Source organism: Lolium rigidum, chromosome 6 (assembly GCF_022539505.1).
Source record: "Lolium rigidum isolate FL_2022 chromosome 6, APGP_CSIRO_Lrig_0.1, whole genome shotgun sequence".
NCBI lineage: Eukaryota > Viridiplantae > Streptophyta > Magnoliopsida > Poales > Poaceae > Lolium > Lolium rigidum.
This window is the reverse complement of record NC_061513.1, coordinates 115,678,389-115,747,700: the sequence shown is the minus strand read 5'-3', so window position 1 is coordinate 115,747,700 and position 69,312 is coordinate 115,678,389. Positions and strand designations below refer to the sequence as shown.

Genomic DNA, 69,312 nt, shown 5'->3' with positions numbered 1-69,312 from the left:
ACTTGGTACAAATGAAGTTTCTCCCCCATCATAGTAGTTCATGCCAATAATATTCCCATCACAATCAACAAGTGGTCCTCCACTGGCAGCCTAGCACAAAAAATTAACTTACGCTCAGCAAACTACACATACCAAATTAAATGTAATTTTGGGGCATCAAAAAGTTCAGTGCCCATAATATAATGGCAAATAATATGAACCGATATCATTAAATCAATGTACAATTGTTGACTTCAACCATGTAGAAAAATCAGACGAGACATAAACAGCTCACCTCGATGATTTTGCATGTGGACAATTTACGCACTTCCTTATGAATTCCATCTGTCTGTGTTCCATGTATCAGTGACCCTCTTGTGGACACTAATTTACCTGAGTCAAAGCAACGCCTTACAGCTAATAACTCAGCAGACGACTCAACATGCATGTCGTTGCGAAGACATGCTACACGAAGATCAAGGAAGGGTGGCAAGGAATGGGTGATGATGACAGCAAAACCGTAAGGAGGCAAATAAAAATGCAACCACCCATGGACCAGTTGATCATTCGGAAGGCGTACTTTGATCTGTAATGGTACAGGAAACAAGACAAATGTTATGCGTAACATTTACCTATAAAACTAAGTAGGCAAAGCACAGCAAGATTGGCAGCACAAACCGTCAAATCATTCAAAGGATCTTCATGTAATGATTCAAACACACTTCCTGTCGTCAGAAAAGAGGCTGAAGACAGTTCTCTGTCAATAACCATGCCTGTGCATTCAAAATGCAATGCATCTCCTACACAGCAGCACAATTTCAGTCATTAACTAGTAACTACTGATGGCTAAATGCGAACATGTGGAATTTGCACATAGTAGTATAATCACCATCAAATATAGCAACGGAGATAATGCTCGGAGACAACTTTTTATAAAGTGCTTGATTGAGGTCACACCATACGCCACAAGGTTCCTGGTTCTTATTTTCACTTCCCTTGGTTGAGCCATTTTCACTTGAGCTACCTACAATGGTATCTAGACTTGAAGTATCTATAATGGATGCGAGACTTAATTCAGGCGAACTGACTTCATATATGTATACTTCAGCAAGACCTACACTGGAATAACAATTACAAAGGAGGGATTTTGTTTAGCTCACCTTCTGACCTGAAGTTCCATGGAGTGCGTGTACTATCCAAATAAGCCCTGCAGAAGAATGTAGTAAACTTATCATAATGCATAGTAATTAATCAATAATTGAGGATGTGTTTGTTTCGAGTCCCCAGTTAACAAGCCCAACCAAAATTTTGGTAAGATAACCAAAGCAAAGGCATGACCCAGTTGACTGGCTAGTTATTGTGCAAAGCAAGCACACCCATAGATTTCATAATACATTCTGTGTTTGTAATTTTCATCACTACGATTAACGTATATATAACATACCAGAGCCCAAGCCTGTGTATACATTCAACAATTCTCTTTGCTGGTACGAAGGAGGTTTTTCCCTCTGTCCAACAGAGGTTCATCCCAACAACATTCCCATAAAGATCAACAAGAGACCCACCGCTTCCATCCTAGCACCAAATAAAATATGTGATTGCCTCAAAAGAGAGTTAAGAAAAAGTTATGACAGAAATTGAAAGCGCACCTCAGTGATCTCGCACGTAGACCACATGATTTCATGGGTGTTAACTCCAGTCGGACTGTCAGTCAGTACACCAGTGGTGACACAAAATGTGTCCGACATGCGGCAGAAACTTGCAGCTAATAACTGCGTGGAAGACTCAACTTCCATGTTAACGGTCGAGGACAGACTTTTCGCTAGGATGGTAAGCCCGCTCCCTCCTCCCTCCTCCACCAGCCCCACGCCGGCGCCGTTCCAGCCGCCGGCGGCCACCCCCACCCCTCCCACCCTATCCTCCTCCCCTTCGCTTGCAGTCGCGGCCCCCGCTCCGGTGCTGGCCGCGCGGGCCTCTCCTCGCACGCCTGCCCTGCCGTCTGCTCCTAGCCCGCCCAGCTACGCCGCTAGCCCGGCCTCGCCATTCATTGCCCTGGCCGGCGCGCCGCAGGGCAGCCTTGATGTGGGCGGCCTGAGCACGCCACCCCAACCTTCCCCTGCCGGGCATGCTGCTTCTGCTGCTCCCGCAGCGCACGCCGCGCCTGCCGCCCCCGGCATGGCCCCTCCGGAGAGCCCGCCGCGCGCTGCTGGCTCCCTCCCCTCGTCGACCGCGCCCTCTCTCTCCAGCAACATCCATGTGGCCTCCACTCACCCCGAGGATCCCGCGGATGGACGGGTTTGGCAAGTGCAGCGGTCAAAGCGCCAAAGGAAGAAGACGACCGTACCCGTTCTTGGCTCCCGCAGTAATGGCGCCCGCTCCTCCGGTCTTGGCCCAGGGTCGCGCGCGCGCGTGCTCCCTCCTGCCTTTAAGAATGAGCTGCGCGGGTGCTGCTTCCGGTGTCTCTCCCCCAGCCACTACGCCAAGCTCTGCCGCGACCCAATCCGCTGTCTCTTCTGCCGGCGTTTCGGGCACACCGAGCGCCACTGCAGGCGCCGGCGCTCCGGCCTCCAGGCCCAGGCTGCCAGCTCCTCCTCCGGCTCGGCCTCCCCGCCACCTCCCTCGCTGCCGCCTCCTCCGCCTCCCCCAGCTCCGGCGATGGCGACCCGCGGCGGCGCGGCGCCGCTCCGCATGTTCGAGAGCCACTCGTTTGTCATCGCCACCCCTCCCATGGAGAACCACGTCAAGGCCCTCAGCACCACGGCGCTCGTCGGCACGCTTGCGGAGAAGCGCGACGTCTCGCCGGATGCCGCGGCGCGAGCGCTCGAGCGCGAGCTGGGGATCCCCTGGGCCAACGTCGTCGTCACCAAGCATTCCCCGGAGGACTTCCTCGTCCGCTTTGACTACCCCAACCACCGCCGCATCGCCATGGAGGCCGGCTCGCTCCCGTGCCGGGGCACGACGCTGTCCCTCAAGCCATGGTCGCCGACGGCTAGGGGCATTCAGCGCACGTGGCGATTCTACTGCCGCCTCGCCATTGAGGGCATCCCGCAGCAGGCCTGGTCGGTCGACGCTGCCCAGCAGGTGGTCGCCGGCAAGGTCATCATCGACCGCCTCGAGCAGCAGAGCGTCGAGCGCGTCAACACCTCTGCTTGCTTCGCTTGGGGCTGGGCTTGGAACCCGGACGTGATCCCCACCTCCAACACGTTCTCCGTCATCGACCGCCTCGACCTCACCGGCCGCGTCGTCTGCGCTGAGGGTGTGCCTCCGGTTCCGGAGCGCGGCGGCGCCACGTTCCCTGTCCTCATCCACCTGGACACCTCCAAGGAGAGCGCTGGCCCGAACGGCATCGTCCCGCCACCGGTGCGCCACCCCTGGACGCTTGGCGTCGAGGACACCCGCTCCCAGCAGCCGCCTAGGCCGCGCGGCGGTGCGCATGAGCGCCTCCTCCCTCGCCGGCGTGATGAGGACGGTGACGACGCCGGCGCTCCCAGGCGCCCTCGCGGTCGCCGCTTCCTCAACGGCCCGCTTCTCGGCTGCGATGCGCCGGAGGGCAGCGCGTGCGCGCCTGTGCGCCGGGCCCGTGGGCAGCGCGGTGCGGGCGGTGGCGGTGGACGTAGGCGCCTCGGCTACGGTGTCGCGGACGCCGCGGAGGCCACGCAAGCGCCTGCCGACGAGGTCGGCCAGGACAACGCTGTCGTGGGCGCGGCTGTGGGCCTGCCGCTGCCCGTGCTTGCCTCTGCTTCCGAGCTCGAGCTCGTGGTCCCGCCCCCGCCTGCTGAGCTCCCTTGGCCGCTTGCTCCCTCTCCCGTGAGCCACCAGGCTAGCTTCCAACTCGAAGTGGAGCCCGTTGTGTTTGGCTTCGACGCCAACTCCTGCTGGGACGCGCTCACGAGGGTTGACCCGATGCTCCTTGAGGCGTCTGACCCGCTGCATGCGCCAGCGGACCCTGCCCCGGATGCTTGCTGGCCGCTGCTGCGCTCTGGCTCCGACAGCGAGCTGCACGCGCTCGCCCTGGCGCCCTCTGTCGAGCTGGGAGAGGCTTCGCTCACCCAGGGCTGGTCCCTCGCTCCGCATGCGCATCTTGCATGCACGCTGGGCCAGCCTGCCTTGCACGGCTTTCTGCAGTCCTCCCTGGGCCTGTTGGGGGTGGGCCGCGCGGATGACGCGGCTTTCTTCGAGGCGGTTGGCGCTTTTGGTGCCGCAGCTCCCCCGCCTGCTTCGGTCGTCGGCTTCCCCATCGTCGACGACGTGGCCTGGCAGCTGCAGCGCCTTGACCTGGGCGGCGGCGGCCCTCTCGACAAGCTCTTCACCACGCCGCCCCCTGCCATGCTTGCTACGCCCCTGGCGGACGTCCCCGGCGCGGACGCTTCTCCCTTGCCGCCTACCGTGGCTCGGCGCAGCGCCCGTATCGAGAAGCTGGCGCTTGGCTCCTCCACGGCCTCGGAGCGCGCGCAGGCGCTTCTCGCCAAGCAGCTCCAGTTCATCGACAAGGTGCACGACTTCTCGCCCAAGGTGCGAGGCCGCTACGTCGACCGCTTCAAGTCGCCGCTTGGCCGGAAGGTGGTCACCAAGCTCGCGCACTGCGTCGGGATCGGTTCTCGCGCCTCCGTCGCTCTGCCGGACGAGGACCTGCAGGCCTGCCTCGGTGTGGACGGGGACGGTGCCTGAGCCTGTCGCCCGTCTGCGCGCAGCCATCTAGTTCCCCATGTTAGGTTCCCATGTGTGTCGCGCGCCCCTTGTGGCAGCAGCCCCCTGTTTGGGCCCCCGTGTCCTGCCCTCGCCGAGCAGTGTGTCTAGGAGCTTGACGGAGCTCGAGGCCTTATCTAATCTTAGCTTGTACCGTCTCGTTTATGCAACTCTTGCCTCTTGTGTGTTTTGTCCTCGCTTCGCTGGCCTCTTGGGAGGCCCTGGTTTTCCCGATGAGTAGCTTCTCCCTGCTTAGCTGGAACGTCCGCGGGCTCAATGACGCGGCCCGCCGCGCCGTGGTGTGCCGTCGACTCATCCAGCATCGCTGCGCTCTCGCTTGTCTCCAGGAGACCAAGCTCAGCAGCGTTTCCGACACGGTTCGCCGCGAGATCGCGGGTCCCCACCTCGACGGGGCCCTCGACCTCTTTGCCACTGGCACGCGTGGTGGAGTTATGCTCCTGTGGGATTCGTCCGTCTTCTCCGTCGAGGACGTGCACGTCTCTCGCTTTGCGATTACGGCAAAGGTTACCCCGGCGCTCGGGGGAGCGTCTTGGTCCATCACCACGGTCTATGGGCCTACGGCCGACGCCGACAAGGTCTTGTTCCTTGAGGAGCTTGTCAGGTTGCGTTCCTCCGTGGTTGGTCCCTGGCTGCTCATAGGTGATTTCAACCTCATCTACGAAGCGCGGGACAAAAACAACGGGAACCTCAACCGTGCCATGATGCGGCGCTTTCGTGACGCCCTGAATGCCTCCGAGCTTAAAGAGCTCATGCTCTCGGCCGACGCTTCACGTGGAGCAACGAGCAGGCGGCTCCCACCCTTGTCCGCCCGGACCGCGCTTCTGCGACCCGGCTTGGGACGCGGCTTTCTCCGCGGTTCGGCTGCAGCCGCTATCCTCCTCCCTTTCGACCATCGCCCTCCTCCTCACGAGCGATGGAGTCGTTCGGAGATTCCCGCGGTTCCGCTTTGAGGCTTTCTGGCCACATGTCGACGGTTTCCATGAGGTGGTTCGGGCCTCTTGGGCCGCCCCCTCGCCTGCTACGGATGCGGTCGGCAGATTGTCTGCCAAGCTCCATAGGCTTGCCAAGGCGCTTCGCCGCTGGCACAAAACGCGGATTGGCGACACCAAGCTCCAGCTCCTGATGGCTGAGGATCTCATCTTCCAGCTGGACCGCGCCTGAGAGGAGCGCCCCCTGGACGGTGATGAGCGCGAGCTGCGACGCCTCCTTAAGTCCCGTGTCTTGGGGTTGGCGGTGATCGAGAGGATCAAGATGCGTCAGCGCTCCCGTGTGTGTTGGCTACGCGCGGGAGACGCGAACACTCGCTTCTTCCACCTCAAGGCAAATGGTAGACGGCGTAAGAACTTCATCCACACCCTCCTCCACGCCGATGGGGCGGCTACGGAGCAGCGCCATAAGCAGCAGGTCGCCCACACCCATTTCTCCTCCCTCTTCGGCGCCGCCAGCTCAGAGCGGCTTGAGCTGAATTGGGAGGAACTCGGGCTGCCGGTTGCGGACCTCTCGGATCTTGACGCCCCTTTCTCGGAGGAGGAGGTCCTTGCCGCTCCCGTCGCATGCCGAGCGATAAGGCGCCCGGCCCGGATGGTTTCAACGCGCCGTTCTTCAAGGCGTGCCGGCCCATTATCAAGGGCGATGTGTTGCCGGCCTTTCAGCCAGTTGCACAACGCCAACCGGTCTAGCCTGTCCTGCATCAACTCCTCGCACATCGTCCTCATCCCGAAGACCGACAGCCCCGCCTCTCTCGCGGACTACCGGCCTATCAGCCTTATGCATGGCGTCGCCAAGCTCTTCATGAAGGTGCTGGCCGTCCGTCTGGCCAAGCGCATTGATGAGCTGATTGCCGAGGGTCAAAGCGCATTCATCCGCGGCCGCAGCATCCAGGATAACTTCATCTACGTCCAGGGGGTTATCCGCCACTTCCACCGCGCCAGGAACCCCCTCGTCTTCCTCAAGCTCGACATCGCGCGGGCTTTTGACTCCGTGTCCTGGCCATACCTGTTGGACATGCTGCGTGCCCGTGGGTTCAGTGACCGCTGGCGGGATTGGATCGCTATGATGCTTGCCACCTCCTCCTCCCGCGTTATCCTAAACGGGGAGGTAGGACCCCGCTTCCTGCACCGCCGCACCTCCGGCAGGGGACCCCTATCCCCGCCGCTCTTCATCTTGGCCATCGAGCCGCTGCACCGCCTTTTTGACATCGCCACGGTCGCCGGACTTCTCTCGCCTTTGCGGGGCCGCAAGGCGCGCCTTCGCTGCTCCTCTACGCGGATGACGCCGCCGTCTTCCTCAACCCGGTTCGGGCCGAGATGGAGCATGTGCACGCCATCTTACAGCCGTTTCGGAAATGCTTCCGGGTTGCACGTCAATCCGGCAAAAGCACTATCTACGGGATCCGCTGCCGGGACTTGGACCTTGCCTCGATCTCTTCGCCGCTTGGGGCGCCCGTGGGCTCCTTCCCCCGCCGCTACCCGGGCCTGCCCCCGAGCTTTCGCCGGCCGCGACGCTGTCGACTTCCAGCCGCTGCTGGACAAGCTCGGCAGCCGTCTTGCCCGGTGGAAGCTTCGCCTCTTTCGCACGCCGGACGGCTGGCCCTTCTCAAGGCCGTCCCGTCCGCCCTTCCGACCTACCTCTTCTCCGCTTCGCGCCTCCCGTTTGGCTTGTGAAAGCGGTTGACAGGATTCGTCGTGCTTGGCTCGGGCGGCCGATGTTACTTGCACGGGTGGACGCCGCAAGGTCGCCTCGGGGTCGCGTTTGTCGACCACGGGACCTTGGAGGCCTCGGCGTCCTGGACCTTGCTCGCCTCAGCCGTGCGCTACGGCTGCGGCCGGCTCGGCTCCAGCCGTACGGGAGCCGGAGCGCCCTCGGGTTGGCCTCCCGGTCCCATGCGACGATTCGGATCGTGACCTCTTGCGGCTGCCACCACGGTCGACATCGGTGACGGTGCCTCAGCCTAGTTCTCGGCACGACTCCGGCTCTTCGGTGCCTCACCTAGGGCCCTAGCCCCCGCCCTCTACAGCCTCTCCGGACGTAAGCACCGCTGCGTTCGGGATGCCTTGCGGGGAGGTGCTTGGGTCCTAGACCTGCGCGCACGTGTCTCCCGCCCACCTGTTGGAGTCCTTCGTGGCCCTTCGCGCCCTCATTGAGTTGGTCGTACTTGTCCCCGGACACGCGCGACAAGTTTACCCGGCGCTTCTCTCCGGATGGTCGCTACTCGGCCTCCTCCGCGTATCGCCTCCAGCTTGTGGGCTCCATGGAGACCGCCTTCGTCCAGCCTCATCCGGGAAGCCCCGGGCCACTCCTCGCTGCCGCCTCTTTGCTTGGCTCTTTGTCCGAACAGGCTAATGACGGCCGACAGGCTGCTTGCCCGTGGTTGGCCGAATGGGTACTTCTGTCCGCTTTGCATGCGGAGCCTCGAGACCGCGACACACCTCTTCATCGAGTGCCCATTCTCGCGGCAGGTTTGGGCACGGGTGGCTTCCATCGCCACGGCTCCATCCCTCGATCCATCCTCTTGGGGGATCCACCACAGGTCCATCGATTGGATGGCCGGCCTATCGGAGGGGCTGCCTTCCATGGAGGCTTCCCGTGTCCGCTCCCGGACGCTCCCTGGTCCTCTCGGCACCTATGGCTTGAGCGAAACGCCCGCGTCTTTTCAGCCTCCCCCTCTCCGGTCCGCTCCCTGCTGGCCCGGATCTCCGACGAGGCGGCTGCATGGGACTTGGCGGGCGCGAAGATCTCCGTAGCTCGCGAGTAGTCCGCTTTCTCTCTTTATGGTGGTGGACCCTTTCTCCACCCTGTTTGCTCGACGCGGCGTCTGTGCCGCGGCCGTAGCCGTTGTACTCCGGTTGTAACCTCTTCTTCTATTAATATATCGAGCAGCTCACCTGCCGAATTCTCAAAAAGACTCAACTTCCACTTGTGGTAGAGGCACTGCGCGGAGATCAGGGAAGAACCTAGTGGTTACAACTAGCATGTTGTGATCTTCACTGTAGTACTGCACAGATGCATTCACCACTTCCCCGTTTGGTAGATGCACTTTTATCTGCAATAATACAACAAGAAAACAGGTACACGAATGGTTAGCAAATGAATACATACATCTTAAAACAGCAAGGAAGATACAAGATGACTAGATTAGATCTAGGTGTTCTGCTAATTCTCGTTTGGTCTATAGACCTCTTTATTTCATCTTCTGGTTCTGTCACATTGGTGACAATGCACGGCTCTGAGCCTTCTTGGCTAGCTTATCTAATTGATATATAATATAAAGATATAGATATGCACTTATGTGCACCTTGCAAAATAAAATCTGCACGCAAGGAAGTGCAGGAAAAATGGAAATACGAACCTTTAATGTGCGGATAAAACTTGAACCTCTTGTAACCAAATCTCTGGATGTCACGAAAGATGCGCCTAATTTATCGTTTTGAACAACCATGCCTGTGCATTGAGAATAGAGCTCTTCGCCTACACAAGGACAGGAGTTCAGTCATAATGATTAGATCCAGAAGATGGAGAGGTAACTAATGCGCATATAGTACAATCACCGTCAAATGAGGCAAGGGAGACGATGCTTGGAGACAGCTCCGCAGCAAGTTCTTGGCTGAGTACACCACCTTCATGATCAATGAACCTACTGGATGCCTCGGTCAGACGCAAGTTTCCTAGTTACAGAAGCATTATAGAGCATAGTTGGGAATGCTTTGGAAAAAACTACTGTACAATAAGCTGGGGCTGGACCTCTTCGGCGGAGATAGTCGGGCCGGTGGACGGTGGTGGACTACAGATGGAGGGGTGCTGCAGGTCGGCCGGTCGGTCGGGGAGGTCATGGGTGGCCGGGGATCTCGAGCTCGGGGAGGAATCGAACCGGTGGCGTCAAGGGACGCTGTCGGCGTTGTACGGGGGTGGGTGCCGGCCGGCGGCTCACCTGGGAACCCTAGGGCCGATCTGTTGATCGGGAAGAAAGAAGACGATGAAAGGACAGAGGCAGGCGGAGGAAAACGGCTCGGCAAGGGAGCACTGCACGCGGTGGCAATTTGAACGTAAATACCGCGAGACATAGGGGTAAAGTACAATATCGATTCGCTGGAGCTCGAGAAGCTGCGGAAAGCTGGGTACCCTGACTTCTCCCCACACAAAAAAAGAGAAACATCCCCTCTCCCGCCGCCTTCGATGAAGTTAGCCGGAGAATCACGCCGCCGGCGAGCATCTCGTTTCCACCCCACTCTCCCTCTCATCGCCATCGCCCTCCTACTCCTCTTCCCGCCGCCCCCTCGCACACACGCGCTCCGTGTCCCACTGCGCGAGGTCGCGTCCCTCCTCTCCCTCTCCCACTCGCTCCTCACCCGCGTTGCCGTCGCCCGCGCCGACCGGGGAGACGCCGCCGCCGCAGCCCGTGCTCGCCGAATCGCCTCGCACCTCTCCCTTCTCTCCTCCCGCGGGGCGTGGGCCCTCGGCTGGGACTACCTCCGCCACTACGCTTTCTCCTCCGCCGCCGGATGCGGCCTCTCCTGCGCCACCGCCGCCGCCCGCCTACTGGCCGCTGCAGCTGAGGCCTCGCGCCTGAGTTCACCTGTCGATGCCGCCCAGTGGCTGGGCCGTAATTACGCTGACCTCCGAGCCGCCGCCACCAAGCTCCTCAGCGGCCTCCTTGCTGCCTTCTCCGAGCAGGTACATTACTTGGTGACTTGGTCAGTCAACGAGCCCATATTGCAGCAAACCTCAGACCTCAGCCGGTGAATATTTGTTGTGTGGTTTAGGGGCCGTTAAGAGAGGTGGTGTTGGATGTTAAGTGGGAGGTGGAGGAAGGGGGGTTGCTCAAGGATTGCCTTCAAGTGGGAGCCAAAGACTTGGAGGGCTTGCTTATCATTGCCAAAGATCTCATGTTTGGGGCCTCAAGGGCTTCTTCGCCCCATAGTGAACTCTGAGGTTTGGTGACACCTTGTGTTCCGCTTATCTTTCATTTGAACTATATTGCATTTGCTTACTCGCTTCTACTACCTCCGTTTCAAGGAATAAGGCGCACGCGTATTCCAAGACGAACTTTGACCATAAAAATTGAGCAACAAAATCTTGATTATATTATATGTATATAGTATCGTTGGATTCGTATTGAAAAACACTTTTTAATGATACTAATTTTATACAAACAATCTTTATCTATTTGAAGTAATTTTTGGTCAAACAAAAAGCTCGTAAAACGAGGACGCCTTATTCCTTGAAATGGAGGTAGTAGTTTATAATTATGGTATCCTACAACGGTTGTACATCTTACCATGGAATCAGATTAGCATCCTGTTATTCATTCGAGATAGTTGAACTATCGCATATGCGTACGTGCTTCCAGTTTGGAATTATGCTATCCTACATCAGGTATAGTACATCCTACCATGGAATCAGATCAGCATCCTGTTACTGATATGCATTCGAGATAGTTGAACTATCGCATATGCTTACTTGCTTCCAGTTTTTATAATTATGGTATCCTACAAAGGGTATATATCCTACCATGGAATCAGATTAGCATCCTGTTGGTGATATACATTCGAGATAGTTGATGTGCGAACAATATGAGATGCGTCATTCGTACATGACTAGTTGAAACTTGAAAGTACAAGCAATTGCAGAAAGTATGTTGGAGCATGTTAACAAAAATGATTCTGGCTTTTGGTAAAATTATCTTTGCAGTAGATAATAGTTCTTTTTTTGGAAAGATCCAGCACATTGTTTGCTATGTATTATAAGCAGATGAGCCCTATTGTAGTAGCTGCACATATGTGATCTGTCTCGTATGAGTAATCACTAACCATAGCACCCTATCCAAGCAGGTGAGTCCTGAACAAGAAAGATGTTCCATTATGTCCTCCACCGATGGAGAATGCTTCAGATCCAACAGCTCACCTACACCTTTAAAGCCTCTTCAGTTTGGTGATACTGCATACAACACATCACGTTAAGCTATCTTATCTGTTCGAAGAAAAAGGTTAAGCTACCTTACATGTTGCAGTTCATGAAGAGAATTATTAACCCTGATGTTTAGTGACAGTACAGCTTTAGCTGTGATTGTAATATATCTGTGTTCCTTGGGTCTGTTTTGGCTTAGTTGAGTCTCGGGTACTGCTTTTGTTAAACAATACCTTCTAGATAGTTCAAAGGCTTTTGTTACTAGTGCCTTTGGCACTTTAGGATCCATGGACGAGTTTTCCTATTAGAGAACAACTTTGTTGCACTTCAGATTTTCTGCTCCAGTAATTTGTAGGATGCCCTTTACCTCAGGTGATTCGTCCATATAAAAAAATTATGCAATTAAAGACTGCTTCATCTGCAACATCTGCCACGGATAACTGCTTGTGGAGCACACTATGTTTGTTTTACTCTTTCCCTTCAAAAACCGAAACATAGCATATTCTTGACTAGCGTTATTTAAATTTTCCTGAAACCATGAAGCCTCTTCTGCCCTTGTTTTAAGCTCTTGCATTCGTAGTCTAATGATACTGTTCAGAATCTTATGGATCCAGGAAACACCGCTTCATCTCAAAACTAATTGTCTTCCTGAAACCGCCAGGCTTTTTGCTGATGTTGCATCCATGTTTCCAAGTTTCACGTACTGGATACTGCTGCATGGCTTCTGTGACCCTTCATTTCTTCGTCCTCTACCATCTTTCTCATTCATCTCCTCTCAATCTTTCTGCTGCTTCCTTTCCACTCTCCACTTATCTTTTCCAATTAAGATTTGTTGACTCGGCAATACATTGGGATGCATGTATGCATGTGCCTGGTGCCCTAGTAGGTAGTAGCAAAGATGTCCACTTCACTGAGAATACTTTTTATGGTTTACGATTATTCACATATACAGGTCTACAACACATACGCTCTGATAATATCAAACTTTGGAAGAAAACCCCCATGTGAAATCTCAAATTCAGCTAATTATCTCTCAGATTACCTTGTCAAGGTAGTACTGTTGAACATTCCACACGAGAATCCTTTGGATATGACCTTCACTTTCTTAGTAAAGCTGAGGGTTTATTTGAAAAGTCAGATGACACTTCACCAGTTACATATCTGAGTGCCATGTTCATAAATTGATATATGAAGGTGTGATCCTAGTCTGCCATAAATAATGTCTGATAACAACAATTTAAAAGGCATTGACAGGAAGCCCAGAAATAATAAGTGGATATAAACTGTGTGAATAGAACTTGACAGGCATATTGCATCGGGGAAGGGAAAAGGGTCAATATGAAGCAAGGTTGAAAAAAGGTAAATCATTGCTTTTGATTCATGAGTACAGGTAGATATTTCAAATGCGTAGCTACTCTATTGTATACTGGATAGTTATGTTCTATTCCCGAAATAACTGCAAGATGGAGTGCTGACGTGACCTCTTGATCTCATTTGCTAATGGCGACACCAAGTTTATATTTCTTTGTCCCTGAAAGATCACTTGTTAATTTGTGCACTTGCCTTGCGCCTCCTGTATAGTTGATGTACCGCTGAAATTACGAGTGATTAATTAAAATTTGTGAACCACTCTCCAAGACAAAAACATAAATGTTGCTTTTGTGGCAACTCTACTCCTCTAGTAGTATATTATTGGTACAATATATCATCATTTCCTGTCACTTCCCAATAAGGGTGTGTCATAACAATTAATGAGTTTGGATCTATTTTTCCCTGTAGCTGGGCTCAGTTTTTTGTGATCCATCTATTCCAAATAGTGTTGATTATTTTTATAATAGATTCGATGCTGCAGCATATAAGCTTATGTGTATTTAAATCTTGTATTCCCCCGTTTCGTTATAACTGTCAAGTCCTCAGGTATCTCCAATTCTCCATTACTAAATAACTGTCACTTCACTACCAATTGAAATTCTGGAAACTTTACAAGCAGACTTTGAATACAGTCTTGCAAGTCTCATACACCCTCTGATTTACTATCACTGTCACGTGCTTGAGGTATCACCGTTGTCGCTTTCCTAGCAATTGGAGTTTTGCAAAATTTACAAGCAGACCTTAAACACCTAGTTATACTAGATAGTTACATGACTTAGCTGCTGGATAGATCCATATTCATGATTATATATTCATATGCAAGAAGTTGTCATGAATATGATATCTTGATTAGGGTACAGGTAATGGTATTATTGATGATCAGCTAATTATCTCATTTTTAAAACACCATGTATAGTCTTGTTAGCAACTAAGTGGGCAAAAATACTTTGGATGGATCAGGTTCTCTGTTCAATTTGATTACTGCACAGTAAGCACTGATGCATACATTTCAGGTTGCGTGCCTATCTGACCGGAGCTTCTGGTTTTCATACAGCATACTGACCTGTAGGACCGCATGAGAAGTCACATTCGTCAGTCTCTCGCCACCTGTATCAGTGTAAAGATAACCAGCTGCTTGCACGCACTGGCATACACGATACACATGCAACATAGATACTGTACACCTATTATAAACTGCAAGCTAGGTTTTTCCTTTATAATTTTCTATCATGTCATGTCTGAGCACCTTGAATTGGTGCTTGTTGGATTTAGTGGTTAGTTGGGGCCCATGAATTGTGAGTGATGATGCAATGTGACTGTCTATTAGCTCACCCACATCACTATTGGTTTTTTCCTGCGTGGAAGTGAGACATGTCGTTTGGCTGCATATCATGGATGTCACACACATTCACGTCTGAAATTGCGCCACATTGAGTGCAAATATTTGGAACTACCACGGCATGCATTTCTATAGTAGTAAGCAGGCAAGCGCTGTTGGTATAGTACATAGGAACCGGAGGCAACCGGTTGGCGGAGCGATGGAGGAGCGCAAATCAGCAAGAATTTGCTTGTTCAAGCTGACATGTCTCCAATGCTGGGACGTAACAATACGAACGGAGGTATTAACGCAAGACGGTGCCTGGCCATGATGCGTGTTTCATGCGCCTCATCACTTTGTGCGGCTTGATCCGGTGTTAAAAACGACTTGACAGTACTGTCTTGGTGTGCCATCAACTCATCATACCTAGACAGGGCTGTCGATGTCATATCTCTACCTATATTTGTGGCCATGATGCTCACCAACCTGTGAATTTATTGTTGGGTTTATCTGTTTTAGAAATGTCCATCAGATCCAAAAGAAGGTTTCTCTAGAATTTTCTGCAATAATAAAACATGCCGAGTTTGTACATAACAATGTGCTGACTAGGTCGGGCGTAGCTAAGCTAGGCGGCAAGCTGTGATTTGTCCATGGAGCACAATTTCTTATGATGGCCAGAGCTCATTTACCTCTTATTTTTGTTTACATTGACACATTGACAGTGTGACACAAATGACCATCTCTGTGTGTGCACGATTTGGTTATTTATACGTTTTGTGGAAATCAATGGTGAAGCAAGCATAAAATTTGGATTCATCCGAATTCGTAAAATATGTAGATTACCTTGGTGTCTGCAGTTCGCCCTAGTAAGTAATATTAACAAATTTGATGCTTTCTCTGTTCACTAATGTAAAACGTTTTTAATATTTTAAAATTTACTAAAAATAGATTAAAATGAGTGAACATAAACACTAAAACGAGTCTAGATACATGCATGTATGGAAAAAAGCTAAAAGGTCTTACAAGTTACATTAGTGAACGGAGCAAGTACAAGATACCACTGCGATGGGTAGGAAATATACATTATCAAAGCAAGCCCTATTTCTGGTTTTCCAAATGAACCAGAAGAACCTGCTAAGAAAAATTTCATCGACACTTTCTTAATCCTTATGAATTTGAGCACCTAGGCCCCCAGATCAGACATTTGCAAACGTGAGTCAAATGCACACTGAAAAACAGACCAAACGTATCTAGCAATGGAGCACTGATAAATTAAGGCTGGTGCCAATGCACCACTTCACTCTAGCCTGCCACGTCAGCTTTTTCCCTCACTCTCACCCCACTCTCACCCCACGGTGTCAATGCACAGGCTATAGTGCCAGCTTTACTTCTCTTTCCTCCACGTCAGCTTTTCTCTCTCCTCGACATCAGCATTTCATTTTCAGATTACAACAATATAAATAATGCAAGGAAATTATTTTATTGAACTAAAATTGTTACCGATTACATCATAAAAAAATTACATAAAAATTTGAAAAGATTACATAAAAATTTGAAAAAATTACATAATCTAGGAATTAGCCCACACATGCTCAATCAAATCATGCTCAATCAAATCTAGGCATTTTTTCAGGATTTTTTGAACCCCAACGGCTAGCTGAGGTGGACGAATCAGATCGCGCCATGATACGTTCCAAGCGTATCTATAATTTCTTATGTTCCATGCTACTTTTATGATGATACTCACATGTTTTATACACATTATATGTCATATTTATGCATTTTCCGGCACTAACCTATTGACGAGATGCCGAAGAGCCAGTTGCTGTTTTCTGCTGTTTTTGGTTTCAGAAATCCTAGTAAGGAAATATTCTCGGAATTGGACGAAATCAAAGCCCAGGGGCCTATTTTTCCACAAAGCTTCCAGAAGACCGGAGGACTTACGAAGTGGGGCCACGAGGCGCCGCCACAACAGGGCGGCGCACCAGGTGCTGGCCGCGCGGCCCTGGCGTGTGGGGCCCTCGTGTGGCCCCCTGTCCTGCCCTTCCGCCTACTTAAAGCCTCCGTCGCGAAACCCCTAGTACCGAGAGCCACGATACGGAAAACCTTCCAGAGACGCCGCCGCCGCCAATCCCATCTCGGGGGATTCAGGAGATCGCCTCCGGCACCCTGCCGGAGAGGGGAATCATCTCCCGGAGGTCTTTTCATCGCCATGATCGCCTCCGGATCGATGTGTGAGTAGTCCACCCCTGGACCATGGGTCCATAGCAGTAGCTAGATGGTCGTCTTCTTCTCATTGTGCTATCATGTTAGATCTTGTGAGCTGCCTATCATGATCAAGATCATCTATTTGTAATCCTACATGTTGTGTTTGTTGGGATCCGATGAATATTGAATACTATGTCAAGTTGATTATCAATCTATCATATATGTTATTTATGTTCTTGCATGCTCTCCGTTGCTAGTAGAGGCTCTGGCCAAGTTGATACTTGTGACTCCAAGAGGGAGTATTTATGCTCGATAGTGGGTTCATGCCTCCATTAAATCCGGGACAGTGACGAGAAAGTTCTAAGGTTGTGGATGTCTTGTTGCCACTAGGGATAAAACATCGATGCTTTGTCTAAGGATATTTGTGTTGATTACATTACGCACCATACTTAATGCAATTGTCTGTTGTTTACAACTTAATACTCGGAGGGGTTCGGATGATAACTCGAAGGTGGACTTTTTAGGCATAGATGCATGCTTTGGATAGCGGTATATGTACTTTGTCGTAATGCCCTGATTAAATCTCATAGTACTCATCATGATATATGCATGTGCATTGTTATGCCTTCTTTATTTGTCAATTGCCCAACTGTAATTTGTTCACCCAACATCTGCTATCTTATGGGAGAGACACCTCTAGTGAACTGTGGACCCCGGTCCTATTCTTTACATCTCGAAATACAATCTACTGCAATTGTTCTTTACTGTTCTTCGCAAACAACCATCATCATCCACACTATACATCTAATCCTTTGTTTACAGCAAGCCGGTGAGATTGACAACCTTGCTGTTACGTTGGGGCAAAGTTCTGTGATTGTGTTGTGCAAGTTCCACGTTGGCGCCGGAATCCCTGGTGTTGCGCCGCACTACACTTCTCCGCCATCAACCTTCAACGTGCTTCTTGGCTCCTACTGGTTCAATAACCTTGGTTTCTTACTGAGGGAAAACTTGCTGCTGTGCGCATCATACCTTCCTCTTGGGGTTCCCAACGGACGTGTTAATTACGCGCAATCAAGCTCTTTTTCTGGCACCGTTGCCGGGGAGATCAAGACACGCTGCAAGGGGAGTCTCCACTTCCAATCTCTTTACTTTGTTTTTGTCTTGCTTTATTTTATTTACTACTTTGTTTGCTGCATTATATCAAAACACAAAAAAATTAGTTGCTAGTTTTACTTTATTTACTGTCTTGTTCTCCATATTAAAAACACAAAAAAATTAGTTACTTGCATTTACTTTATTTACCTTTAATTTATTTCATCATGTTTCCTCCTAAGTTCACTCTGAAAGACATACCGGTAGGACGTGTTAATTACGCGCAATCAAGCTCTTTTTCTGGCGCCGTTGCCGGGGATCCCATCTCGGGGGATTTAGGAGATCGCCTCCGGCACCCTGCCGGAGAGGGGAATCATCTCCCGGAGGTCTCTTCATCGCCATGATCGCCTCCGGATCGATGTGTGAGTAGTCCACCCCTGGACCATGGGTCCATAGCAGTAGCTAGATGGTCGTCTTCTCCTCATTGTGCTATCATGTTAGATCTTGTGAGCTGCCTATCATGATCAAGATCATCTATTTGTAATCCTACATGTTGTGTTTGTTGGGATCCGATGAATATTGAATACTATGTCAAGTTGATTATCAATCTATCATATATGTTATTTATGTTCTTGCATGCTCTCCGTTGCTAGTAGAGGCTCCGGCCAAGTTGATACTTGTGACTCCAAGAGAGAGTATTTATGCTCGATAGTGGGTTCATGCCTCCATTAAATGCGGGACGAGTGACGGAAAGTTCTAAGGTTGTGGATGTGTTGTTGCCACTAGGGATAAAACATCGATGCTTTGTATAAGGATATTTGTGTTGATTACATTACGCACCATACTTAATGCAATTGTCTCGTTGTTTACAACTTAATACCGGAGGGGGTTCGGATGATAACCTCGAAGGTGGACTTTTTAGGCATAGATGCATGCTGGATAGCGGTCTATGTACTTTTTCGTAATGCCCTGATTAAATCTCATAGTACTCATCATGATATATGTATGTGCATTGTTATGCCTTCTTTATTTGTCAATTGCCCAACTGTAATTTGTTCACCCAACATCTGCTATCTTATGGGAGAGACACCTCTAGTGAACTGTGGACCCCGGTCCTATTCTTTACATCTGAAATACAATCTACTGCAATTGTTCTTTATTGTTCTTCGCAAACAACCATCATCATCCACACTATACATCTAATCCTTTGTTTACAGCAAGCCGGTGAGATTGACAACCTCGTTGTTACGTTGGGGCAAAGTTCTGTGATTGTGTTGTGCAGGTTCCACGTTGGCGCCGGAATCCCTGGTGTTGTGCCGCACTACACTCCTCCGCCATCAACCTTCAACGTGCTTCTTGGCTCCTACTGGTTCGATAACCTTGGTTTCTTACTGAGGGAAAACTTGCTGCTGTGCGCATCATACCTTCCTCTTGGGGTTCCCAACGGACGTGTTAATTACGCGCAATCAAGCTCTTTTTCACGGCGCCGTTACCGGGGAGATCAAGACACGCTGCAAGGGGAGTCTCCACTTCCAATCTCTTTACTTTGTTTTTGTCTTGCTTTATTTTATTTACTACTTTGTTTGCTGCATTATATCAAAACACAAAAAAATTAGTTGCTAGTTTTACTTTATTTACTGTCTTGTTCTCCATATTAAAAACACAAAAAAATTAGTTACTTGCATTTACTTTATTTACCTTTAGTTTATTTCATCATGTTTCCTCCTAAGTTCACTCTGAAAGACATACCGGTAGGACGTGTTAATTACGCGCAATCAAGCTCTTTTTCTGGCGCCGTTGCCGGGGATCCCATCTCGGGGGATTCAGGAGATCGCCTCCAGCACCCTGCCGGAGAGGGGACTCATCTCCCGGAGGTCTCTTCATCGCCATGATCGCCTCCGGATCGATGTGTGAGTAGTCCACCCCTGGACCATGGGTCCATAGCAGTAGCTAGATGGTCGTCTTCTCCTCATTGTGCTATCATGTTAGATCTTGTGAGCTGCCTATCATGATCAATATCATCTATTTGTAATCCTACATGTTGTGTTTGTTGGGATCCGATGAATATTGAACACTATGTCAAGTTGATTATCAATCTATCATATATGTTATTTATGTTCTTGCATGCTCTCCATTGCTAGTAGAGGCTCTGGCCAAGTTGATACTTGTGACTCCAAGAGGGAGTATTTATGCTCGATAGTGGGTTCATGCCTCCATTAAATGCGGGACAGTGTGACGGAAAGTTCTAAGGTTGTGGATGTGCTTGTTGCCACTAGGGATAAAACATCGATGCTTTGTCTAAGGATATTTGTGTTGATTACATTACGCACCATACTTAATGCAATTGTCTGTTGTTTACAACTTAATGCCGGAGGGGTTCGGATGATAACCTGAAGGTGGACTTTTTAGGCATAGATGCATGCTTTGGATAGCGGTCTATGTACTTTGTCGTAATGCCTCTGATTAAATCTCATAGTACTCATCATGATATATGTATGTGCATTATTATGCCTTCTTTATTTGTCAATTGCCCAACTCGTAATTTGTTCACCCAACATCTCGCTATCTTATGGGAGAGACACCTCTAGTGAACTGTGGACCCCGGTCCTATTCTTTACATCTGAAATACAATCTATCGCAATTGTTCTTTACTTGTTCTTCGCAAACAACCATCATCATCCACACTATACATCTAATCCTTTGTTTACGACAAGCCGGTGAGATTGACAACCTCGCCGTTACGTTGGGGCAAAGTTCCGTGATTGTGTTGTGCGGGTTCCACGTTGGCGCCGGAATCTCTCGGTGTTGCGCCGCACTACACTCCTCCGCCATCAACCTTCAACGTGCTTCTTGGCTCCTACTGGTTCGATAACCTTGGTTTCTTACTGAGGGAAAACTTGCTGCTGTGCGCATCATACCTTCCTCTTGGGGTTCCCAACGGACGTGTTAATTACGCGCAATCACGTCACCTCAGCTAGCCGTTACACACTACCGCCCGCCTCTCGCCCGCTCTCGCCCGCCTCGCGCCCGCATCTCGCCCGCCTATCGCCCGCCTACCGCCCGCTCTCGCCCGCCCTCTCGCCCGCCCCTCTCTCGCCCCGCCCCGCCAACGCTGCCGCCTCGCTACCGCCCCTCTCTCGCCTCCCTCTCGCCCCCAACGCAGGCGTTAGCCGGGCGGGAGCGGGCGCTACCGCCTGGCGCCCGCGCCGTCGCCTGCCGCTGGCCTCTCGCCCCACTCCCGCCTCTCTCTCGCCCCGACGCCGCCGCTACCGCCCTCACTCACGCCTGCGTTGGCACCAGCCTAAGTGATCTATGCTCTGCTCTCATCAGCGGCACAAAACATGTAGTAGTTGGTTGTTGGTAGCCCCATACCATCCTATTTTCTTCGTTGGGTAGAGGTTTGGTTTGCAAAGCATCATGTACTGATTTAACTGTAAATCCTTTGTTCACAATCTTCCAAGTGACCTTGTCATCTCCATCTCTCAATTCGCAAAAAAAAGGAGATTGCTGGAATCATCCATCATAGATCCATTTGCTTGAAACATGAGGCTCCCTTGCCATCACGGGACATGTCTTTATTCCCATAGTTAAGCCAGTCGCGGAGAATGGCATGGAAGCCGAGGTCTGAGGACTAGTAATGGTTGTTCGACCATGGTGATGATGGTGTTTTGGCTTGGTGATCTGTGGCTTGGATAAGCGACACCGGCAAGTGGGGTGACCGCAGAGGAGAAATTCATAGTCTAAACTTCTAGGGTGAAAATCCAAGGTCTGTACTTAATTGTTTCTGCCGAACGATGTCTTTGTTGAAGGCATTGTTTTGCGAGCATGGATTCTCTTCTGTGTGAAAACCTATGACCTATGATTAGAGCGATGACGTTGTTTATGCTGTGTTCCTTTTTGGAGGCGACGCTTTTGAAGAAGATGGATGTTCTAGTGTTGTCCTGGCAGTGTTTGGTCCGCTATTACAAGAAATAAATTATCGCAGCACGGGATTTTTTTTTCTTTGTGTGTATCCGTATTGCCATTAGGGCACACAATTGTTTTGTTGAGAGCAACCACATATATTTCAATTATTGAAAATCAAGTTACATGAACACACAAATGTGGAAACTGAAAGATAAACCAGGAGAAAACAGTTGTCCTGAAAACTTTGCAAGTAAAACCCTAAAAAATGAAAAAATACATAATCATTCTTAGGGTTTCCTGCACTCGCCGAAGCCAGCGGCCGCCGCCAAAGTCCAACGCCGCCTAGACAGACGTTAGAAGAGACGTCGAACCTCCACCATTGCCAGATCCAAATAAGCACCATCGCCAAAGAGGCTTTGTGAGTCAATGAACAGGCCCGCTGCGAGCAGCAAGACACATGTCGTTGTGGCACGTTGACCGGGGGACGTCCCCATGCTTCCTTGAACCAACATCCACCGCATCCCACCGATGAAGTCGGGGAAATGCGACAGACCCACCACCTCCGGGCCAACATCCTCGCTCCAGAGCATCCATCTCGCCCCGGCCCCTGCCGCCGCCGTAGAAAACGACGAACGCCAGTGACACACCGAGAAAACTAATCTCGCCAGATCTGAAGATCGACGAGAAGACCAAGCCGCCGATCTGAAGGATCGACAAGCACACGTTGCCAACAACTCCGAGACGCCACCGTAAAGATGGCCGCCGGTGTGGGAGTAGAGTTGTGGCAGATTTATTTGCCCGGGCGCCGCTCCCACCACCCCAACGACGCACCATAGCAGACAAGCCCTAACTACAGAATGGAGGAACGAGCTCCCCTCCCCCTCCTGCCGCCGGAGCAGCAAGCGGAGGGGGAGGGGGCCAGCGCCGACGTTGGTGTAGATGGGATCTAAGTCGCCTGCCTGTCGCCTGGGAGAGGAGAGAGGCGAAACGGTAGGGCACACAATTGTTGCAAAGGTCGGATGTAATTGATATCTTCCTGATAAAAATAAATCCATTTGATTGGTCGTATAATAGTTTGTCGCAGAGAGTACGTGGCAGACCCATGCAGGTAGTATATTTAATCGGTACATCCAGTATGCTATCAAGTGCAAGCTGACCAAAAGAGTCGACGCTTTCGCGAGATTGCTAGCTGAAGTGTCTAAATGGGCGTCAGCCGTCAGACCAACAGATACACGATTTTGCGGTGTCGCTCGTAGAATTCTTTAATAGTGTCTGTTGTTGGTGCTGGGAATTTACCAGTTACACACGGTTGTGGCAAAGTGTCCATGACTTTGAAGGTAAACCGTTCTCTTTTTTTTGACTCTTTAAACATAAATCCATAGGTTCAGCTTTATATATAAAACCATACGGCAACCAAAGTGTCGGTACAACAAGTTAAATCAGAAGCCACGTTTACAACCAACACACACAAGGAGCACAAGAGGCGAAGGTAATGCGAGAGTGCAATGATGTCCTAAAAATAGCCGCTCGTTGTCATCCAGCTCCATTGTCAAGATCCGGACCTCATCCTTGCATGCAGACTTCTAATCTCGCCCATCGCCGCATCCAGCGGCTCTCGGTTCTTCGGTCTTCATCCTTGCATGCAGACTTCTAATATCGCCCATCGCCGCATCCAGCGGCTCTCGGTTCTTCGGTCTGAACCCTCCATCTATGCATATGCGTGTACATATGGAAAAACACATCAGCGAGGTTGTTGATTAGCCTCCCTTCCGTAGCTAGTTTGGTTCTAATGTTCCAAAGCATCCAACATTGGGCTGCGAAGGTGAATCAAGCTAGCCTACGAAGAGATCCCGAAAGACCCTGGACGAGCAAGGAATTGCCCAGCCCATATCGGGTTCCAGTCGCAATGCAGGAGCTCCCTAACTCCTGCCCACAACAACTTCGCAAGGTGACATGTAAATAAGATGTGGTTACAGTCCTCTCATTCCTCACAGAGAGCAGTCCCCATTAGAGGGCCCGTTCCTCTTAGCCACCTGGACTCCAAAGGGCAAACGGTTTCTAATAAGTTGCCACGGAGAGACCTTAGGTTTAGGAGTAACCCTAGTCCTACAGACTTCCTTGAAGTGTGTGACTACCACCCCTTGCAATAATCTCCAGAAGATTGATCTAGTTGAGAACTCTCCCGGAGCCTCTAAGGACCAGGACACCTCATTTATCCCCTCCCCAAAGAGATTGTTCCGTTCCACCGTCTCCGCAAGGCCAAAGGTAGAGATAATCTCCAGAAGATTGATCAAAAACCCTGCAAAGATTGTTCCATTCCACCGTCTTCGCAAGGCCAAAGGTAAAGGTCCTTGTAAATCTAATCCGCTAGCCCTCTGCGTCCCTAACCCCTTGCTACCGTTGCAAATTGGTTATCGCAACACTCAAATAGCCGAGGAAATTGTTCCTGTAGTGGACATATCCCGGTCCATCCAGAAGTATGTGTGCGTTCCATCATGGACTGGATGTCGAGCCCCAGTTTAAAGTACCATTTAATCTTTTGTCGAGTATTTACCGAGTCGAGACAAGTTGAGGTTTTAAGCTGGTTATGTTAATGAGTTGAGTCAAGCAAGATCGATAACTAATGAGTATTTGCGAGTTGATTTGAGTTGGCCCGATATCCACCAACACACCGTGGCCCAGTCTAGCATGTAATATTTCCTTTTGTTGCCCACCCCTTCCCACTGTCTCGACTCTGATTTCGCATGCAGCAGCAGCCATGGCGCTGGCACAGCTTGACTATCTTAGTCTACACGACACTTACGGCCAGTCGGCCACCCATACCTACGGCGGCCAAGCATTACAATCACTGATCAGTGATCACTCGACAGGTTGACGTCTTAACGAGCAACGGAAGCGTCTCGCCTTTGCATGTCTGTTCCTGCACGGAAATGAGGGCAGGGACGGAGCAGAGCCCCTCTGCGTACTGCGTACATGTACCTGCAGTGCAGACGGCCGGCCGCGCGCGAGTAAACCGCCGCCGAGGCCCTTCGATAGAGTAAACCGCCGCCGTGGTAGGTTCGCTCTAGCCCTTTCCTAATTATTCTGTCAGCTGATAGATCCCCGGCCCCCTGATGGAATGCATGTGCGCCAGCGGGCGTGAGCGGCGCGGGAATGCAGGCCAGCTCGGCGCGGCGCGCGCCGATGCCCCGGCTGCTTCGTTCTGCCGCAACGCAAGCAAAGCGCGCGGAGAGAACTTGCATGATTTGGAAGCCTTGAAGGCGCTCACCGCTCGCGTTGCCTCCTCCTACCGCCATTAATGGAGGTGCCTCTACAGAGACTCCATGCCGCGGTTTATGGCTTATCTCACGGGCTAGTGTCGTACGGCCATGCCTGGTAACTTAACTGCTACAGGTCGGCAGCCGGGTGCTCAATTACGAGATACAGTTACTTAGACAAAATGACTACTAGAGTGAATGTTCTCTTAGAACTAAGTATGGTTGTGAAAGTAGGTGCATCACGTTCTCAGAGCTCCAAATTCTATCCCGTGATACGCCACATTTCTGCTTCAGCTATGTTTCATCAATCTACAGCCTTCGTGAGTCATGCTTAAGAGTAAGTGCCTGCATGTATGTGCTCGTTTTTTTTATTTACACTGGATGTTGTGAACATATAATTTGCTTCCGACATTAGTTGTTTTCTAATCTGACATTGGAAAATGGCAGGAGGATTATCTTTCCATTGAGATAAGAAAAGAGTAGTGCAAAATACAAAAACATATACTTACTTAGAAGTTCTTGGATTCCCAAGATTCTCAAAACACATGGGTAAAAAATAACTTTACGATTGTTGGATTGTCATGTCCTCATCAAAAAGAAATTTGCATAAAAAAGTGTTCGATGCCATAGGAAACACAAATGAAATGTACCAAAGAGGCGGGTGGATGGATTTTTTTTCTCTCTACAAAACATAGTACGAGGGTAGGGAATCTTAAATCTATCAGAATTTTGTCACCACCTTGCACCTAAGGTGGCTATGGAAAGGGCGGACGACCCCAAACCTTGGATGGGGCTTGGGAACCCTTTGCAACAGCTACGGTGGTCTCCGTGGGCAATGACGAGAAAGCCATCTTTTGGGAGCTGGCTTGGCTGGGAGGAATGAGGCCCAAGAATATTGCTCCCAAAAATTTTGAAATAGCAAAGCACGGTGCGAGTTGCGTTGGATAACGTTTTTTGGGTTGGCCAAATAAACATCCGAGACATGGTCTTTCGGTTGAGCATGTCATTGAATTCTCCAAGCTTTTGGAAATGATTGACAACGTGCACCTCAACCTATTCCAATATAAGATTACTTGGAAATTTGGCAAGGATGGTAGTTACTCGGCTTCTTTGGATTATAGAATGCGATTCTTGGGGATAATCTCCTATCCGATGTCTATAATAGTTTGGAAGCCTTGGGCACCTCCTAATGCAAAATCTTCACTTGGTTGATCCTTCAAAATAGGACGTGGACAGCAGGTAGGCTTGGGCGTCAAGGGTGGCAAAATTGTGGGCATTGTAAGCTTTGCAATCAAGTGAAAGAATCGGCCAGTCACCTTATCTTCAAATGTCACTTCCTTATCCATGTTTGGTTCGACGGTACTAGAAAAGGAATAGCTCTGTCTGCACAGAAAAACTCTTCTTGGTTTTGTCCATTTCTGAAGAGAAAAACCCTGGCGGGCGGTGAAAACTGTTCATGTACTCGTAGCACTGTGACGGAACACACGCCGAATCCAACAACCAGTACTCGGCAGTGCGCAGTGATAACAGGATGTACTTTCTCACTGAACCCGTCGGTAGCAGCCGGGAGAATTCAATGAACTACTACCACAGAAGCTGCAATATACAAATGCAGATCTATGTAAGCTGCAACACCCGCGCGGGTAGCTAGCCCAGTGACTAAACTTCACTGCAGCAGCAGTGCTTACGTACGTAGCAGCTTCCGGACAAGTAACTCCACTTGATCACATCATGCATGGACGCATTGCCGCTACTCCAGAAGACACGGCCACGATGCTGCGCGGTTTAGTTAATGCACGGCTCTGAAATTAAGCTGCGTGGAAGTAAAACTGTATTTTCAGCCGGCCGGCCCCGTCCCAACTCAGCTCGATCAGACTTGGCGAGTGCCAGTAGCCCAGTACTGTAGTGTAGTGTATCGCCCACCGAGTGCGACCATGCGTGCAAGTGGAGCGTCCATCTGCTATCACTCCGGGTGTTACCGCTCGCTCGACGCCCCTGCCCGTGCGGCGCCTATATATCCCAGCTAGCTCCCGTCCGTCAGTGTGAGAGTGTGACCAGCTCCTCAGCTCTTCCATCCATATCCAATTCCTTCTTCTGTGCCCGTGCCTAGCTAGCTACATCTCTAGCTCTAGGCTCTAGCTATGGAGACCATGGAGCTGGGGCGGCTGACGTGCCTGGTGGCGGCGGCGTTGCTGGCGCTGGCAACGGTGGCGCGGTGCGACCCGCAGGTGCCGTGCTACTTCATCTTTGGCGACTCGCTGGTGGACAATGGCAACAACAACTACATCGTCTCCCTCGCGCGGGCCAACTACCCGCCCTACGGCGTCGACTTCCCCGGCGGCTCCTCGGGGAGGTTCACCAACGGCCTCACCACCGTCGACGTCATCGGTAATATAATCAGCCCACCATGTGTCAAATTACCCTGGCCTCCCGCAGGCTTGCTAGCTTGTTGTCGTTTTCGTCACTGCTACTAGCGCGCGCCCGAGCGTCTAGATCGACAGACAAGCTCGATGAAGTTCATGGCGGTCATGGGCGATGCATGCGTATCTGGGCCAGGTGATAGATAAGCAGGGAGCTGCATGCCCTGCCGTTCGAGGGAGGCGCGTAATGAAGGATTGTGAATGTAGCCTTTTTTTGGCGAGACGTACACCCATGCGTGGGCCAGCTTGCCGTTATAGTACAATGCATGCAGTGTTCGGTGATGGTTATGGGGAATTTAATTTGCCGGGGTGGAGTGAACATAGATTCATGGACCCAATGTAGGTGTACGTGGCTAGATTCATCGTCCTCGCAAATACTAGTGTAACCGAGGTCACGGCTCACGGGTAAAATTAAGAGAAGAGAAGATGTTTGTTTGGTTCTTCAACCATATGACTGTTGGAGTGCAATTTTAGCAGTTCACTTTGATACCTAACAAACAGATTTCTCTTATGCGCAGCTCAACTTCTGGGCTTCGACAATTTCATCCCTCCCTACGCCGAGACGGGCGGGGACCAGCTCCTCAACGGCGTCAACTTCGCCTCCGCCGCCGCCGGAATCCGGGCCGAGACAGGCCAGCAGCTCGTACGTCCAAAACACATAACGAACCAAAAAAGATAGGGAAACGCTCACGCTAACGGTGTTGCATGGATGCATTTCAGGGCGGCCGGATCACGTTCGCGGGGCAGGTGCAGAACTACCAGACGGCGGTGCAAACGATGGTGAACATTCTGGGCGACCAGGACACGGCGTCGAACCGGCTGAGCCAGTGCATCTTTAGCGTGGGCATGGGCAGCAACGACTACCTCAACAACTACTTCCAGCCGGCCTTCTACAGCACCGGCAGCCGCTACACCCCGGAGCAGTACTCCGAGTCCCTCATCGCCGACTACCGCCGCTACCTCCTTATCATGTACAGCTACGGCGCCCGCAAGGTGGCCCTCATCGGCGTCGGCCAGGTCGGGTGCGCGCCCAACGAGCTGGCGCGGTACAGCCCCGACGGCAGCACCTGCGTGGAGCGCATCGACAGCGCCATCAAGATCTTCAACCGCGGGCTGGTGGGCCTCGTCAACGAGATGAACTCGCTCCCCGGCGCGCACTTCACCTACATCAACGCATACAACATCTTCGCCGACATCCTCGCAAACGCCGGCGCCTACGGGTTCACCGACTCCAACGCCGGGTGCTGCGGGGTGGGGAGGAACAACGGGCAGGTCACCTGCCTGCCGTACCAGGCGCCCTGCGCCAACAGGGACCAGCACATCTTCTGGGACGCCTTCCACCCGTCGGAGGCGGCCAACATCATCGTCGGACGGAGGTCATACCGCGCCGCCTCGCCCAACGACGCCTACCCGATGGACATCGCCACCCTCGCCTCCCTCTGATCTCTCACCTCTTCAATCTCTTTTGAGTGTCTCGATCGTCAGGTACAGACATGTATTTTTCTCTTGTTTTTCTTTACGGTGAATACCCTCATCATGCAATTTGTAACGGGTATAGACAAATAATTGGTTTTCGTTGTAAGGGGTGCCTGAATCGGTGGCATCTCTGTTCGTGTTCAGTGGAGAGAAAAGGAGGAGTGCAGAATTAATCAATTGGACAGTTAGAATTCTGGGTTTTCATTCGTAGACTGGTTTTGTTTGTCAGTCTGGCATTTCTGTTCGCTTACAGTGCACACGAGTTCAGAGTTAACTAATTGGACAGTTAGAATTCTGGGCTTTCATTCATAGGCTGGTTTGGTCTGTCAGATAAGAACATTTTTCACATGATTGTACTGTACACCAAGTATGTAGCCTGTTGTGTTGTGTCAACTCTCACATAGCTGCAGCAAGGTATCTTCCCAAGCCCAACAAGCCGACTAATCACACGCACACGGCACAAGGATTACAACTGCTCAGGCACATTAATCACAACACACGGCAGCCATTTCCATTCGTTTCCCCCAATTGAAAGAATGCCTTCCACTTCACCGCAAGCTAAACTAGGCTCTCTTGGCTTCCTGTTCGGCCTGCACATGTAAAACCTTCGCGTCAGCAAGTGGAAACATTCAAAAATAAAACACACGGAAACTAGGCAAAACAACTCACCGCCTGGATGATCTTCTCCAAGGCACCGGGCCCGTGCGTCTCGATGAATCGCTCGACGGACTTGCGCGCGTCAAGGCTCATCATCTGCAGAACCTTCCTCTGCCTCTCGTTGTAGGCGGGGCTCACGTACTGGCCGATCTTGAAGTAGCGCCGGACGTGCGTCTCGTAGATGTAGGCCGCGCCGTTGAAGATGGGCAGCACCAACCAGCAGCAGAAGAGGAGCTTCATGTAGGGCCACAGAGGCAGCCTGAAACATAGGCAGACAGAGCGAAATCTTCAGAAATTCAATGCACGATGAATAACTGAATGAATTGAGCAGAGAACTGGAGAGTCATGGTTAATGGCTTACCACTGGAGAGCCTTCCAGCATGAGAGCTCGAAGAGGGTGATCAGGGAGTACAAGACCCAGTAGGTGAGCCACTGCTGATCATCCAGGGAAGAGGGGCTCTCGATCGCACGCATCGACGCGTATCTAATCGTGCAGGAAAACCATGTCAGAATTCAGAAAACAGTGTTGGGATGTTTTTCAGCGAACCATTATTTCTGAATAAAGTGATAAATTACTTACAGCGGATAAAGCAGCATGATTCCAGGCCTGTTGAGTGCAACATAGGAGAAACAAGAACTTCAGTTTTTTTTTCCGGAGATGATAAGAACTTTCGACTGAAACGCTTGAAGTTCTTATGGACCAGCAGCAGAAAGAATGAGACACGAACTGCTTTAGAGAAAAGTGTGCTTACCCAACAAGAGAATCCAAATGCCTGGCAAGGGCACCAAGAACACCCATGATTCCTCACTGCAACTTGTGAGAAGCTTTCTCCGGGGATTCTTGATGTTCTTCTCTGTTGGAATGGGACGGTGTAGATGACAAGGGATACAGCTGATGGTTTTATACTTCAGTCAAGGCAGTTTAAAATCGGGGTTAAAGGTGAACAAGGAAGGCATCCTTGCAGATACGATGCAAAGTCTCCCTTACTCTTGGTCCAAGGAAAGAAAGAACAAATGGAGTTGGAAAGGTCTGAAGCAACTGCATGTACTGCCACGGACCTTTTACAAGGTTGCACAACCAGAGGGCTACCTAGGAGAGGCATCACAAGTTTGGGTGTTAGTTCAGTTTAGAGCGGACGGCTGCTTTCTGACATGTCGTTGTCTCACCTAGCATGTTAAGCACAGAGCAAGACTGATGAATCAAGCACGCTTTGGCTGCAGCTCATGATGCTCTTTTAGCTGAAAGGGGGTTAGAGTGAAGATTGCTTTGTCTGGGGGGGGCTGCAATTTCAACCTCCACAGACCACAAGCCCATTTGGAAGGCTTTTGCTCCTCTGAAGGTGCAAGCTCTTCATGTGGCTGGCGAGCAAGAAGCGGTCTCTGGACAGCAGATAGAAGATTCAGCCACGGTCTGCAAGACCAAACAAGCTCTTGTTTCACATGTCTACAAGAGGAAGATACGGTGCAGCATATCCTGGGGGCATTGTGTTTTTGCTCGGGAGGTGTGGTACTTATGCCTACAGGCCGCTGGCCTTCAGATTACTGAACCACAGGTCAATGTCTCCTTTGAGAACTGGTGGATCTCGGCCAGAGAGCAGGTGGACAAGGAGATAGGAGAAAGTTTGACTACCTCATCATTCTAGTATCATCGGTGCTCTGGAAGCAAAGGAATGCGAGGGTGTTCAGCAACACGAGAGAGCAATGCAATGCCGCTCAGCTCGCGGGTCGTATTAAGGACGAGTTTAGGCTCTGGGAGCAGGTGTTGTTTGGAGGGAGCAGGACAGATGCGAGAGAGTAGTTCTTTTTGGAGTTCAGGAGATGTGAGTGGGTGTCAATCCAAACCATTTGTTTTAAACAGAAGGCCGTAGCCCTGCGTTAAATTAATAACGCCTTAACGGCAAGTACATGGTGCTGAAAGATCAGCTTACAGGCTCCAAAACAGCAAGCAAACAGAGGATAAACAAGAAAACAACTTGGGCTTCGAGGCCATCGACCGTCGGAAAGATCAGATGAAGTAGACAGCATCGTGAAGACAAGCACGCCACTGGAGGAACCCGCCTTCGCCAACTTCCAAATCAACATTGCCCATGAGACATCCGTTTCCACCTCCAAAGAAGACCCCTGCCTTCTCGCCCTGGCTCGAAGGGCGCCGTACCGTTGGGAGGTAGAGCAGCTCACCCGAGAGCGCGGATGCACAACCAAGAACAAAATGTCAGGGAATCGAACAACAAGCATGAACACCTCTGCACGCGAGCTTCCCTCGACCAGCGTTGTCGACCTCAGCACCAATCAACCGAAAGACGCAAGCTTTAGGACCATGTCACCACCGAAGACACGGCAAGAAGATGGCAGTCGCGCGGCCGTGAAGGCCAGACCTTAATCCGACCGAGCACGCCACAGCAACTCCTCCGAGAGACACCGCCACAGGCGACCATACCACACATAGCACATACCCCCTTCCGCAGACCCAAAGACGGCGCCTCCAAGGGGGGAAACGACGCCGGAGCGCCGCCGCCCAATCCGTGGATTTGGGGTTTTCAACCGGGCACAAGGAAGGAAGGGAAAAGGGTGTACCTCGACATCGCCCCCAAGAGGGAGAACGGCGTCAGAGACGTCGCCAACGTCGGGCCGCCACCGCCGTTGAATTTATTGTATTTGTTCTTCTACCTTTTATAAGGCACGCCTGACGTGCTCTCGAAAAAAAGAGTGAAGATTGCAAATCACTCTACGAAAACACTAGGAACAGGAAAGCAAACAGTTCCTAAAAGTGAAACTGGCAGCTTTCCAGCAGCAGCATTAGTGCTTTACTTCTTATTACCTGATCAAAAGAGTAGGCAGATTGCAGTATTGGACTGATATGCATCAAGGGGACATATGAGCTAAACTAACATATGATGTCAGATCTGTCATGATATTTATTTCAAAGTAAGTATTCTTGCACATTTGGGCGAAAACTTTACATGAATAGGAGTAATCCACCAACTGCTACACTATCATCTTTAGAATTGTAGAAAATCTAATGCGCCTTCCCTTTTGCTGACTATCCAAATACCAAACAACTCAAGACATATAACTGGACTTGGGACACTCCCATTGCTTCTTTCTGGCATTCCACTATAGTAAAGTTGCATTAAAACCATTATTAACTGAAAAAATATTCAAATGCAGACCTGGCTTCAACGTGGTTTTAGCTCCTGCAACCATGCTTACAGCCCTTGACCTGCTTCAACAACTGGAACTGAATTGTCCCCTAAATTATTATTTTTGGCCTTTTGATATTTGTGCGGTATTTCTTGATAATTTGTTACTAAAGTCAAGTATCCTTGGACCAACTGCGTCATTTAGTGACCAGCCAGATTTTGAGTAGTTCTTCACATTTGGGAATATCGGACCTGTTAACTCCTCCAGTTTGTTTGCAACAACCTGCCTCTTGGCAGGTTGCTGTGAAACATTATCTGCACAAGCTGGTCTCTTGCTTGTTTGGTCGACGAAGGGAACACCCTTTCTGCCATCTATATTTAAAAGACTGCCAGTGCACATTGGGTTTAGTGCTGAAATGGATTTACTTGCCAAACTAGCTGTAAGGGAAGGGTGCGCTGGCTGATAAGAGTTTCTGGACTCAGCGTTATTTGTACCACGGTCATGAAAAGATATTATTGGTGTAGAAAATAGATTTGCTCCAGGTACTTGGTAGGGTTGGTGAGTAGGAACAGATCTAAGATATTCGTAAGACGAGGATGTAGATTTCTGGTACTTCCCCTGCATGCTAATATTTAATGGCCACTGTGGAAATGAAGTAGAAGATTGATTTACTGCTGAACGAACAAAAGTGTGATCTTCTGTGTGCATGCCTGATCCAGGGATGCTTAAGTTAAAGTATTGGTTACGAGGAATGCTTGTCAATGTTGGTGGTTGATATAGCTCAGAATGTCTGGTCCCGGAGTTCACACCTATGGTGGATCCCTTGTTTACCTGAGTTTGCCAACCAAATTGACTGCCAGAATTCCAGGTGCAATCTTTAAATGTTGAAGAAACATTATTAGTCTGTTGCAGAATATGATTTTGAGCATCACTGATGATAGGCCTTGCCTGTGCTAAAGTGCTGTTGGGAATCCTAGGCAACATATCTGAAGATTCAAGAATACGAGCCCTCGGTACCACAGAATCTTTAAAATGGAACAGTCTCTTTGGAGACAATTCACATGAAATTGCTGAGGGACGGTCTCCTTCAACAATACTACTGTCAATCAACCCTTTCTCCGTAGATAACTCCTGCTCCTTGCTACTCTTGCAGACTGAGACTGTCCTGCCCATTAGGCGCACGGTGGGCTGATGAGAATGGCAACTATCCCGTGTCACAAAACCGTCCAGGGCTTTCTTCCCTGCTTGCGATTCACTGAAACCAATGTTATTCTGACCTTGTATAATACTGACCATGCCACTCACCGGCTGCTGCTCTTGGCATCTTATTGTATTCTTTAATCGTCCATTCATAAAGTTATTTTCGCCCATTCTCGGATCATAGCTTGAGATCTCCATTCTTTCAAGGCCAGGTAGCTTCATAAAAGGCAAACCACTTGCAGGAGAGCGACCTGGGTAAACTTTAGAGTACCAGCTACCTTGGTCATCCATTGATAATGGTTTGCATGTATCTACACTCTTTCTACTTTCATGATATATATTGCTTGCAAATTTACAAGGACCGGAAGTAAAGGCATATTCCTTAGCAGGTTTGGCATCTGTGTTTATTCCTGCACTCGCAGTCCCCTGCGATACAACTGACAATAGAGTGCCTTCACGTGAAAAATGGTATTCGCTTGGAACCAGTCGATCACAGATATCAGTGCTCTTCTTGCCGCGGACTGCTGGTTCTCTATCTTTGATAATTGCTTCAGTTCTCATTCTCAGAGTCGCCAAACTGATACCAGTTCTTTCTATTTCCTGATAGCAGTCTGTATTTGCGTAGAAATCGCTTGGAACCAGTCGACCACAGATATAAGTGCTCTTCTTGCCACAGACTGATGAATCTATATCTTTGTTAGTTGCTTCAGCTCTGGTTCTCACAGTTGCTGAACTGATACCAGTTCCTTTTATTTCCTGAAAGTGGTCTGTACTCGTGTACAAACAACCCTGTGAAGGCTTGCTAGAACCAGATTTTGCTTCATCTTTACAATAAGAACTTAAAGCAGGAACATCAGTGGACTTCAGCTGCATTTCAGCAAGATAAGCTTTCTCCATGGTGACACTTGTATGATTTAGTGGACCATCAAACTTAGCAGAGAAAGAATGACTTCTTCCTGCATCATTGGGGGAGATGCATGTTGACTCTTTATCAGGAGTCTGATCCTTCTTCACTAAGTCTTCAAGGGGGGGTGACATTAGCTTTGATATGTCAGAAGTGGGTATTAGTTTCAATTGTTCAGTTTCCGATATAGCATCTGCTCCATTTTGATTTTCCAGAAAAGAATCTTCTATAACAGTAGGGAGTATATCAACTCCAGTACGAAACATGATTTTGGAGCTCTCTAAAAGAGGTAGATCTCCAAAAATATCATCCTTGGGAGGGTATGTAACATGCTCCACCACTTCACAGACATGATTTAGAGGATGATTAGTTGGCCTGCTGGCTTTTATGCTTCGTCTGTGATCTATTCCTGTCCCGCACTGTTTCTTCAAGCTGTCTCCTTGAACTGAGATATGATCATCCTGTCGCTCTTGCAGTTTCTTCCTCGGAACAAATGCTCTCAGCGTACGAACGGTACAGCCTTTGTGTTTACTTAACAATTCCTGTTGAAGTAAGCAAGATGCTGACTGGGGTTTAGAGGTTCTCTCCTGTTAAAGAACATGTCTTACATAGTATTAGCTGAAAATAACAAAGTAAGCTGACTAGATAGGGGAACGCAAACAATATGTAATTAGGTAGTTAGTCAATAGAACTTCTTTGATGTAATTTGATCAATAAATAGTACTATATGGATCGCTTGGAAATAGTACTGTATGGCATACATTTGAATATTTCTTTGCTGCATGTTATCAAGGAAAGAGCAGCAAACATGTTACACTTATGGAAAAGTAACTGGATAACTAACCAAAAAATAAGCATGTTACAGAGATTTTACCGGCTTGGAATCTAATTTGGGCATTGTTCAACACAACGCGGTCATGGCTCATGCCTACCCGCACAAGCATACATACTTCTACAGTTGAGCAAGGAAATGGCAAATGCCATTCATTCATTTCCAATGTGACAAGGGCCCTCCTAAACCTACTGACTAACAAAATAACAGAACAGCACATGAAGTTTTGATTTATGAAACCAGAGAACGGCCACTGCCTACTAGTGAATACTTTGGCGGGAAGGACAAACAAAGCGGAGGCACCATACCTTGTGCTTCAGTTGGAGCGCTCTCTGCCGCTTATTAGCCCTCTCGGCGACGCCGCTCCCCCGAGACCCCTTCCGCGTCGTCGTCCTCCCCAAACCACCCCCATTGCCGCCACCAACTGTTACGGCAGCGTCCCCGCCCGCAGCGCAGGCATCCGGCCGCGCCCGCACCGCGGCAAGTTCGTGGGCCCACCACCGCGACCGCGGCGGAGGCTCCATCGGCGGCAGGGGCAGCGTCAGCGTCAGCGGCAGCGACGTCTCCGTCTCCAGCTCAGCGCGGCCGCCGAGTAGCCAGCACTTGCCCGCGTCCTCGGCCCGCATCCTGGCGGCGAACCCTCTGCGCGCGGCATTAATTCAGTCGAGCAGGCCAGCTTCAGCCGCGCTGTCCTCAGAAGAGGAAAAGGAAAGCCGAGGCATAGTAAGTAGGGGCGCGCGCTCACCGTATGGAGAAGGGCTCGGCGGCCGCCATTTGGCTCCCGCGCGGTGCGCTTCGCCGGCGGCGAGCGGGTTGCCCGGGTGGACTGCGAAGCGAAGCTACCGGCGACACCTGTGAGAGACGGGGGAAAATGTGGAGCGATTTTACAAAGAAAAAGTGTTCCCACTGCGCGGCGGATTGTACGCTGGGCCCTCACCGAGCGGCTTTTCATTAACTGTCCGCATCGGGAGGCGCGCGCGGCGCGTTGTCTTCCTTGGTGGGCCATCGTGCGTGCGCTGTATACTCTGCGCCGCGCTGCGGTGCTGTAGTTGTGGACCGAGAGCCCGAGGGGGACCAACAATGAAGAGAGGGCCAACGGTCTTGCCTCACCGTCTGACTGAGTCCATACAGGATTTGGCCCCAATCCCGAACCTTTTCCCGAGATTCTAAAAGTTTCAAAAACCAAATTTTGTTACCAAAAATGTGACTTTATGATCTTTCATAATAGTTGCAACTATTAGATGTAATTCTAACAGTGTGACCACCAGAATGATGTGACTTTGAAAATTTTGGGAGTGATGTTTTGTCGCATGTGCTCACTTTATTTTGAAATACATCTTTGGTTAAATATTTAAAAAAATCAAACTAAAAATTAACGTGTGCATCGTCACGTGCTACGTGTGCGGAAAATTTTTCCATGAAAAATTGACTTGTTGTTTGAGCTATATGAAAAAACAAAATTTGGTGATAAATAAGGCTGTTTGTGTGACGTGTTTTGTCTTTTTTTACATCGACCACAAAATTTATCTTTTTTACGAAATTGTACGAGCACATGCAGATTGTTAAGATGTACATGTGAATTATTTTTTTAAATTTTTTAACAATTACAAATATTTTTTTTAAGTGGTGCGAGCATATGCATCCAAAAGTTAAAATGAATTTTCGGAAATTTTTGGCATATATAGAGGATCGCTAGATGTATCATCGTAATCACATGATTGCTTTCCTTTAAAAAATATTTATTTAACTTTATACATGGATGCAAGATGGATGAGTGCATCATCACAAATGGCAAGTATATCATTATTATCGTCTCATGTATTTGTAATAATTATTAAACATGGAGGATCACCAAATAATATAGCATCAAGAGCATTATCATATACTCCCTATTAATAGATTTAATACATATTTAGACAAAGTTAAGACATATTTTATGGCATATCTAAAACATACTTATCTTCCCTATGTAAGCCGTCATTACCATCCTCCTCGCCCACTTGTCTAGTCAGCCACGACGAATCTGGTGATAATATGTGTATCATTATCATCAAATTGGTCGTTGTAATGATATCATCTATTAATAGATTCATACATTCCTTTCAAAAAATAGATTCATACTACATAATAGTAGAGCTTTCAGTTTTAAAGTTAATTACTATCATTTGGTGATGGCGGAGGTGGAGGATCTCACATGTTCCCAAGGGACCATAGCTTCTTCATTTCTTTTTCATCTATGTCCTTCCGAGTGTGGCGTTTAAGAAGGCCAAGTTACATATAACTCTTTATTTTCAAAGACAAAAAATTATATTTCAAAGTTTCAAAAAAAATATGAAATAAAATCCTAGAGGTAGCCGGTGATGTATTATGCTACAATGGTGCAAAATTTCAATGCAAACTGATCTGTATTATAGGCTACACAAAATTGATAAAATCTAACGAAATTAGTAGTCTTTAAATGTGTACTATTCACTATAAATTTATCAGAATTTATCACTTTTGTGTAACCTAGAATATAAAGTAGTTTGTATTAAGATTTACACCATTGTAGTATACATCATTGGCTATCTCCAAAATTTTGATTCAGATTTTTTAAAATTTTGAAAAATGAATTTTAATTCTTTCAAAATTAAAGGCTACGTGTAGCTGGGCCTCCGTTTGAATTTTTCCATGTCCTTTTCAACTTTATGTTTTATCTTTATCTGTCCTCCTCAAAACTCATTTATTCTTCTGTAAAATATTAGTGTTCTTTTGGGCTTCAATGCTCTTTTTACCACCTCTGACCTACCATATCCGTGAAAATACCACCATACGGTGGACGACAACGAGGGCGGCCACCACATCCACATGTGCACAAGTCTAGCACAAGTAATGAAGAAAAGATAGAAAAAAACCTTTCCCGTAACTCTCGGAGCCTCCTCGCAGGCGATTAGGGTTTAGTGGATTTTGGCGGCGCGCGTCGAATCTCTCGGCGAGGCGCGTGGAGGCTTGTGCTCGAATCAATGGATCCGTCGACGAGCGAGAAGGGGAAGGAGAAGGAGGTCTTGTCACCGCGAGCGGCTAGGGCAAAGCTGGAGGAGGAATTGGGGAAGATGGACATCTCGGAAGAAGAGGCCACACCTCTGGTGGTGGATGATCGGGAGGAGGCGGAGCAGCAGAAGTGGTCGGTGGCGGGGAAGGTGCTGCATCGGACGACGTTCCATATTCAGACCATCGCCAGTGCGCTGCGGCCGGCCTGGGGTAACCCTAGAGGTTTGTTCTTCCGATCTGTTGGTAGGAACATGTTCGTGGCTGACTTTGCAACTCAGCGGGATCGTGATCGTGCATGGGTTGGTTCTCCATGGCATGTCAGTAAGAACGCGGTGATTTTGACTGAATTTGAGGATTGCATGCAACCTTCAGAGCTGAAATTTGATCGGCTCTCTCTGGGATAGGATCATTAATCTGCCATTCAATCTGCGGGAGAAGAAATGGTGGTTACCTATTGCAAAGCAGATTGATAAGAATGCTACTGAAGCTCTATTTGATCATGCTGGTGGATTTCCGAGGGAAAGAGTTACTGTTGATGTGTCTTGTCCTCTGAGAAGATGGATTTTGATAGATTCGGCCAGGCGCAAGGGTGTGGACATGTACCCAATTCAATATGAGCAGTTACCTCACTTCTGCTTTGCATGTGGCCGTCTAGGGCACGCTGATCTTCTTTGTCCCACGCCTGGAACAAAGGGCCCTAATGGTGAACTCCCTTTTGGTAAGGATCTCAGGGCTCCGGATGAGTGGAAAAGATCCAGCTATAGTGATGGTTCGATGGATGAAAAGACTTTCACACATGGAAAGGCTGACACTCGACAGTCGAGCAATGCAGCGAACTTGAGCTCTGATGCAACATCCCCAATAAAGAAGAATCATGTGGGCAAGCGCAAGCAGCAGTCTCAGACTTATAGGAAGGTGCAGCCTTTGCCTATAATGGATGCGGGGGCCTCGGGGTCAGCCGCGGGCAATGCCCTAGTTCCTTTCGATATTCCTGCAGGGGTAGAAACTGGTGTGACCAATGCAGCAAGGGAGGAGACTCCAGACCCCAAAAGGAAGAAACCTACACCAACTAACTCGGCAGAGGCTGTGATACAGCCCTGCCCGGAGCAATGAGTTGTGCTAGTCTGAATTGCCGGGGGCTTGGGAACCCCGAGGCAGTTCGAGAGGTTTGTTGTCTAACGAAGCAAGAAGGGCCCGGTCTCCTGTTTGTCATGGAGACGAAGATAAGTGCAATTCATGTTGAAGCCTTGCGATGCACGCTGGGGTTTGCCGGCTGCTTTGCAGTGAACAGTGATGGCTTAAGTGGCGGTATCGGTCTTTTTTGGTCCAGTGCTTTCAATGTGGAAGTAAAAAAATTTCAGTCTCAATCACATTGATGCGGTGGTACAGGCGTCTGATTTATCCTCCCCTAAGTGGAGGTTTACTGGTTTTTATGGAGAACCTCGAGCTGAAAATCGGCATCAGAGCTGGAGGTTTCTTCGCACTCTGCATTCAGTGATCTCGGGCCCGTGGTTGTGCATGGGAGATTTCAACGAGACCCTATATGGGGATGAACATTTTAGTCTTGCTCAGAGACCTGAATGGCAGATGAGAGCTTTCCGCGAGGCTGTGGAGGATTGCTCCCTCCAAGACCTCGGTTGGACGGGAGTTCCCTATACTTGGGACAATAGGCAGGCGGGTCAAGCTAATGTGAAAGCTAGGCTTGATCGTGCTTTGGCAAATGAAGAATTTCGGCAGCTTTTCGAGCATGTACGGGTACGGCATATTTGTACACTTGAATCTGACCACTGCTTAGTGTTGGCTGGAATGAGATCTGGGTTGTCAGGCTCTCAGCGGCACGGCCCAAAACAATTTAGATATGAAAATGTTTGGCAGACCCATGTTGACTATGATAAAATTGTTATTGAGTCCTGGCAGCAAAGGCAGACTGCTCAAGGATTGCAAGGCGTTGTGGACTCGTTGTCCTCTCTACAGCGAGCTCTTGAGCCGTGGAGTGTGAAAGAATTTGGTGGCCTCAAGAGGAAGGTTCGGAAGCTACAACAAAAATTAGATAAGCTGCGATGTCTGTCTGTAGGTCGTGGGCCTTCGGATGAGGAAAAGAGTGTTGTTATTCAACTGCGTGAAGCTATGCGCCAAGAAGAAATTTGGATGAGACAACGTTCTCGTGTCCAATGGCTTCACGAGGGGGATCGTAATACGACATATTTTCATGCACAAGCCTCTCATAGGAAACGTATCAACAAGATATCTGGGTTGAGGAGGCAGAATGGTTCCTTGTGTGTGAACGAAGAGGAAGATAAGATGGAAGTGCAAGCCTTTTACCAAGACTTGTATTCTTCCCAAGGCTACCATGATATGAGCGAGCTGTTGGAGTATGTACCGGCCCGAGTGACGACAGAGATGAATGACTTGCTTAGCAAGCCGTTTGAGCCGAGTGATGTCCGTGAAGCTCTTTTTCAGATGGCACCGTCAAAAGCACCGGGTGTCGATGGTTTTACAGCAGTTTTCTTCCAACTGCATTGGCCAATCCTCCAATCTGATATTGTCCCTGCTGTGTTGGATTTTTTGAATGGTGGTGAGCTGCCTGTTGGTCTCAATGATACATCTATTACCTTGATTCCGAAGGTTAGGAATCCACAGGCGATCTCGCAGTACCGACCTATCTCGATGTGTCCTGTTCTTTATAATATTACGGCCAAAGCTGTGACAAATCGTCTCAGAGGCTGTCTTGATGAGATTATTAGCGAAGAGCAAAGTGCTTTTGTCCCTGGACGCCTCATTACCGATAACGTGCTGGTAGTGTTTGAAAGTGTTCATTCCATGCGGAGGAGGAAGAAAGGGCAGAAATTTTCGTGTGCGGTTAAGCTTGACATGATGAAAGCTTATGACCGTGTCGAATGGCATTATCTGGAGGCAATATTACTCAAGCTGGGGTTTTGCATGAATATTGTCCGGCTGATTCTGAAATGTGTCACCTCTGTCAGGTTCTCTGTGCGGGTTAATGGAGAGCTCCTTCCTTTCTTTACACCCTCACGAGGTCTACGCCAAGGTGATCCTATGTCTCCGTACTTGTTTCTCCTATGTGCTTAAGGTTTCACATCATTGTTGAAGTTTTTTGGTGGAAATTATGTTGATAGGGGAATTAGAGTCAGTTTCCAGTCACCCTGGGAGAATCATTTGCTGTTTGCATACGATAGCTTGATTTTCATTAGTGCTAATACCCAGAGTGGGGAAAGACTCAATGAGATTTTGAGGATATATGGGGAGTGTTCTGGGCAACGTGTAAACAGAGAGAAGAGCGCCATCTTCTTTACCCCGAACACCCCAGCAAATTCCAGGCAAGATATGAAACTTATTCTTGGTATTGCCTTGGAAGCTTTTAGTGATCGTTTTCTGGGACTCCCAACTGCAGTTGGCAGGATTACGAGTGGCACGTTTGACCACATTGGAGAACGATCAAGAAGTAAAATGCAAGGCTGGTCAGAGAAACATTTGGCATGTGCAACACGGGAAATTCTTTTAAAGGCAGTTATACAGTCGATTCCCACATTCAGCATGATGTGTTTTCTCTTGACAAAGAAAGTGTGCAAGAGCCTAGCTTCAGCGATGGCTAGGTACTGGTGGAGCAGTTCTCTTGATAAGAAATCTATGCACTGGATCTCCTGGAAAGATTTATCGAAGCCAAAGATCAAGGGTGGAATGGGTTTTCGTGACTTACACTTATTCAACCTGGCGCTATTGGGGAAGCATGGCTGGAGATTTATGACAAATGAAAATTCCCTGTGTGCTAGAGTGTTGAAATGGAGGTATTTCCTAGTTGTGATTTTATGGCTGCCACTGTTCCACGCTCTGCCTCGGCGACTTGGAGAGCAATTGTGGCTGGCAGAAAAGCTGTACAGACAGGCTTGATTAAAAGAGTAGGGGATGGATCTTCAATCTCTATCTGGACTGACAAATGGATTCCTGAATCTATCTCAATGTCCCCTATTTTGAAACCTGCTGATACTGAACTTGTGAAACCAAGTGAGTTGCATACAGTGGATCAGCTCATAGATTCAGATAATTGGACCTGGCGGCAGTCTTTGATCAGGTCAGTATTCCTAGCACCGAATGCGGAGGCTATCCTTAATATTCCTTTACGCAATGGTGGACGGGAGGACTTTTTTGCATGGAATCATGAAAGATCGGGAGTCTATTCTGTCAAATCAGCGTACCGTGCTCTAGTGAATCAGAATGAGCGTGCAACTCTAGATGAAGGGAAGGCTACGGGAACCTCAGCGAATGAGAAACAGATGTGGACTTCTCTCTGGAAGTTGAAGGTTGTGCCAAAGGTTCGGGTGTTTTGGTGGCGAGTTATTCGTGGAATTCTGCCAGATGAATACACCCTCAAACGAAGGCACATCAAAGAATTAAGCAGATGCAATGTTTTCTTGGCTATGGAGGAGGATCTGATGCATGCTCTGATAAAGTGTTCTCATGCACAGCGGTTCTGGAATGAGGTTGTCACATGCCTTGATGTTCGTTTACCGTGGCTCAAGATATTCTATGTGACCCAAGGTTTTTGGATGAAGACAGGGCCAAAATCATTACAATTATGTGGTCCATTTGGCATTCTCGGAACAAGTGGAAACATGAGGGGGAGGCAATTGATCCAAGGTTCTCCATCAAGTTAACCAGGGAGGCTCTTGCACTCTTGGATTTTCCAAAGAAATAGATAATTCTGCCTGGTCACGGATGGCGTCCTCCGGATGAGGGTTTTGTCGTTGTCAATACTGATGGGGCAATCAACTCAGGGGATGGATATGGAGGGGCTGGAGGTGTTGCAAGATCTGCCAGTCGTCCGATTGGTGCATGGTGTAAACCTCTGCCAGGTATCTCGAATCCTTTGATCAGATCTGCCAGTCGTCCGATTGGTGCATGGTGTAAACCTCTGCCAGGTATCTCGAATCCTTTGATCGCCGAAAGTTTATCTTTGCGTGAAGGTGTGTTATTCGCCAAGCTCAGGGGTATTACACATGTGATCATGGAGATGGACTGTCTGGAGTTAGTAAATCTCTGGAATAATCGCCGCAACTCGCTTTCGGTTGTGGCTCCGATTCGGTTAGAAGTTGGAGAGCTAGCTAGATCATTTTCTGTTTTTTCTATTCAACATGTAATAAGAACAGCCAATTACCCGGCTCACCTGTGCCGAGCCAAGCGCGCTTGCACATTGCGTGTTACCGAGGGTTGGATGTTTGAGACTCCTAGCTTCCTGGTCAATAGCCTTCTGGCGGATTGCCCAGCGAATGCGTTTGATTAATAAAGCTCTTCTAAATTCCCCGCAAAAAAAAGTCTGGCACAAGTAAGACTTTGATGAACATGATACGGTACACCCAATTAAACTTGCATGTGTGTTCACCGAAACGAAAAAATTATAATATAAGAGTCATACGAAATGGTGTGGTTGACGATGTGCGAAAAAATTAAGAAAATTCGCTCAAAAAAAATAAATATGAGCCCGAAATTTACTATTCAAAATTGATTGTCGAAATAAAATCATAAATTTACTATTCGAAATCGATTGTTGAAATAAAATCATATCATCGGCACGCATTTTTCCATGTATAACTTATGTTAAATTCAAAGCATGATTGTATTGATTACAAGTGGATGCGTGAAGGAGGATAAGAGAAGCTGAGCAAAAGCCAAGCCTTCACTACAGCGCTAGAAAGCAGACAACGGATTCTCAAAACAAAACAAAAGAATAAAAACAAAAAGCAGACAACGGGACATATTCCCTGGAAATAGGCAACTCGGACATTCCTCCTGGACGTCGAAACCAGTTCAGACTGCTCATAGTGGGAGTAACATAGCTAGTAACATCACACATCTCAAGACATTTTGGTGACGTAGCATATCAATAAATGAAGAAAGAGAGTGAGGTGGTAACTAGCTATGTTACTGTAACATCACACACTCCAATGCAAAATGAGTCTACAACATAATAAATAACACAATGCATGACACCACATATAAGTTACTACCCACTATGAAGGTAGTAACCTAGACTAGTAACATGACATATGTTACTAGTCTAAGTTACTCCCCACTATGACCAGCCTCATACACAACACCTGAAGCCCAGATAACCAAATCAAACCGGGTATTTTTCATCTCTCCCGATAGGGGCAATAGAAGGCTCCAAGCTGCCAAACGCGCCGTTCTCGTACACCTGGGTGGTGATGCTACAAAAAAAGAAGAAACGCGCCCTATGCCAACCGATCTCTCACGGGAAGGGCGCGTGCTGCTTCATCTCCGTGGCAGTGACGTCCACGGCGAACCCCTTGCCGTGCAGCCGCCAGTAGTCGGCGTTGGGGTTGATCCACTCCGGCTCCTCCATCTCCACCCTCTCTGCCTTGAGCCCACAGGCCGAGCTGTCGACCTTGCACCGCTGGTCGCGGTCGCGCACCAGCTCGGGGCGCACCCTGCCTGGCTCCACGGCCTGCGGTGACATCATGAGCGCCGGCGCGCCGAGGGGCAGCCGATCACCGCGATCAACCTGCCAGGTGCACCAGAACTTGCCGTACGTCTTGGCCATCCTGGCCATCTCCGAGCTCTGCAGCATCTCCGGGACGCCGACGTCCGTCCACAGCCCGGCCTTGACCTCGTAGGCGTGCGAGTGCCACAGCCTCTGCTCCTCCGGCGGCAGGGTCTCGAAGATGGCGTCAGACACGATGTACTCCACACCTGCACATCCAAGTTCATAAGCACCCAACCATGCAGACAGACATGGATGCAAACGTCACGACCGGCGAGGCTCTGGCAACAGTATACATACCGATAAGGCGGGCGGAGGGCTTGTCGGAGTCGTAGACGGCGCACTGGAGGACGTCCTGGTTGAGGCGGGAGACGAAGTGGTGGACCTCGATCTGCCGGTGCATGTCGTGCGCGTACAGCGCGAAGCTGCACGCGTGCTGCTTCATCTGGCGCACCGGCTTCAGCGGCTGCATCACCTGCGCGCCCATGTCGATCGCCTGCGAGGACACCGTGGTCGGCCGCCCCGGGGGCGGCGCCGTCCCGCCGGTGCCCGATGCGGGCGTGGGCGCTGGGTTCTGGTCACTAGAGGACATTGCTTTCGCACGTTTGCAGATTGATGTTGATGCGATGCTATGCGAGGATGTGGTTTTATCTTTGGAACATCGTGGCGTTCGTACAAGGTATACCGGACGCGTGGCGCTTAGGAGCAGGACGTGGCACGCCAGCAGAGTCGCAGCTCAAAGCAGAAGGCACGGGAACCATGGGTGGAAGCAACGGCCCGAGACACGTACCAAGTTTCCTTGGACTATGTGATTTTCCTCTTCTTTTAAACAAAGGATGGACTAGAAGGACCCAAGCTGCTCTATTATATAAGATCGATAATTACAAGACATCCCAACACAGAACTCAATGAAAAAAAATTCAGATCAGTCCCTAAATTTTGCAAGGAGGATCCTAAAAGGGAAAAGTAAAAAACATGGTTGGGTCCATACTTCATCTTCTTCACTAAGCCAGTGCCACTGCAACCGGGGACGAAACCACTTGGCGCGATGATGCCGCAATACCGCCACCTCCAGCACCTTGAGGACGTATACAACTTGGCCGCTAGGAGGAAGATGGATTGCCTCCCTTCTTGCCAACCTTCGACTGGAAGGAATTCTTGAAACAACCGACTTTCGATAAAAGGATTCAACAACATGGAAACCGGCAAGCAACGAAGCAAGCCATAGTTCTACATGATTGCCACTGATGAGGAGTACATGACCAATCAAGAAGATTGGGATAGGGACAACAAACTTATTGAAGAAGCTTCCACCAAATCCACGCACATCCGCTATCCTACATTGACGCCTACGAGAGAAAGGATTTTACCGATGTCCAGCCTCGCTAGCGAACGCTAGATCGAAGCCTCGATACAACACAAGCCCAAAAGACACAAGGGCAAACATAAGTACATAACCCTAAATCTAAACCTAACCCTAGCATCCACATCAGCAGCCCAACAACCTCTCCCATCCTCACACCAAGCGGCACGACAACCTGAGAAGTAGGGGATAGACGTTGGGTATGCACATGCGACTCTCAAGAGGTAGTGGAAGATCACATCCTCTTTGACTGTCTGTTTGCACTTCGGTCCTTGCTCTATGTGATGTTAGCATGCATGTAGTTGTAAACTGTACTCGGTATTATCATAACATATTTTGAGTCTCTAGATCCTTTGGGGAATATATAGTGTTCAAAAAAGGTACCTTTATTTTCTCATAGTGTCCTGATTTTCGTTTCTCTACAAATATTTGCACATATGTATGAGTTAAATGTGTTTATTACAAAAGAAATTCAGTTTTTTTTAATGTGTTCAACTGTTCACTATGGTGGGATGTGAGCGACCAAAACTCCACCCTCATATTGAAACCCTTTGCTCGTAAAGAAGCTTGATGGAGTTCCCCGCAAAAAAAAACGAGTTCAAGTTGGCAAGGCACGCCTCCATTTCAAAATAAATGTTATATCATCTAACACATTTTAGTGTGTATTTTTTTTGAAACGATCAACATGCTGATCTCCTAAGTGGAATCTTCGAAGTTTTGTCGCGCTTGTGAAAAGTCAGGTTTTTTTTTTCGAACCATGCAGGAGGCTGCATGTATATATATTAAGAAGAGGGAAAACCTACAAAGGAAAAGCAGTACACGTTACAAACACAACCCAACCATGAGGATTGTCACTGAGGATCTACCTACATACAAACTAAGACACTCCTAAAAACCAATCCCTTATAGAATGAAGCGACCCCTACTAGCTAACGACCATAACTTTGATTCAGATTTGATTTGCTCGATGATTTTTGATGTTGGCTTGTGGGTATTTTCAAACACTCGGTTATTTCTCTCTTGCCAGATCGACTAAGAGGTAACTATTACCATTGTGTTTAGTTTTTTTCCTGCTTGTGCCCTGCAGATTTGCCAATGCTTGTTGCCACCAAGCTTTAAAGTTCTGATTACTGAGCGGGACGACTAGCACAAGATCTTCCCAACTCAACACTAAATTCCAAATGATATTGATCACCCCACAACAATGAACATATGTTGGGGATCTTCTTCGGCTGACTTGCAGAAAGCACATTTCTCATTATGCGGGAGACACGCTTTGCTAGCCGATTGGCCGTCCAGACTCTTTCTTTAATGAACAACCAGATTCCAATCTTGCAGCGCAAAGGAGCCCAAGTTCCCCAAATGTCTTTTGACATGTCACACTGCGTAGCTGTTTTCTAATGCGCCATGCAAAGGAGCCCAAGTTCCCTAGATTTCTTTTGACATGTCACACTGCGTAGCTGTTTTCTAATGCGCCATGTAAACATATTTTGAAGTGAAAGAACCTCTGGCCTCCAAGGTCCAAGTCCACTCATCCTATAAATTTTGCCTTATATGCACTTCATTGAGTTCTTCCCAAATGGCTACAACCTGAACAAACCCTTAGATGTTGATCGGCTTCTTGATGTCATCAATCCAGCTGCCTTTGACGACTGTTCTTCTTGCCTTTGTTAGAGGATTTATTGCCATATAGATGTCCGGTGCAATGTCTTCTATTGATTTCCCATTTAGCCACCCATCGGTCTAGAAAAAGCATCTTTGGCCATTAACAACGACCACCTTTGTCGTTGTGCTGAATAGATGCCTATCTTGCTCTTCGATGGGCGAAGCAAGCGTACACCATGGCTTTAGAACCCCAACCCGCATATTCCAAGCCCATTGAACACGCATGGCAGTGTTCATGACATCTAAGTTTAAAATCTCAAGTCCTCTGTTTGGTTTAGGATGGCATGCAATCTTCCAGTTAATAAGACAATGCCCTCCCTTAACCGTGTCAGTGCCCTTCCACAAGAACGCCCTTCAGATCTTATCAATTGCCTTTAGCACCCAAGGGGATGGGTCTAGGGACATCAAATGGAAGATCAACATGGCGCTTAGCACTGATTGTACTAGGATAAGTCTCCCACCTTGTGTGAGCATGTGTGTCTTCCACATAGCCAAACACCTTCTGATCTTATCAAAACTTGAAAATCTTCTTTTCATAACTTTCTGAAATAGAGAGGTAGTCCAAAGTAGGTTATAGGCATGTGGGTGATCTTGCAATCCAAAACCTCGCTGATTTCTTTGATCCTTTCCTCATCCCTGTATATTGGTGAAATTGAGGTTTTGCCAAGATTGCACTTCAGGCCCAACGCATAGCCGAAGATGTCAAGAAGCGATTTAACAGCGACCGCGTCCACGACTAATGCTTTGAGAAATAAAGAACATCGTCGGCATACACAGATAATCTTTGTGGTACCTGGCGCCCCCTAGGGAAGGGGCTAATTAGACGATTTTCCTCAGCTTTGGTGAACAAGCGAGTAAGGGCCTCCATCACCAGAATAAAGAGCATGTGAGATAAGGCGTCACCTTGCCTTAAACCCCTAGCATGCCATATCTTGGAGCCAGGTATGCCGTTAAGACAAGATGCTTGTAGATGCCGTGGACAGAAGCATGACGATCAAAGATTGCCAACGACGACCAAAATCCTTTTGTTGCAATATCTCAAGGAGAAATTGCCATGTCAAAAGCCTTTGCAATATCTAGTTTTAGAAGCAAGCTCTCCTCTTTCTTTACACTTAGAAATCTGATTCATTTTCTCACTAGTCTAAAGTTGTCGTGAATGGATCTTCCTTTCATGAATGCGCCTTGATTTTTTCCAACGAGATCAGGCAGGACCTTGCTCAATCTGTTTGCAAGAACCTTGGATAGGATTTTAGCCAAACTGTGAAAAGTTGCAGCTAATCCTGACTGTGTCTTCAGCGCTACACACCTGTGATCTTCATTTTAGCCTATTTTGTCATCTTTATGTATGGTCTAGAGTAGCAGTGGCATTTGGTTGAGAAAACTTTACTGTGCTTAATTAATAAGTCGATACAAATGTTCTAATGAAGAAAAAACGAAGTTCAGACAAATAACACTGTCTAATGCCGGCATGGGGGTGCAAACATAGAAATGAGGCACCAAAGGCGGGCTTTACGCCCGGGCCAGGTCCTTCTCCGCGCATTCGTTCGTTTCTTTGCTCGGAAGTACTTTTTTGAAATGCCCAAAGTGGAGAGCCTCTCAATCTATCAAGAATTTATTATATTGGAATGCACCTAATCCCACTCTTCAAAAATACTTTACACAATCGAGCAACGGAGTGGAGCACCTCGAACCGTATCTCCGCGTGAAGGGAAAACGCCTTGGGTGAACGAACATGATGACACAAAACTACCGCTCGTACTCGTAGGTCGACAATCAACGGAGGAACAGAGGAAAAACTACGCTTTGGTTATGTATTTTTTTTTCTGATTTCTGAAAGAAATTGCCATCAGGAGGGATGTCATGTAATTTTTATCTCACTGCATTAGCAGTGCCAAAGAATTGCTCAAACCCCTTGCGCAATAACCCCAGCATCGCTTGCGAGAAGGATTTCGTAAAGTCGATGAATCAAATAGGGCACCACCAAACCGTTACTCCAGGACAAAAATCAGTAAATCCTCTCAACAGGTAAAACTTGGAACATCACAATTTCCTTGGTTATTAAACGAAGCCAAAGCGATACTAACGAAAACAAGAAATGTACAGCTGCCATCAGAAGAGATTGTAAGATATTTTCTGATCTCATCGCATCAGGCAACAATCGCCATGAATTGCTCGAAACCCTTGCGCAATAATCAAAACATCACTTGGCAGCAAGAAGAAGCACATCCTTTTACGGAAGCAAGAAAGAAAGATAGGAACACGCCCAATAGAAAAGATCAGCAAAACGTAGCATTCGGGATGCAGATCGACACTGCGATTTCCCCTAGGGTTTGGGGGTGTATGAGAAGAGCGGGCGGCGGCGGTCAAGATCTGGAGCCGGACGCACTGCCGCGATCTTTTATAGAGACCGGACGCCCAACTAGAAACGTACGGCAGTGAAGCCGTAAACCAAGCGAGGAGACGTATTTCTGGGTACCACGAGCCATCCGCAAAAGCGTATTACGCGATCAGCGCCGTCCTGTAGACTGGGCGGCTGAGGGGGTTTGGATTCTTGCACGGTTGGTGACTGACAGTCCGAGCAATCCCAGTGCCGGCCATGGCGTGCGGTCTCCAGCCGCCGCTCCCCGCCGCCTTCTCCCCGCCGCCTCGCGCCCTCCCCGCCCGCTCGTCCTTCCTCCTCGCGGCCGGAACCCTGCCGCTAGTCCCTCGCGGGCCTACGGTTTCGCGCCACCGCCTGTCCCCTCCCCCGCCGCGCGCGCTCCCGGACACTGCCGCGGCGGCCGCGGGCCTCCGGGACGTGCTCGCCGACGCCTTCCTGGCGTATCCACCGACGTGGGCTTCGGCCGCCGCGACCAACCTCGCCATCTTCGTCGCGGGCTCGCCGCTGCTCCTCTCGGGCCTCTCCGCCTCCGGCATCGCGGCCGCCTACGTTCTCGGCACCCTCACCTGGCGCGCGTTCGGATCCCGGGGTTACCTCCTCGTCGCCGCCTACTTCGTGGTGGTGAGTGGATTCGGCACTGCATTGGCCATTGTTGCTTCACATCGATGCTGTAGTTTCTTTGAATTGAGAGTCTGGGGTCTGGGCTGCTGTCATAAATCTGAAATTCGGCAATACTCCCGTTTTGGTCACGGTTTAAGTTACTCTCGTGGGTGTCACAGGCTGGCAGAGCCTACAAAGCATAGGCAAAGTGGCAAACCTCAAGCCAAATGCCTAGAAGGCCATTCAGGTCGCCATGAATCTTTACCATATGTACAGCATTCTTGTTGCGAGGGACAGTTCTATCTTTCCTGCTATATGCATACGAGATCAATGCTTGATACTAGGTGGTTAGGATGAGACACCACTTTGAAAATGGTTGTTGTCTCTTACATTGGTGGACGCCACTCTTTCCTTATGATGCTTATACTCAAATGGGGATTAATTTCATCAGTTTGGAAATCAAGGAAACAGCAAAACTTGCAAACTTCTTTATTGGTTCTGCTCTTTGAAACTGCTGATGACCCGTGAGTGAGTGATCATTGCATGCTCTAATCTTCAAATTAGATTGAGGTTGTATATACGAAATATGTTATCTGTGGTTTATAATTTTTACTTGCTAAAGCAGAACTGATGTATGCATTTCCTGTGAAATTGTCTTCAATTTTATGGCAATAAGATAAAAACATGGTATCATTATTCCATCGTTAAATAAGCAAGGTTTGCAGGGTATGGTACTGTTGCCCCTGCCTGTTCGGAAATCAATCAGTTCTAAATTTAAGATGTATGTGTTGTATAGATTTTAAGGCATAGTTCCATGACTTCCTTAGGTTGCTTGCACTAACTGACAAAGGCAACTCATCTTTTCCATCTATTGTTTCGACCCAGTACATCACAAGTCTAGGTTGCTTATTTTGCATTTTGATATGCAGGGCACAGCAGTAACGAAGTTGAAGATAAAACAGAAAGAAGCTTTGGGGGTTGCTGAGAAAAGAGGAGGAAGGAGAGGGCCTGGAAGTGTCATTGGTTCTAGTGCTGCTGGTTGTGTCTGCGCTCTTCTATCGATATATAATGTAGGCGGTGGAGCATTCGCTGAACTCTGGAGACTAGGATATGTTGCTAGTTTCTGTACTAAACTCGGTGATACAGTTTCCAGTGAAATAGGGAAGGCCTATGGAAGAACAACGTAAGATTCCTGTCACTTCGCACTTTATTTTTATATGACCTTTAAGTAGCTCATGGCTTAATAAGTTGTCCTTCAGTACATTGCGAATATTAAATTTGTAATATCATACTTAGAGCTCATATCTGGTCATTTTGTAGAGTAGGTACCTGGTGACAACGTTTAAGATTGTTCCAAGAGGTACAGAAGGTGCAGTCAGCATTGAGGGTACTCTTGCTGGAATTGTAGCAGCAATGTTTCTGGCAGGTGTTGGTTACAGTCTGGGACAGGTAAATAAGTTCGTGAATTTTTTTATTATGAAAAGCTTCTTCAGTGATTTAACTGCAACCAGACTTGCATTTGTCGACTGTCGTTATATTATGCCCGTACACATAACGGACCAATGTAGGGAAGCATGAAACTTGCATTGCATAGGTCTACCTCTTGCGTATCGCACCTACCGTGTCACAATATTGATATGGAATTGACAGTAATTAGTAAATTATACTTGGAATGTGGTTTAAAAAAAAATCTGTTTTGCATCACAGGTGAATGTACCTCAAGTTGTGATATGTGTTCTTGCATCCCAGATTGCAAATTTTGGTGAGAGTTTGATTGGAGCGACATTACAAGATAAGGAAGGTTTTGAATGGGTGAGCTGAACTTCTAGATTGTTATATAATTGCTTTATGTGCAAGCCTGCTTCGAGTTTTCCCTAGTAAGCTGGGTTTTGTGTTTTCTGGTTCTATTATTCTTTTTGATAGTTAGCTGCTCTTATGTGCATAAGCAAGTCCCGCCTGCCTGAATACATTCCAACTTTGCAAGTACCTCTAGGTAAAGGCTCCATTTGGTATTGTTGTGGCTTTTGATGACCTTATTAGACTGGACTGCTTTTAGAATCTTAGTGCTTGGCAGGCTCAATTTTTCTTAATCAAATTGATATTTAATGTACTATTGCACTCAAAAAATACTTCCTCTGGATCGGTTTAACAGGTGCGCACCCAGTTTAAGTCAAAGTTCAGTCACTAATTTAATCAATAAAATATAAATTATATGTGTACAAAATCTGTACCATTAGATTCTATTAAAAAAAGGTTTCCAATGATATAATTTTTGTGACATATATTCCATATTTTATTGACCAAAATAATGGTCAAAGCAATTTCTTGATCTATGTGCTGATCCGGAGGAAGTAGATGAACTGGGTAGCACAATTTATCAAACTTTAATCAGTTTTACCAAACAAAACAAAATTTGAAAGCTTTGATAAATAAGCACGGACATCAAAATGACCACAAACTGAGCCATGCCATACTGAAAATTTCAAATAGGATCATCTTCTATACAGGCTCCAATCACGTTTGTCCTCTCTGGACAAGCATCCTTTTTACCCAACTTGAACTCGTAGATCATTTCAGTGTATATGGCATATTGCTGTTGCCACCTGAAGGCCTAAACAAGATTTTCAGCTTGCGGAATAATGCAAATGCTGTATATATAGTAAATAGTTCTAATATTGTGGTACTGGTATGCCACTTGGACGCATAGTCTGTTCATGCATCTTTCCAAGGGCTTGATGTACAGGATTTACCAATTCAATATTCACATTTCTGTTTCGTTAGGCCCAGCATTATGCATGCGACTTACTGAAAGAAAACCCCTGAATCTTAGGACTGGGCAGCAGCTTCTCCCTCCTTTTTCAGGGATGCAAAGTAAACTCTCAGGCTAAGTAGACACAGAACTTCATTTATCAGAATTAGTGTCGACCTTTATCTCCCAAACAGCCACGACTAAAACTGAGTTCACAAATTAGCTCCTCTAACTGAACCCAATGTTTTTGGTTTGTTCTTTAGGGTGACATTGTTTTTGTTTCAAGAACACTATAGCGTCGCTAGAAGACTGAATACTGCTTATTTAAAGTGTATTTGAACTTTTTTGAAGTTCCCACAAAGCTAATGGTCACTATTTCCCTGTGCAGATGAATAACGATGTTGTCAACGTGCTCAACATCTCTGCTGGTGCCATTCTGGCTGTTCTAATGCAGTGGTTGCTTGGGCGCCCCTGATCAATTTTTTTTTCTTGACTTCTCTGCAGTGCACCCGATCACATAATTTTGTATAGTGATATAGATGGGTGCTACGGAAATTGTTTATCATGTTTATTAGGGACGTCTGAACTAGAATTATAGATTCCGACCTGCGGGAGTTAAGCTGAGTGGATGTGCATCTGTGCTCGTAAGTTCTTTTGGTTGTTACGTTACGTGTTCCTCCTTTCTAATGCATATCACCACCACTCACCAGCTTGTTTTCCCTACATTGCTTGTTCTAGCTTTGTTGCGAATGGCTTTGGGAAAGAAATCTGTCTCTGAAAATTCTTGCCCAGAAAACTGATCTTGCTGCCTTGCTACTTCATGCTTGGCCGGATAATGTTGCATATCCGTGTTTATACTCATGCAATCTCCAAACAGTACTTTTCCTCGCGGTTAAACTCATGTTGGCACAAATTACATGGTTTGTGATCGATCTATTGTCATGGTTCACGAGGTGACACAGTTGCAGCTCCGTTGTCCTGGGCAGGCAGGTGCAGTGCAAGTATCACATGGCGTTAGCCTTTGTAGCGAATCTGAACTCGATGGGTCATTTCAGCCTGCCATACGGCGTAGCCATGCACGGCTTCCCACTATTGGATGGGCCAGGCCATCTTTTGTCACCTCGGCCCGCGCCTGGGTGAGGGCTCGGATGGTACCTGATGTAGCCTCGTACGAGCGGCACTTTTGCCTCCTATTGGTTTGTGATCTAGATAATGCGTTTCCGGGCGTGTTTATTCTCGCGACGTATTTCTAGGATTTTCACTGTACGACTTTATGTCTTGTCATGGCTTTGTTTGAACAAGCAGTGGGAACAGGGCTGCTGAGCTTTTTGAATACTTTTGCATTTTGAAATGCTTGTCCTCAAGTCCTTTGTACGATGTGCATTTGCTTTTGTTGCATAGTACTGTAGTACTACCTGATAACTCTTCGCATGGTTTCCCTATGGTTATGTTTCTTACCATCAGAGAGCAGCATCCGACACACGCATTTGCGTAAATTTAGACCGCGTTTACGTCGCTGTGAACAGGTCAGTCATTTTGCGTTGGACCGTAGGGTTAACGTATAGATCCATTTTTCGACCAACAGTCACGGGGCCGCTGGAGATGACCTTACCATGACAGGTGTTTTAACTCCTGCTGACCAGATGACCAAACAAAGCATGTTTCCTTGACTGCCACTTAGATTAAATAACCTTCTCTGGTCGTTTCTGTCAGCACCACGCCTTTCTGACGGATGAACACCAACATACAGGCATGCCGCGTGCATATACAGATACAGATACAGGTGACCCACCATACTCGCCCAAAACTCGCAGCGCAGGCAATGCCGTGACGGGGCCCCTCCCGTTTGCACTTGAGCTGATCGATTCAGGGAGGAGAAGGGTAGGGCCTGGAGCTGGAAGGCATGCGTAAACCCAGCGTTTGCCAGTGCCCTTAACTGCTGCATGAGCAGTCAAATTATGTACTGAATCTGTGATCCTGTGGCGAGCGAGGACCATATGCGCGGCTCCTTGTGGAGAGCACCATGACGTGCCACACTGTGCGCGCTGTGCTCTGCTGCCTCCTACTGCGCAGACAGATACCTCCTGTGCGCAGCTCGTACGTACTTGCTCGTGCCAGCGAGCGAGTGAGGCCGAGGTTTTCTCGGGCGACCCAGACGCAAAGCTTTGCATGGTGCGGTGCCCATTTCTTCTCTCTCTCTCTCTGGCCAATGGCCATGGCGGGTCACCTCAGCATCGTCACGTCAATCACCGCACACTGGCTGGCCCCATCTGCATCGCCCGCACGGGCGACCTCCACTGCTCCATCTTAAACCCCTAGAAAAACAAAAACCACACCACCATCAGAGGCAAAGCCTAGCCCCGGAATGCGCAAGCAGATGAGCATGAGCACAGCGAAGGCGACAATGACGGCCTCCGTCGCGGTCTTCCTGTGCCTGCTCTCCGCGGCAGCCGCGGCGGCCATGGACCCGGCGGAGAGGGAGACGCTGTTCCTCGTCATGGACGCCGTCTCCTCCGACCGCGACTGGCGCTCCGAGACCCCCGACCCCTGCGGCGCGCCGTGGCCGGGGCTCGAGTGCAAGCCGGCGCCGGCCGGCAGCAACAGCACCACCAACGCTGCTGCCGCAGCGCCGCTCCACGTCACGCGGCTGGACTTCGGCGTGGACCCCAACCCGTCGTGCAAGGACGCGGCCACCTTCCCGCCCGAGGCGTTCGCGCTGCCGCACCTCCAGTCCCTCTTCTTCGTCGGCTGCTTCAAGAACCCGGCCGCCCCCACCGCGCTCCTCCTCCCGCCGCCCGCCAACCTCTCCTCCTCCGGCCTGCAGCAGCTCAGCATCCGCGCCAACCCGTCCCTCTCCGGCGTCATGCCGCCGCAGCTCGCCAGCCTCAGGTCCCTCCAGGTGCTCACCGTCTCCCAGAACGGCCTCATCCGCGGCGAGATCCCGCGGGGCATCGGGGAACTCAGGTCGCTGGTCCACCTCGACCTCAGCTACAACTCGCTCTCCGGGCCCGTGCCGGCACAGATCAGCGACCTCACGGGCCTGGTCGGGCTGGACCTCAGCTACAACTCCCTCTCCGGCCCCATCCCAACCCGGATCGGCCAGCTGCGGCAGCTCCAGAAGCTGGACCTCAGCTCCAACAACCTCACCGGCGCCGTTCCCGCCACCGTCGCCAACCTCACTTCCCTCACCTTCCTCGCGCTGAGCAGCAACCGCCTGACCGGCCGCTTCCCGCCCGGCATCTCCGGCCTCAAAAACCTGCAGTACCTGATCATGGACAACAACCCGATGGACGTCCCGCTGCCGCCCGAGCTCGGCGGCCTCGCCCGTCTCCAGGAGCTCCGGCTGGCCGGTTCCGGCTACTCGGGGCCCATACCGGCGGCGTTCGGCCAGCTGGCGAGCCTCACCACGCTCTCGCTCGAGAACAACAACCTGACGGGCGCGATCCCGGCGGGGCTCAGCAGGCTGCGCAGGATGTACCACCTCAACCTCAGCAACAACGGCCTCGGCGGGGCCGTGCCGTTCGACGGCGCCTTCCTGCGCCGGCTCGGCCGCAACCTCGACCTGAGCGGCAACCCAGGGCTGTGCCTGGACGGCCGGGACGTCGTGCGGGACGTCGGCATCGGTGTTGGTGCCTGCCGGGGCGGCGGCGGCGGTGATGGTTTGGCGCGTGACTCCGTCAGCAGTGCCACCGGAGGAGTGGTGACGGGGTACACGGTCAGCTTCGGCCGGTCTCGGCTGCTCGGGCCTGCGTGCGTTCTGTTCATATCCTGCATGCTTTTTTTCCTTTGATGAATGATGAGTAGGCGTAGGCGTAGACCGTAGTAGTATCAATAGGATCCCTGGTGTGGTAGTACCCGCCGTGTACGTATTTGTGTGATGCAATGCTAATTTGTCTACGACCAGGAAAGGATCAAATAGTAGAGTTGCGGAAGTTGTTGACTTTTTCTCCAAAAAAAAGGAAGTTGTTGACTTCAGGCTGAAGGGCAACTCCAACCAGAGAAGAAGCACTTCCGTCCACCCCGCACCGCTCTCCTCCTCTCCTTCTCTTGAGAGTCACCAAATCGCTGCCGGCTCCTTCCTGCACCTTCTCCGGAGGGGTTGGAGGGATGGAGATCGGCCCTTGTATAGGTTGGTAGTTAGGTTGGTAGTGGGCTGTATGCTCGTAGTCTCGAGCAGAATCTCTGATCTGTTCGGCCAGATCGGTGATTGCATAGGGTGTTCTGCTCGATTTCTTCAGCTCCGGTGGACGGAGGTGAATCAATCGACGGGAACCATAGTCTCCGTCAATAAAGCCACTCTTGCTGAGCTCAACTTGCTGAAGCAAGCACCTGGATCTTCTCTGGTCGGCTGTGGAGGCGGGAGGAGAAGAAAGGGTGCCTTTACAAGTCCCGCCGTTCTCTGGCCGGCCGTGGTGGCGGGGGGAGAAGGGGAGACGCAGTATGTTGCAAATCGGCATCTAGTAGGAGGAGCTGAGGATCCCTGTGCTATTCAAGGTGCATGGTGCAGTTGCTCTTTGACTCCGCATCTTCGACGGTGGATCTTCCCCAACAAGCGCATCGAAGCCGGTGGCAATCTTGTCACGGCTATCCTTGGCCATGGAGGCCAATCTGCAACCTCCAAATCAGTGGCTACTCTCCGTCCTGTTTGATGGAGCTCGACGCCTAGATGCTGCCAAGTGGTTCGTCCCCTGAAGCCTCAAGGTAGCCAGCGACGACGGTTTCTCGCCGAAAAGGGGCGCTCGAGTGCTCTCGCCCTATTCCTCGGTGGCAACGCCTTGAGGACGCCGATGGCTGGTGGCAGAGATACCCAGGGTCTTGATTGCTTTTCCAGTTTCTTTGCTAGGGTGTTTCTTGCAAAAGTACATGCCTTATCTTCAAATTGTCGGTTCTTTAGGACGAGTGATGTAAAAGGCCTGTATGAGATTTGTACCTGCCACGTGCTATGCTAATATATGATCCACTTCTTTGTTCAAAAAAAGAAAGACTTCAGGCTGAAGCACGACGCTTTAGCATCTTCACCGGTGCATCCTAAACAGTCGTTGGTAGTGCATTTTCTCTTTGGGGATGCTCTTTCTACACCGGAGCAACGGCCTCCAATTTTTTTTTTCTTTTTATAATATTTTGAAATAATATATCAATCATATTTTATTCATACTATGTTCAATTATTCATACAATCACACAAATAGTACTTAAATTATTCATACAATCACACAAATAGTACTTAAATTATTCATACAATCAAACAAATGGAAATTAAATTATTCATACAATTAAACAAGTAGAAAATAAATCATGCACTTCTGAATTAAGGTGAAGCCCCACAAACCTGTGCAATCTTGCTGGCCATGAAGTAGTCGTCGTACTCCCTGACGCCGTAGACAATCTTCATGAACAGATCCTTGTTCAACCTAAACCGGCGCCGAAATTCCTTGTGCGAATGAGTCGCGTTATCGTTGAAGTAGTCGGCGTCAAGCAGCATTGCGCCGGCTTGACCATATCGTTGATGTTCCTCCTCTTGCCTGGCTTTGAGCCACCGCGACGAGGCACATCGAAGAAAGGCTGGCGAACGCGCAACATACTCGTCAGAATCAGCTTCTGATGTTGCCGCCGGACAACCTCAGCGTTCTGCTCCTCCGTGAACAGCTGCACCATCATCTCGTCATCGATGTCCATCGCGGCAATCCGACGAACACCTTGTGGGCGGGCTGGTTGTGCCGCGGTGGCGGCGAGCTCTGTTCCGGGAGAAACATCGGCCGCCAGTCGAGGGGGTGGCGGCCGTGTTGATGGACATCGGTTCCGGACATGCGGCGGTGTCTATTGCAAGCAGGGGCGACGGCGACGGTGGCGATCTAGAGGGATGGGAGTCGGCTCAGCCGTGGGTAGGGGTGGGGAAAGCGGTGCGTCTGGCTGCCAGGCGGAGCCCACGCTCGTTTTCTGACGTGCCGCGAGGCGCCGGCGCGCCCGATCCACGCCCTCTACGAAGGGGCTGACACGAGGTTGCTGACGATTCTATTGGGCTTGAAAACTAGCCGGCGCCTTTTGGGAGCACCGGTGCGAGCCGGAAAACCACGCTAGCCCCTAAAAATTCTAATTAATATTAAGTATTGTTATTTATATTGGCTAATAACTACTCTCTCCGATCAATAATAAGCATCGAGAATTTTTTTACTAAGTTAGTACAACTTCGGTACTAAGTCCTTGATACTTTTTATGGATCAGACAGAGTAGCTAGAATGCACTAAATCAAGACGACGAGTCGTTGTCTCTAGATCCGCATTCTATATCTGTATGTTCCTCCATAATTCTAGCAAAAAAATGATATGTTAATGCATTTTTATTCTAAAGAACTAGTACAAATGCCCGTCCGTTGCTACGGGTCCTGAAATTTAATTTCTCAATGCACATATATAATTCACAACTCACTACGTTAAAATAAATAAGAGATATTACAATGTATTACAACATGATAATACTAAACGCAATAACAAAATAACAATGTTCTGCATCGGTGTGGTTTACGGAGTCGTTCCTATGAGCCGAAATTAAGTTACTATGAGCCGTTCCTTAAGTTTATGGAGTCCAAAAGCTACAAAAGGTTTATTTTACATATCGGCATTGCAACCGCATAAATCCTACAGATGCCGAACTGAACCTTTTAAGAATTTGGAGAACACAAACTGCAGCCAAGAAAAGTTCACAAAAAATCCTACAGATGCCTAATGTGCATTTTTTCTCTTGTTATGATTTCACTCGATTTGTACCTTGCACCTAGCATGGTTAAAGATCCGTCAATTCCTGCAGGTTACTCCAACACTGAATATATGGAGCTGTTTTGAGTAGACGCCGAAGTGAATTGACCAAACATCACGTTGGTTCTACAATTACATTGAGGTAATCAGTGCTCATTCCGTGCAAACCAAAAATTTCATTTGTCTGTACTAACTAACTGTATTGATCAGTTCCCAATTCTTCCTGTTGACCAAAGAAATTGATTGTTATGTTCTGAACCTTCTTTATCTGTTTGTCAATACAGTAAACTAATAATTTTTGTGTTCATATAAATAGATCTAAATTAGAAAAGCATAGCGAAAAAGTACACACAAAAAGCGATAAAAAGAAGGGCAGCTGAGATAGGCCATTACATAGAAACACCGCGGAGTGCGCATGGTGTGGTCATCCTTACACATGGCCTCCTCAAAGCTAGCACCGGTGTTTGCTTGGCTCCTCCAAGCTTGTTTTAGCCGAGCATCCCCAAGATCCTGCCTTGGTCCACCACGTCCATGAATCTTCCTCCTTATGTAGATCCACCGAATCACCTCGATCTTTCCATTAGCAATCCATGCTTCAAATGACACAGACACCAGGTCATGAACATGCATATTCTTTTTTGACAAACTCATACATACGTTGCGAGTCTGCAAAGTAAGTATCAGGTTTGGGGTGCACGACCACTATTGACGAATAGCTCCGAATAGCTAAAATGAAATCAGTACCACCACTAAAATAGAAGAAAAAGTAGTACTGCCATTAAAAAAGATAAGAATAAAACCAAATCAAATACCATATTGGCTCCATGCATACTCCATGAATTTTTCAGGTTGTTTGAGAACTCATTGTCAAATTATGAACTTGGTCTGCATATAAAGAAAATCACCATGATGCCTTCTAAAAAATATGTTGCTTTTGGGCATCAATAGAATTGTAAGATGCATATACTGATTTGCTCATGGCATATGCACATCTATTTATAAACTTGTTCTGCAGATGGCTTTATCTGGGCATTCTGATTTCACTAATTTGTCATTACCCATCATAGCAAAACACAACACACGGGTCTAAAATAATAACCATACCTGCATAGCAAGTGCTATTTAGTTCAAGGGGATTTATGGACCATTTAGACAGGGGGGCGATATCAAAATGACAATTGTACTGCCTAGTGAAGGAATAAAAGAAAACATACTGATATCAAAAGTGATAATTTAAACCAACAACTTGGAAACCTAAGGGACAACAGGAACGCAGAAGGCACACCATGCGGAGACGAAATACCAGGAACAACTGACTGGCAAGAGCCGCGACAGGCATGCCCGTAGCCACGAGATGTCGACCCAGCCTGCCGTCCAGAGGCAGTCACAGAAGAACCACGCCCGCCGCCATTTCCAAAGTTGTCGTGCTAAACCACTATAAAAGTATGCGAAACACGAAATTTTAAGGATGGGTATTTAAAAAAAACACATATGGTTTCAGTCTAGACTGTCCACGGTAAGCTAAGTTTCCTCCATCCAAGTGCCCTATGCAGTGATGTAACATAATGACCTTTGATTTAGTTCAGAACCTCTACTTCTGGACCAAGGCTCTAACCAGTATATGCAAATTTCCACTAAAATGATATCATAATCTGTAATGTTACAAAGGTTCTAAGATAGTAAATACGAACTTGCCTGTAGGTGTATGAGATAACTAACCATATAACCAACAACGTAATTCACATGATACCATGCATATACCCACTCTCCAAATTAACACCTGACAGCTCCCCCTTGCATATGGCCGCTCTCCAAAATCCACACAATCAGCACGATAAATAAATTGCACAGGAACTTACGGAGGGACAACCCAAGTACCTGTATTTCACTAAATAGGTTGTGTGCATCAAAATCATCTTTCCTGTCATGGTTGCCTCACTTCACCTTCATGCGACTCTACTTAAGCTGTATAATATACACTAAGAATAACCGTGAGAATACACTGAAAAGTATCAGACTGCTTAATCTACATATGCACTCCTAGAAAACTTTACTACCCAGTGTCCCTGCATATCCAATTAGCATTCAAGTACAAATGATAGATCTAGTTCACTTCAATTTACTTTGAAAAAAATCCTTGCAGTTCCACTGATAAGAAGATGCTTGCATCTAAAGAGGTACAATTAAAAATCTTATTCTCTTAGGAGCAGCTACCAACAGGCAAGGAAGATGATTTGGCATCACAATAAAAATCACATAATCACCTTGCCTTTTAATTTCCATGTCCTCATGCTTGTATGATTGACGTGTATCTACCATGAAGTTTAATTTAGTTTCTTCATATGAATCAGGAAGGCTATAAATTTGCAACAACATGAAACAGAGAGGTGATGAGGCTAACAATGAACTGCTCACATTCACCTAGTGCGTCAGTAATAAGATGAGAAAATGTTTGAGTTGCCATGTCTAAACACAAACACATGCATTTTTGTGAAAGGGGGACATCCCCAATCTGAATGGCAAGAATATGATCTTCTTAGCCGCGCTCCTTTAGAGACAAAGGCCAACCTGAAATAATCAAGATATGTGAGGTTGATTTAAAAAATCAAGATATGTGAGGAGAGGGAAAACAAAATCAAACATATGAGCAGAGGGAGCACGCCTAACATGGTACTGCAGCACCAACGTACGCTAGTTCTTGACATGAAAACGATGGAGGAGGAATTAGGCAGCAATACCTAAGAAGGTTGATCAGCTACGATGCTGTGAAGTGGACCCTGATCTTGAGAGTCCAAACTCTGAAGTTTCCTGAAATGACCCAACGAATTCTGAAAGAGCACATAACTCGGAACTGGGAATCATTGTGCCTTTGTACAGTGTAGAAGACCTTACTATGCATATCCCCGGTAGATAATAGGTGAACACACGATAAATAATTGCTCAGACTGTGTGGGAAACCCAAGCTGCAAAATAAAAGATAAGTTTAGAAATGTTATCGGAGTATTCATGGACAGCAAGCATAATGGTGTTGAGAGACCTAAACATCAAAAAGGAGTTTCAATGGAACAGAGAGGGAAAAGAGTGGCGTGGAGAGGATGAGATACCTGCAGCAGAGCATCACTTCTGGTCGTTGACACCATTGGCATAGGAATCTCCTTCACATCAAACCCTAGAAGCGAAATAGAATTAAATTAATTATGGGAGGCAGCAATCGGAATGAGGAGCTCACGCTGATGTCTTTCCTGCCACCATGGCCGCTGCTCCGCTGCTCATCTCCATCGCCTCCACTGTGTAGCCGCCTCCTTCAATAACGTCGTAGCACCTCCATCTCCTCCGTGCAGCGCCTCCACCTCTGCCCCGATGCCTTGCGGCGCCCTACCGCGTTCCCCTCCACCAAGGCGCGAGGAAGGTGGCGGCAGGATTTTCTCCGGGGGAGACCATGCCGGTCGTGTGGCGGCGCCGAAACCTTAGGCGTCCTGGCTTGATGGGAGTATAGAGCAGGAGACGATGGCAGTTTTAGATGGACGCGTGCGAGTACTACCACGAGGACGACCAAACTATTCGACATATCGATGGATTAGGAGAGTAGGGAACTTTCCTTTTTTCTTTCGGATAGGACATTTGCCCGTGCTTCGCTACGGGTGAATATTTTGTAGGTCATGGAAAAACACATGTGCCGAAGTCAACAATTATGTTGATTTTTCGCACCGCGACACGCTGAGTATTTAAGATTTGTGTGAACCGTTTTACATGGAAGACTTCAAGTTATATTCATCTATCATTGTCCAACCCTTTGCATTTTCAAATATAAACGTTCTATGTTACCACCGCATGTTTTTTCTGGTTTTGCATGGAAATTATCACTAACACACTAAGTGGACGAACGTTCAGCCTTCTTCTCAGAAGGTGCTTATGAAGCATTAGTCTCCGATGGCGCTGTTGTACGCCCAGGACTGCAGCAACAAAGAGGTTTCTGAAACTCTTGATGCGTCCCAAATAATTAAATTTAAATTAACAGTATATGTGATATTTCGATGGACCAATTAAATTTTGTATTTCCCAATATAGTAAAAACTGAATCAAAACTAACAAAGTACAGCACCAAGACACAGAAAACCAAAACTGATCCCGGGTGCATATGCACCCGGGATGTATAAAACATATTTCAAAAACATAAAAAAATTAGGAAAAAAATTTAGCATGTAGAGGGACATGTTCTATGTGTGCACGTAAAGTTTCACATAAAACCGACAATTTTTATACCCTGTGTAAAAAAGACAAATAATGCCTCGAGAAATAGACTATTTTAGCATCAAAAAATTGTCTTTTTTGCACAGGGTACAAAACATCTTGATTTTTGCTGAGACAACTTTGTGAGGATGTAACATGTCAAGGTATACATGCGGCATTTTTATTTATATTTTTTTGACATTTGTAAATATATTTAATATGTATTTCAAATAAAGGGTGCATATGCACCCGGGTGCAGAAACACCCTGTCCGACAAGACAATATTACGATGTACAATTGGAAGAACACTACAGAATGCAGGCAGACGTACGTGCTAGTAGCATAGCATGGAGATGATTCAAATGCTCACCTACAATTTCCTCTCACGATTGATCACCAGCTAATTTCCTTGTTAACTAAATAATACTGGTAAATAATGTTGCTCAAGTGATAATGTGTAGCAGTTTAACTTTTCCTTTTCTGATCTTTCTGCCAAAATCGCAGCAACAGAGCATCAGAAGAAGATCAAACCTGAGATTAATAATTATAATAATAAAACAAATATGCAAAGAAAATTTTGAACAAGCCGAACTGAAACAACAGAATCCGTCATGTGCTAGGCTGCTAACAGAATCCGTCATGTGCTAGGCTGCTAGCAGCCAAAATAGTGAAAGTAGAAAACATGAATAATAAATTACCTCCTCCCCAGGTCGTTAATCAGCGGAGCAATAGTCTACTCATGAATCAAGCTGTGTAAAAATACGTGTCCTGATCACGTCCATGCTATTGCTTCTTGTCCATGCTAGCTCACGTCTGCTAATAACTCGTCCCTGCTATTATGCGGATGTGTTGACTGTTGCCGAAGACTATGCAAAGTGGGAGACGAAAGAGACAAATCGGATCAGAAAAAGATACCTGAACAAGCAAATCAGCTCCTCCTCAATCTTCATCTGGAGCTAGCGGCATCCATCGACCAGGGGAGGTCGACAGATCGATGAATTTGTCCTGAAAAGTCATCCCACCCGTCACCATCACAGCAGGGCGACGCGATCCCATCCTAAAGGTAGGAATTTACCGCCGGCGTCCATGAAACACCGCTGGCGGGCTGCCGCCAGATTCCGCCTCCATCTCGCGGCTTGCGGTCTCCTCCCCACGGGCCGGCCACAAAGGGGAGCTGAGCGATATCCTCGTCAATGGATCGAGGGCCTCACACGGTGCAGGCATCCAGAGACAAGAGGAGGAGGTTGCGGCTCCGCCCGTCCTTCTCTGGCTTTGTCTCGAGCGGGGCGTCGTACGATAGCTTGGGGTGCGCTGCGGGATCCTCGCCTGGCCAGGTAAGGGGGAGTTGGCGACGAATCTAGGGATTGACGGAAGGACGACGAGAAGGGAGGCCGCGGCAAACCCTATCGCAAATGCTCGCCTCTGTTAGTTGGGCTTTGGCCCAGTTAGTCCCGGGCGGACTGACGAAACGGACGAAAAGTACGACCAAAAGTTTGACGTATTGGGCAGAATAAGGAATATGTTTAGTCTTTTTAAGTAGTAGAGATTACATTAACATTGTAGGTTTCAGTTCAACCAAATTTTTAGGTAAAAGGAGCCAATATTGTTTACACACTTGACGTCGAACATGGATTTGGCACTTGTACTGCAGGATTTTCAAAACTCAGTCATTGGAAGATCGTCAAAGGTTGACTAGAAGGGGTGAATATGCCATTAAGTCTTATTAATGAAAGTTAGTATTTTTATAAAGTTATTTTCTAATTGTTGCCTACAAACATCCACACACGCAGTACTACAAAAATAAACTCACAGACCATTAGATTGCATGGAAACATGAGATAATTTCTATTTGAGCACGAGAACAAGGATATAGATAGGATATAGACATAAGGTTCAGATTGTTGCCGCGATCCTACGTGCTTGCAGAGGCATTGACCTTCAAAAGGTGACAATATATCGGAAAACCAAAACTGATCTTCATTGAAACTTCAGCTGCGTCGATGATCTTCATTGAAACTTCAGCTTTACTCGAAGTATTTGAACTTATCCTTGAGTAAAAAAAGCACGACATTGATGTACCATGTTATTGTTCCCACAGCTGCGTCGATGATCTTCATTGGAACTTCAGGGCATCTCCAGCGGCGCGACGCATTTCGGACACAAAAAGTGGTCGGCAGCGTCCGTTTGCGTCGCCCAGCGGACATATTTTGACCGCGCGTCCGTTTGCGTCTGGGTGTGCTCCCACCGGGGCGACCCATTTTTGAATTGCAACATAGTTCCCTTTGGTTTTCTACCACGAGCGATTGAATTGCAACATATGAAAACCAAACATAGAAAGTACATAAAAACTATAGAAGACCTAGACTAGTTGGTTCCTGACGGCCGGCACCGTCGTTGCGTCGCTCCGTGGCTCGCTTCTCCGCCGCCTCCCGCGCGGCCGCTATGGCTCGGTGCGCCGCCGCATCCTCTTGCGGTGCTCGCTCCGGCCTCGCGTTGGCGGTCTCGTCCTTGAGCGTCTCGAAAGACGCGACGAGGGCCCGCTCGCTCCGCCGCCTTCTCCTCCGGCGTCGGCGCATCGTGGTCATCGGATGACCATGCAATCTCCGAGTCGAGTCCTCGGCCGCAGCGGCGGCCGCCACGCCCGCGCCGTTCCCGGCCTCGGCGCCGACAGCCGCATGGCTCCGCCCGCTCCTCCTCTCGCTTCCTTCTCCGCTTCGCCCGGGGCCGCGGCGTCCCCGACCGGGTGGAGGAGGTCGGTGCCTGTCGTCGGAGTCAAACCCGTCGTCGGAGCTCGAGGCCGGGGAGGTGGAGTGGGAGGTGAAGGTGGAGGTGGAGGCGAGGCAGCCTGGCCGCGCCCGGCGCTGCTCATGGTGGATCTACTGGGTGGCGCTACGGCAGCGGCGGCTAGGGTTTAGTGCGGATGAGATGAGATGCTGGCCCCCCTGTTTATATAGGTCCGAGGCACGGCGACGGCCGCGCCACGCGGGGCATCGCCATTACTACGCGCGGCACGCGAGGCAGCCGCAGACTGCCGAAGCGACGCCTCGCTGCCGCATGCGGCGGAGAAGACGCATCGACGCCGCGTCCGCTAGCTGCCCACGTCTATTAGCCGCGCACGCTCGCGGAAGCCGAGGCACGCCATTAACGCGGCCCTGCAAAGGCTGCGGCGCGCCGCCCGCAAGTAATGCCGCCGAAGACGAAGCAGTTGTGCCGCTGCCAGGCGGGCCCGTGCCAGGACCAACCGGTCACTTTGCGCGTCTGCGCAGCATCCGCCGAGACGCAAACCTGGCGTATATTTGGGCCAGGTTTGCGTCTCTGCGGACGGCCCGGTCACTTTGCGTCGCGCCGCTGGAGATGGTGCACGACGCATTTTCGGTCACGGCGGACACAAACGGTCGCTCAACGTTCGTTTGCGTCGAGAAGATTTGAACAGAGCATACCTAGGAGTAGTGTGAAGTGTATGTTGTCAATATGTATGGGGTCTATATGTATCATGCAACTGCAATGAGCGATTCTTTCACTAATCAACATACCACATATGTTTTTATCTGAAACTTCAATGTTTCTTTGGATTTATTGCAAGATAAAATTTGCATGTGTTCTTCGATGCAACCTATAAGTAATGTGATTTTTTGGATGTATTTTGCTCTATACATGGTTGTAATTGATGCCATAGATTTTGTGGTCATACACAATGTGTTGCACTGAGTTGTAAATTATCAATGATAAAATTTCTTGATTTCCATCTGATTACATTGATCATGAATTGGGTAGCTATATTTTACATGTGGACTCATCTATATTGTTTGAGGATCAACAATAAATCGTACCAATTTTTGTTTATGAAATATCTGTCACTCTTTTGTCAAAAAGGAATCCTGGGAATGTGGAAGATCTGGTTTGAGCGAAACAGTAGGACCTTTGATAGGAGAGGCTCTAAGAGCATCCGAGGGTCGCGTCCCCCAACGTCGGCCAAAAAAACGTCTCAGTCGTGTGCTCCAAAGGCCGCTTTGGTCCGAACGTGTCCTAAATATTGTTCAGCGTCCCTAGCCTATCCCCTGCGTATAGAGGCTCTATCAGGGACTCCGGACACAATTTTTTACACTTAGTTTTTTGTTTGGAGGTCGCGTTTGGGGGACGTGGCTAGAAAAGGGACCTCCTCCAAACGCAAATTTGCTCCGGACGTCCCCCAAACGATCAATCCGGCGCTTTTGTCGGACGTTGTTTGGGGGATGCGACTGGAGATGCTCTTAGAGCATCTCCAGTCGCGTCCCCAAACCGTCCCCCAAACGGCGTCGGATCGAGCGTTCGGGCGACGAGTTTTGTTCGTGCCGCGTTTGGGGGACGTCGCTCCCCAGCCGTGTCCCCCAAACGCCGTCCCCAATCAGAAATTCAAATAGTTTGCATTCAAAAGAGATCGTTCCCGCCGAAGTCGTCGCGATCAGAGTAGCGTCGATCATGTACTGGGCGCGCGATCATATTACAGACCGGTGGTGCAAACTAAATTATAAGAAGGGGTTGGGCGACACCGGCGCATCCTGAGTCGACGTAGGCCCGTCGATCACGATGAACTAGTCGTGATCTGCCCGGTGTGGATGTTCTGTCTGCTCCGTCGTCGACGCCGAGGCAGAGGACGACGCAGGTGTAGTAGCAGAT

General features: G+C 48.6%; 6 protein-coding genes and 1 long non-coding RNA gene across 9 annotated transcripts; 4 read left to right on the top strand and 3 right to left on the bottom strand.

The window, feature by feature from the left end:
* The first annotated feature begins 9,830 nt into the window (after window positions 1-9,830).
* Window positions 9,831-11,787, top strand: LOC124665372. The gene is made up of 3 exons (XM_047202783.1): window positions 9,831-10,356; window positions 10,446-10,614; window positions 11,514-11,787. Exons 1-2 carry the CDS (start codon window positions 9,859-9,861, stop codon window positions 10,611-10,613), a joined length of 666 nt encoding a protein of 221 aa, XP_047058739.1. The 5' UTR covers window positions 9,831-9,858; the 3' UTR covers window position 10,614; window positions 11,514-11,787.
* Window positions 11,788-26,891: 15,104 nt separating this feature from the next.
* Window positions 26,892-28,604, top strand: LOC124666170 (GDSL esterase/lipase At5g45670-like). Its single transcript, XM_047203517.1, has 3 exons — window positions 26,892-27,129; window positions 27,680-27,804; window positions 27,882-28,604. The coding sequence occupies exons 1-3, from the start codon at window positions 26,892-26,894 to the stop codon at window positions 28,602-28,604; spliced, it is 1,086 nt and encodes a 361-aa protein (XP_047059473.1).
* A 311-nt stretch (window positions 28,605-28,915) lies between these two features.
* Window positions 28,916-30,157, bottom strand: LOC124666171 (HVA22-like protein f). The gene is made up of 5 exons (XM_047203518.1): window positions 30,047-30,157; window positions 29,875-29,901; window positions 29,656-29,778; window positions 29,307-29,553; window positions 28,916-29,227 (listed from the first exon to the last, which is right to left on the bottom strand). Exons 1-5 carry the CDS (start codon window positions 30,091-30,093, stop codon window positions 29,201-29,203), a joined length of 471 nt encoding a protein of 156 aa, XP_047059474.1. The 5' UTR covers window positions 30,094-30,157; the 3' UTR covers window positions 28,916-29,200.
* Window positions 30,158-44,567: 14,410 nt separating this feature from the next.
* LOC124659612 (oil body-associated protein 2B-like) lies at window positions 44,568-45,510 on the bottom strand. The gene is made up of 2 exons (XM_047197446.1): window positions 45,219-45,510; window positions 44,568-45,127 (listed from the first exon to the last, which is right to left on the bottom strand). The coding sequence occupies exons 1-2, from the start codon at window positions 45,508-45,510 to the stop codon at window positions 44,667-44,669; spliced, it is 753 nt and encodes a 250-aa protein (XP_047053402.1). The 3' UTR covers window positions 44,568-44,666.
* Window positions 45,511-50,542: 5,032 nt separating this feature from the next.
* On the top strand, window positions 50,543-54,381 carry LOC124663884 (protein VTE6, chloroplastic-like). Its single transcript, XM_047201531.1, has 5 exons — window positions 50,543-50,947; window positions 51,856-52,109; window positions 52,252-52,375; window positions 52,634-52,738; window positions 54,064-54,381. The coding sequence occupies exons 1-5, from the start codon at window positions 50,543-50,545 to the stop codon at window positions 54,148-54,150; spliced, it is 975 nt and encodes a 324-aa protein (XP_047057487.1). The 3' UTR covers window positions 54,151-54,381.
* A 1,659-nt stretch (window positions 54,382-56,040) lies between these two features.
* On the top strand, window positions 56,041-57,465 carry LOC124663172 (receptor like protein 29-like). The gene has a single exon (XM_047200899.1). It carries the CDS (start codon window positions 56,041-56,043, stop codon window positions 57,463-57,465), a length of 1,425 nt encoding a protein of 474 aa, XP_047056855.1.
* A 2,722-nt stretch (window positions 57,466-60,187) lies between these two features.
* LOC124661680 lies at window positions 60,188-66,049 on the bottom strand. Of its 3 annotated transcripts, XR_006990262.1 has the most exons (9): window positions 65,572-66,049; window positions 65,027-65,486; window positions 63,531-64,379; window positions 63,319-63,389; window positions 63,165-63,234; window positions 61,712-62,994; window positions 61,239-61,311; window positions 60,820-61,019; window positions 60,188-60,649 (listed from the first exon to the last, which is right to left on the bottom strand). It is a non-coding gene; the product is annotated as an uncharacterized LOC124661680 (long non-coding RNA). The 3 variants fall into 3 exon arrangements; XR_006990260.1 differs by having other exon boundaries at window positions 60,820-62,994; window positions 63,531-63,902; XR_006990261.1 differs by having other exon boundaries at window positions 60,820-62,994; window positions 63,531-63,595.
* Window positions 66,050-69,312: the final 3,263 nt, after the last annotated feature.

What these genes read in the sequence shown, in the direction of transcription:
- LOC124666170 (XM_047203517.1), top strand. Translation starts at nt 26,892, where the DNA reads ATGGAGCTGGGGCGGCTGACGTGCCTGGTGGCGGCGGCGTTGCTGGCG. An exon ending in CACCACCGTCGACGTCATCG is followed by an intron (nt 27,130 to 27,679) that starts GTAATATAATCA and finishes TCTTATGCGCAG; the next exon opens with CTCAACTTCTGGGCTTCGAC. An exon ending in CCGAGACAGGCCAGCAGCTC is followed by an intron (nt 27,805 to 27,881) that starts GTACGTCCAAAA and finishes GATGCATTTCAG; the next exon opens with GGCGGCCGGATCACGTTCGC.
- LOC124663172 (XM_047200899.1), top strand. Translation starts at nt 56,041, where the DNA reads ATGCGCAAGCAGATGAGCATGAGCACAGCGAAGGCGACAATGACGGCC.
- LOC124665372 (XM_047202783.1), top strand. Translation starts at nt 9,859, where the DNA reads ATGAAGTTAGCCGGAGAATCACGCCGCCGGCGAGCATCTCGTTTCCAC. An exon ending in TTGCTGCCTTCTCCGAGCAG is followed by an intron (nt 10,357 to 10,445) that starts GTACATTACTTG and finishes TGTGTGGTTTAG; the next exon opens with GGGCCGTTAAGAGAGGTGGT.
- LOC124663884 (XM_047201531.1), top strand. Translation starts at nt 50,543, where the DNA reads ATGGCGTGCGGTCTCCAGCCGCCGCTCCCCGCCGCCTTCTCCCCGCCG. An exon ending in TCGCCGCCTACTTCGTGGTG is followed by an intron (nt 50,948 to 51,855) that starts GTGAGTGGATTC and finishes TTTGATATGCAG; the next exon opens with GGCACAGCAGTAACGAAGTT. An exon ending in AAGGCCTATGGAAGAACAAC is followed by an intron (nt 52,110 to 52,251) that starts GTAAGATTCCTG and finishes TTTGTAGAGTAG; the next exon opens with GTACCTGGTGACAACGTTTA.
- LOC124666171 (XM_047203518.1), bottom strand. Translation starts at nt 30,093, where the DNA reads ATGGGTGTTCTTGGTGCCCTTGCCAGGCATTTGGATTCTCTTGTTGG. An exon ending in CATTTGGATTCTCTTGTTGG is followed by an intron (nt 29,902 to 30,046) that starts GTAAGCACACTT and finishes TGCACTCAACAG; the next exon opens with GCCTGGAATCATGCTGCTTT. An exon ending in TGGAGAAGATCATCCAGGCG is followed by an intron (nt 29,228 to 29,306) that starts GTGAGTTGTTTT and finishes TTACATGTGCAG; the next exon opens with GCCGAACAGGAAGCCAAGAG.
- LOC124659612 (XM_047197446.1), bottom strand. Translation starts at nt 45,510, where the DNA reads ATGTCCTCTAGTGACCAGAACCCAGCGCCCACGCCCGCATCGGGCACC. An exon ending in GCCCTCCGCCCGCCTTATCG is followed by an intron (nt 45,128 to 45,218) that starts GTATGTATACTG and finishes TTGGATGTGCAG; the next exon opens with GTGTGGAGTACATCGTGTCT.